General features: G+C 31.6%; 3 protein-coding genes across 3 annotated transcripts; 2 read left to right on the forward strand and 1 right to left on the reverse strand.

The window, feature by feature from the left end:
* The first annotated feature begins 28,601 nt into the window (after positions 1 to 28,601).
* Positions 28,602 to 37,292, forward strand: LOC120077118 (fatty acid amide hydrolase). Its single transcript, XM_039031015.1, has 20 exons — positions 28,602 to 29,034; positions 29,139 to 29,248; positions 29,362 to 29,422; positions 29,915 to 30,105; positions 30,209 to 30,338; positions 30,462 to 30,539; positions 30,613 to 30,760; positions 30,979 to 31,091; positions 31,274 to 31,349; positions 32,435 to 32,506; positions 33,069 to 33,120; positions 33,549 to 33,629; positions 33,718 to 33,801; positions 33,948 to 34,051; positions 34,533 to 34,625; positions 34,855 to 34,923; positions 35,574 to 35,638; positions 36,223 to 36,284; positions 36,680 to 36,775; positions 36,930 to 37,292. Exons 1-20 carry the CDS (start codon positions 28,956 to 28,958, stop codon positions 36,984 to 36,986), a joined length of 1,821 nt encoding a protein of 606 aa, XP_038886943.1. The 5' UTR covers positions 28,602 to 28,955; the 3' UTR covers positions 36,987 to 37,292.
* A 6,613-nt stretch (positions 37,293 to 43,905) lies between these two features.
* Positions 43,906 to 47,994, forward strand: LOC120077797 (protein trichome birefringence-like 12). Its single transcript, XM_039031836.1, has 4 exons — positions 43,906 to 44,591; positions 45,729 to 45,866; positions 47,093 to 47,342; positions 47,432 to 47,994. The coding sequence occupies exons 1-4, from the start codon at positions 44,059 to 44,061 to the stop codon at positions 47,711 to 47,713; spliced, it is 1,203 nt and encodes a 400-aa protein (XP_038887764.1). The 5' UTR covers positions 43,906 to 44,058; the 3' UTR covers positions 47,714 to 47,994.
* Positions 47,995 to 48,278: 284 nt separating this feature from the next.
* Positions 48,279 to 50,979, reverse strand: LOC120077796 (glutamyl-tRNA reductase 2, chloroplastic). Its single transcript, XM_039031835.1, has 3 exons — positions 50,357 to 50,979; positions 49,736 to 49,977; positions 48,279 to 49,642 (listed from the first exon to the last, which is right to left on the reverse strand). Exons 1-3 carry the CDS (start codon positions 50,616 to 50,618, stop codon positions 48,515 to 48,517), a joined length of 1,632 nt encoding a protein of 543 aa, XP_038887763.1. The 5' UTR covers positions 50,619 to 50,979; the 3' UTR covers positions 48,279 to 48,514.
* Positions 50,980 to 68,328: the final 17,349 nt, after the last annotated feature.

Raw genomic sequence — 68,328 nt, forward strand, 5'->3', positions numbered from 1 at the left:
ACTTAGAAAGAGTAGATCCTCATCTTCTTAGAATTTTTAATCTTTTTCTCATTCCTTTTTCAACTCTAACATCATCTCATTATTACATAATATATTTCATAAATGTTCTATATTGTTTTAATTATTTTATAAAAGCTTTTAGTTTTAATTTGAACCAATTTAACATTTTCAATATTATTTTAATTTTTTGTATTTAATTCTTTACTTATTAATACCATATTCGAATTTTAACTTTGTTTTTTTTTCATTTTATTTATTTTAGTTGATATTTAAAAAATATTTCAAATTAACGTTGGTTTAATTTTAGTAGATTTGGTTTAGTTTCTTTCATATTTCTAGTTGAAAATTGATTACCTCTCCATTAAAATCTCAAGTATATATTGAATATAATGATGATTTACTAAAAAATGTAAATATTCATCGTGTATAATACTTTTTTTGTGTGTTTACAAATATACATTCCATATATTGTTTGGTATATAAGACAATATACTGGATAAATCGACTTGTTGATGTACTTATCACATATACCTGATTTTATTCTAAAAAATTCAAATATATATCAAACACATTGTGTTGTATATATCAAATATACCTTGTTTTCTCCCTCAAAACTTCTTGCCCATTCTTTTTTCGTTTATTTGGGGAATAATTTTCAAAATTTTGGAGAAACTTTCCTTGATTGTGTAGGTTTTGAAAAGAATATCATTTTGGAAAGTACATAACAGCGAGGAACGTCCTTTACCTACGTTTTTTTGGTATAATACTATTATATTTTTTTTTAGAAAAAGAAATCTAAATGTTAAGAAGAGCTGAAAAAGTAAATTGAGCCTGACTTTTCGACTAGGCTATTTAGGTAAAAAAAAAAAGAAAAAGAAAAGTCTAGACAATTGTGTAATTACGCCTATTTATTAAGACTATATATATAGAAAACTCTATTTAATATGGTATCAGAGTCCATGAAACCCAAACAAACATTGAGTCCAGAAACAAAAATTAGAATCCCATCCAAGAATGATGAACCCAAAGAGACACCATCTTGAGGAGCATGTTAGGGATCTTATATTGAAAAATGTTAGGGACCTCGTAATTTTTATAAAATAAATGAACTACTTCTCTCATTGTCAATTAATTTTGAGATTGAACCCTATATTATCTAAATAATATTGATTGATTAAGATTGGAACTCAATGTTGATGTTCAATCATGTGGGCAAGTTTCATGTTACACGGTTTATGATGTTGACATTTTTTATTTACAAATACATATAAAGTAGGGGTGTGGGTTTCTCTTTTGAATCTTAGTGAAGCATCAAGTCAAGTTGCCCATAAAGTCATTATACTAATTATTTAGTAGGTTGAATATTGATTACTAATAAAAATTGATAGCTATTTTTAAAGAAAAGAGATTAGAAATTTAGGTTAAGTTGGACTAACATTTTTTTAATTGGATTTAGATTAACTTGAATATATGTAAAATGCAACACTTAGAACAAAACAAACTCAATAACATATAGGTCAATAAATTTTCTCTCGAATTTAAGAATCAATTTATGATAAATAAATTCTAGATTTTCGTTAGTTAAAAGAGAGAATGAACCTAAATCATTGACCTTAAAATGAGGAACTGATCTCCTAAGATAGTCTAGTCAAGAGATAAACCAAATGAAAATAGGTATACCAACAAATGGAGAAAAAGAATTATCATTTATAACGTTCTAACTCAAATTTGGAATTTGGAGTTAGCACACTATAGCCTTGACATTTTTCTTTTGTGACTTGGTCACTATCATGTGTAAAAGAATATGAGAGCTTTATTATTCATATAAAACTCATGATCAATATGGAATGCACATCCTCCCATAAATAACAAAATTATAAAAAATATAGCTAACTAACTGATTTTACAAACTTATAACACATTAATACTCTCCCTCAAGTTAGACTTTGAATATCAAGAACATTCAACTTGCTTAAAAATGAATAAAATGAGGAAGAAGTTAATACTTTAGTAAAAATATCAGTTAGTAGCAAATTAGACTGGAAGTTGTTCATCGAGGGGACGTGATTGTCATGAAGATAGCTTTGGAGTACAACGTTGTTGATCCATTTACAAAGGCTCTCACGACTACAGTATTTGAGGGTCACCTGCAGATTATGGGTCTACGAGACTGATCGCGGCTGGACTAAGGCAAGTGCAAGATGTTTTATTGGGTCTTAGTGCCCTAGTTTATTGTTTGTACTTGTAATATGATTATCTTGTACATGCCACTAACTTTAGGACAATCCTTGCAACCACTGATTACTTTTCAAGGTGGATTGAGGTTTGAGGGAAGCTAAAAAAGAAAACGTGATGGACTTCATTCGCACTCCTATCATCTATCTGTATGGTATCCCTCATTGAATCGTGACAGATAATGGGAGACAGTTCTCCAGTAGCTTGATGGACATGTTATGTGAGAAGTTCAAGTTAAGCAATTCAAGTCATCCATGTACAACGCTGCTGCAAATGGGTTGGCAGAGGCATTCAACAAAATGTTGTGCAACCTACTGAAGAAGTTTGTCTCTAAGTCAAAGAGGGATTGGCAAGAGAAGATTGGTGAGGCATTATGGGCTTACCGAACTACTCACGTACTCCTATAGGAGTCACTCCATACTCTCTTGTTTATGAGGTAGAGGTTGTCCTCCTCTGGAAAGAGAAATCTCGTCACTAAGGATGGCGATACAAGAGGGATTGACTACAGAAGACAATTCCAAGCTACGTCTTCAAGAATTAGAAGCACTTAAAGAAAAACGACTGGAAGCTCAACAAGCCTTAGAGTGCTACCAAGCACGAATGTCTAAATCCTTTGATAAGCACGTAAAGCCTTAATCTTTTCAAGTTGGTGATCTAGTGCTTGTTGTAAGAAGACCCATTATCACAACGAGACATATGGGAAATAAGTTCACACCTAAGTAGAATGGACCCTACATCATCAAAGAGGTCTACACAAATGGAGCTTACAATATTTCTAATCAAGACGGATTAAGAATCAGCCCAATCAACGGCAAGTTTCTTAAAAAGTTTTATGCTTAACGAGTGTAAAAAAAGGGAACTCCTTATTGTAAAAGTATAAACTGCACGTTGCTCCTAAACCATATGAGCTTAAAAGGTACTGCACGTTGCTCCTAACCCATATGAGCTTAAAAGGTACTGCACGTTGCTCTTAACCCATATGAGCTTAAAAGGTAAACGGATTTAAAAACAAAAAAAAATTGGTTAACTACGTTATGACTTGATCTCTGTCATTATAAAGGGTACGTAGGCAACTTAAAGAAATTTAAGTTCAGTAACATGATATATATATGAGTTCAGCTGCATAAAAAGTAAAATTTAAAGGAAGCTTCAAGCATTAGAATTTTTCATTAACAAAAAAGAACAAAGAAAGTGACTCCCATATAAGAAAGAGTTTTTTTAGCACTATAGTACACAAATCCAACGATCCAATGGGGATTAAGTCTCAACGACATGGTTCAAAGACAGTTAAAAAAAAGGATAAGAGTGATAGGGTTGTTGGACCTTTCCGAGGTCAACCCTATATTGATCAAATGTGGATTGTTAGACCTTTCTAGGGCCATCCCTATGTTGATCAAATAGGGTTTTTAGACCTTTCCAAAGTCATCCTTATGTTGATCAGGTGACGATATAATAGGGCAAACCTTTCCAAAGTAATCCCTATGTTGATCAAATAGGGTTGTTGGTTTTTCCATGGTCATCCGTATGTTGATTAGGTGGAGATATAATAGGGCAGACCTTTCTGGGGTCATCCCCATGTTGATCAAATGGGGGTTGTTAGACCTTTATGGGGTTATCTCCATATTGATCGAAAAGCGACGATATAATAGGGTAGCCATTTCTAGGGTCATCCCTTTGTTGATCAAATGGGGGTTGTTAGACTTTTCTGGGGTCATCCCCATGTTGATCGGGAAGTGACAATATAATAAGGTAGAACTTTCTGGGGTCATTCCTTGATTGAATCAAATGGGGGTTGCTAGACCTTTCTGGGTCGTCCCCAATGTTAATGGGAAGTGACGATATAATTGAGTAGACCTTTCCGGGTCCATCCCTATATGGATTAAATAAGGATTGTTAGACCTTTCCGGGTCATCCCTATATGGATTAAATAAGGATTGTTAGACCTTTCCAGGGTCATCCCCATATTGACCGAGATATGATAGGGCAGACCTTTCCCAGGTCATCCCTATGTTGCTTAAATGGAGATTGTTAGATCTTTCTGGGGTCATCCTCATGTTGATTGAGATATAATAGGGAAGACCTTTCTAGGGTCATCCCTATGTTGATCGAATGGGGGTTGTTAGATCTTTCGGAGGCCATCCCCATGTTGATCGGGAAGTGGCAATATAATAGAGTAAACCTTTCCAGGGTCATCCCTATGTTGATCAAATGGGGATTGTTAAACCTTTCCGGGGTCATCCCTATGTTATCAAATGAGGTTGTTAGACCTTTCCCGGAGAAGTAGTGGTATAATAAGGTTATTTAGACCTTTCGAGGCCATCCCTATGTGTGTCAAAAAGAAGGTTACGTATCGAGGCATTGCTTCAAAAAAGTGAAACAAAAAAAGATTAAAAAAATAAAAGGAAAAAAAAAAAGAAGAAGAAAGAAAGGAGAAAAAGAGTGAAACAAAAAAGATTAAAAAGAAGAAGAAGAAAAGAAAGGAGAAAAATAAAGAAACAAAAAGAAGGAAGAAAAAAAAAGAGAAGGAAGAAAAGAAAGAGGAGAATAAAGTAGGACTTGAAGATGAGAATGAGAAAGATCTATGTTGTAAGCTCTATTTATAGAAGCCAAGATGGACTCAAATTCCTAATTTAATTTGGATTTCCTACTAAAATCTTATATTTCTAAAAGATTTTGATAAGATTTGAATCAAAATATCTTATCTTTTAAATTTGAATTTAAGATTCTGGGTGGGTTTGAAAGAATTAGCCTTAAATCAAATGATATCAAAATCCATTTACATCAATTTTAAATTTGGATATATTCAAAATTTTATCTCAAAATCATCTCAAATTAAAATTTGGTCATATTCCAAATTTGATCTCGTATTCAAATTAAATTTTGTTTTTATCCCCAATCCAAATTAAATTGAGGGTAAAATCTCAAATTTATTCAAATTAAAATTTGGCCATATTCCAAATTTTATCACAAATAAAAATTAAGTTTAGCTTTTATCCTATTTCTAAATCAAATTGTGATAAAATCTCAAATTAAAATTTGGCCATATTCCAAATTTTATTAAAAAAAAAATCAAATTGTTCAACCTTGAGATAAATTGTATATAAAATCTTAAATTAAAATTTGGTCATATTCCAAATTTTATCTCAAATCTAAATCATCTAAATTTAAACTTTTATACTCAAGTTAAATTAAATTGAGGATAAAATCTCAAATTGATGTAAAATTCAAATTTGGGCATCTTCCAAATTTTATCACAAATTCAAATTAAGTTTAGCTTTTATCCTATTTCTAAATCAAATTGTGATAAAATCTCAAATTAAAATTTGGTCATATTCCAAATTTTATTAAAAAAAAAAAAATCAAATCGTTCAACTTTAAGATAAATTATATATAAAATCTCAAATTAAAATTTGGACATATTCCAAATTTTATCTCAAATCTAAATCATCCAAATTTAAACTTTTATACTCAAGTCAAATTAAATTGAGATAAAATCTGAAATTGATGTAAAATTCAAATTTGGGCATCTTCCAAATTTTATATCAATTCATTCAAATTTAGGTCTTATCCTTATTTCCAAATCAAATTGGAGTAAAATCTCTAATTAAAATTTGGTCATATTTCAAATTTTATTAAACAAAAATCAAATTGTTCAACTTTGAGATTAAATTGTATATAAAATCTCGAATTAAAATTTGGACATATTCCAAATTTTATCTCAAATCTAAATCATCCAAATTTAAACTTTTATCCAAGTCAAATTAAATTGAGGATAAAATCTCAAATTGATGTAAAATTCAAATTTGGACATCTTCCAAATTTTATATCAAATTCATCCAAATTTAGGTTCTTATCCCTATTTCCAAATAAATTTGAGGGTAAGATCTCAAATCAAAATTTGTCCATACTCCAAATTTTATTCCAGATTCGAGTTAAACTTATATACTAAATTCACAGACTGACACATCAATTGAGATTAAATTCAAGAACAGATATATTTGAATGTCGATTCCAACTTTATATTTTTCGAGATTCGTCCATCATATATGTGCATAAATCTTGAAAATTGGTATTTGTTGAATGAGAAATTTTGGACCAATCACATATTGTTACATCATTCATATTAATGACGAAATTCCAAATCATCAAATTTGGGACCAATAAGGAGTTATGTCCCGATTGAAGTTGAAGACAAATTCCGATGATGGCATGTGGTTTCATCATGTCCATTGAATATAAAATTAATTTGACCCAATTTGATATTATTATTTAAGTTTAAGTCCAACCAAACCCAAAAATGGGCTTAATTTGACCTAAATGTCAAATCAGACCTAAATCCAATCAATTAGGCCCAAAGGTCAAACCCATAGATCAACTAAACCCAAGTCCAACTTATCAGGCCCAATGGTCAAGCGCATGGACCAACCAAGCCCAAGCCCATGAGGCATCAGAGAACTCTATAGAGGAGCTTTCCTCATTTGTTGGGGTCAGCGATTCTACATTTGAGAGAGACCAAGAGAATTCACCTACAACTAGAAGATCCTAGACTCCTGAAGAAGACACAAGTCTCTGAAGACACAAAAAGACCCTTCCAAGACTTTGACTTCAAGAACTTCAAGCACTTCACTTCAAGTTAAGCGCATGCATTCAATTGAGAGAGAATCAGAGGATCAAGTGTTAAAGATCAAACCACAATGCATCAAATCAACATCTACACCAACACAAACTCAAGTTCAACTCTCCGACACTAAGTTTTTCCGAAAACTTCGTGCGAACAGACCCAATCTTTGATGCCAAGTTTCATAAGATGCCTTACACGAGAAAGCAGCAGGAGTGGAAATCCTTTAGCAGGTAGCAAGCTTTTCAAATAAAATAAAGGCCATTTACACAATCACCATTGCCAATTATCTTCAATAGAAACTTGTCCTTAATAACACAACCATTATGACAAAAGTTAATGGAGAATGAGCGATTCTTGAAGAAAACAAAACAAACAAAAAGTAAATAGTATGTGAATTGGGGAATGTACAAGATATTAATCAAGAGTAATTAATTCTTCTCCCATGTTCAACACAAAAATAAGTCTGATCAGACAGTATGACAAAAACTCCATAGGCAGGAGGAATATTAGTGAACAATATCAAGTTGAAACATATATGGTTGGATACCCCAAAGTCTATAACCCAAGATTTCATAAGTTAAATCTTTAGCATTTGGTAAAAAAGACAAACAATTACCTACTACATGACATGTTTCAATCTTAGGCTCAATTTTGGTATTAGAAATATGAGACTTGCAAAGTTGGAGGATGGAGAATTCTTAGCTTCATTTTGTTGCTTGGTTCCTATAAAATTTGCAATGATTGGACCATATTTGTGCATTTAAAGCAGATTTTCCAATAGAAAGTTGATGTTCTTCTTCAATAACTAAGGAGAAAACCTTGTTCATCGGTAGAATCGGATTCATCAACGAGATTTGTGCACCTAAAGCAGTATATGATTCATTCATTATTTTTATTCACAATAAAAATAGAGCATAATTAATTAACAAATTGATATTAACCATTCATTACTTTTAATCTTAATTAATTATTAAATATAAATATATTATTTACACTTATAAATTTCAATTAATATCTTTACTGGTAATATTTTGTGCTATTTTAATTATTTAATATATATTATTGTTAATAATTATCAATATTCTAATTAATTTATGGAAAAATTCTTATAAATAGAAAATCCAAAAAATATTTACACTTATCAAAGAGTTCCAAAAGTGTTTCATACTTTTGAAACTTTTTGTTATAAAATATAAATATTTTTAAATATTTTTATATTTAAAATGTCCCTAATTTATATTTTTAAATTAATTTATTATGTTTAATTAAAATAATTAGTTAATATTATAATAAATTAAATCATGCTAAATTTAATTTATGACTATATCTCTTGCATTTAATTAAATAATTATTTAATTTTGATTTTTATATACAAATTGGTAAATTGAACATAAATATTAACTTTCAGACATTAATTATATTGCATATCCAAACATAAACATTAATTATCCCAGATATTTAGGGTCAACATTCTCATTTCCTGTTTCCGTTCTCTATTTTTTGTTTTTTATTTTCTTTTTTTTTTTTTTAGAACAAAAAACAGTAATATATTTGATAATTATTCATGTTTCTTGTTTCTTAAAAAAAAAGGAAGAAAGAAAGAAACAAGAACATAAACTTGTTTGGTAACTATTTCTGGTATTTTTTCTTTATATTTTTTTTCTCCATATTTTATAGTTTAAATATAATCTAATGTATAAAATAAAAAAAAATATATAACATGCAATAAAATATAAAAAATAATAACAAATATTTAAATTATCAAATACACATAAATTCTAATGTAAAATTAATAACAATAATACAATTGTTCCTATCATTCATATGTTGCTAAAATTTGATTTACATTATTGTTTTAAATTTTAAATGATGTAGACTCGACGTAGACTCAAATCTAACTCAATTATATTATTATGTAAATGACGTGATTGTAAAAATATTAAAATGAACTTAAATGAATATCTTAGTAAACAAAATTTATATATTGTAAAATTTATAACTGATTTCGTTTGTAAGAAAATTAAAAATAAATAAAATTTAAAAAATATATAAGAATGCATGTTGCAAAAGTTAAAATTCAAAATTCAATATATATATGTGTATATATGTATGTAAATATATGTATATATATGTATGTATATAGGTATGTATATGTATGTATGTATATATATGTATGTATGTATGTATATTGGAAAAGAGAGGTCGATCTTGGATCTGAAATATTTCCATTTCATTCCGCTTTTCACTAACGAACAAAATCGAAAAAAGAAATTATTTTAAATGACAAAACTTCTTAAAATATCTATAAATATAGAAAATTTAACTGTCTAGATGTGATAGACTAGTATTTGTGACTATCTATTATTTGTGTCTATCATAACACAGATAGACACAAATACTAGTCTATCGTATATAGACAGTAAAATTTTGCTATATTTGTAATATTTTAGTTTATTTTTCTATATTTAAAATAACCTTATTGAAAATTTAAAATTTGAAAATCAAAATTATATATAAATTTAAATATATGAAAATTCAAAATTCAAAATTAAATTTGCTATATTTGTAAATATTTTGGTTCATTTCCCTATATTTGAAAACAACCATATTGAAAATTTGAACTTTTGAAAATCAAAATAATATATAAATCCAAATATTTGAAATTCAAAATTTAAAATTAAATTAAAATATAGATATAAAAAATTAATAAAGAAAATAATTATAAATAAAAGAAAGAAATAATTATAAAAAAAATAGAGAAAAAAGAAATATAAAAGAAAGATAAAATAAAAAAAGTCTCACGAGAGATTTAATCCTTAGGACCATAAAATTGAAGAGTGTTTTGGGCATGCTTTCTCACCAATTTCAAATAAAAATAGAAACAGGAGGAACTATTTTTTATAGTTTCTCAATTTTGACCTTATTTTTAGAAACGTTTCTCAAAATCTAGAACCAACAACCAAGAATGGTGATCAAACATGTCAGTTTCTTAAAAAATGAGAAACAGAAAACAGAAAACGAGAATATTATCAAATGGGCCCTTAATATCTAAACCCATGAAACAAATATCTGCGATCTAAATGGCCCCCTTAGAATTTCTATTATTGAATCATTGAAAAGTGAATATGGACGTTATTGATATAGGTAATAACTATCAATTCTTTTGAACTTTTGATCTCAACCACACATACATATTATCAAGATTCCTTTCGTTCGGATGTGTTAATAAACTCATTCACAAAGAATGCCTTTCTCTTGAAGATTGCAAACATCTAATAATGTCTTCACTCATGAATCCTATTAGCCAAGAAAATATTGATCTTCTTGTCTTTGTCGTTGTAGATAAGCTGGGTTTTCTTTTTCAATTCTTCGTTCTTCTTGAACAAATTTCAAAGTTTTGGGAGGTACGAATGTCCACCATACAAATGATGTCTCCCTCTCAATTAAATTTCACAAGAAATGTTCAGATATTTATAATACAAAGAAGTAACTAAAATATGTTACAAAGATTTTCTTGGAATTAAAAAAAAAAACAACAAAATATAAAACTATGGGCTTTGGGCCTTAATAGAGCTATGGACTTTGGGCCATCAGTGAGCATTCTTAAACGAATGTACCCTTGTTTTGTTCATGTATTCCTTTTCTATTTGGACATTACATTATTATCTAAGAAACACATATATGGATACATAATACAGATACGATACGATACGATGATATGTTAATTTTTAATATGTTAATTTTTTAAAAATTAAGATATGGATACGTCGAAGATACGTGTTATATATATATATATAATAATTATTATTATTATTATTTTAAGTTAGATTAAAATAGATTCAAGAAGAGAGTGAAAACTTGAAAAAAAATCTTGTAACGTCGAGTGATTGTTGAGCAACTAGAGTAGACAGTAGCAAAGAAGTAGAATATGAAGATTGAAAAATGAAGTTGTGGATGAAGGAGGTGAACCATGATTTGAATAGTGAAAGAAAAGGGAAGAATGAAAATTATGTTTTCAGATTTTTTTTAATTTTTTATGTTTTTATCATTTTTAATTTATTTTATTTTGGATTGCTCAATTTAAGTATACTTTTATGTTTGGAAGTGATTTTAAAATGGTTGAAATCACTTTTATCATTTTCAAAATCACCATGAAACATGTTTAATTCTTCAAAACTAATTTTGATGATATGAAAATTGCATTTAAAAGTATAAAATTGAAAACTAAAGTAATTTTAATTAATTAAAAATGTGTTTTTTTAGTGATTTTAAAAATGAAAAAAAATGGTCTTTGATGATTTTAAAATCTCTCCTATACATGCACTAAAATAATATAGGTTGTGGGTTGGGGTTTTTAAGTGGTTAGGCTTATATTTGAAAAAAAAATAAAAAATTGACCCACGTATCCCATTCACATATTTAGAAGCACATATGTGTATCTAAAAATTAAAAATAAAAAAAAAATCAGATACTTCAAATCACATATCTACCCGTAACTGGACGTATCCGTATCATATCCGTATCTGATATCGATTCTCTGCACAATTAGAAGTATTTGTGCTTCCTAGATTATTACTACTAAGAACACATATATAGAAAGTGATTTACTTAGAATGGGAACACGACAGCAAGCCCATAAGAGTATAGTAAGGTAAATGAAACCCTAGGGGTTGAATGTTTTAGTGAAAACTAAAGAGTCCTTTGCAAGTATAGTAATCAAATCCAAAATATTTGTAGATATAGCACAATGCAAAAGAATTTACAAATATAACCAAATTTAGATCAGCTCCCAAGGTCTATCAATGGTAGATTATATTGTTAAGATGATGGGATCGTTGCAAGTATAGCAATAAAACCTAAAATATTTGTAGATATAGCACAATGCAAAATAATTTGCAAATATAACCAAATTTAGATCCAACTCTCAAAGTCTATCAGTGATAGACTATATCGTTAAGAGGATGGGACCATTGCAAGTATAGCAATCAAATCCAAAATATTTTGTAGATATAGCACAATGCAAAAGAATTTGCAAATATAACAAAATTTAGATTCAGCTCTCAAGATTGTTCAGTGATAGGCTCTATCACTGATAGACTCCACTTAATTATTGACCCTAAAAGTGATATTTTGCAATTATTTAAAAGCACTATTATACACTTAGGGGGTGTTTAGGGCAATGAGTTAGTTATGATAGTCATAGGTTATTATAGTTGGGCTATGATAGTTTGTGTTTGGGGTGTAGATTATATTAGTTTGGGTTATAATAATATGTGTTTGAGAAGTAAATTATTTTAGTTTGAGAAGGAAATAGTAAACATTGTAGCAAATAATAAAAAAATGATGAATGTAAAATAGTAAAAACCGTAGTAAATAGTAAATACCGTAGTAAATGAGAGTTTTGAAATAGTGTTGATTGTAGTTAATTGGAGGTTTTAAAATAGTTTTTACTCTAGCAAGAGGTGGTTATTATATTTGATGATAACGCTTGCCTCAAACATCTCTTTAATTATAGCAAAAGTGTTATCGAATGCTTTAAATGTATATCAATTTACTTAAAAGTAATAATAGATAAAAGTTTAATAGTTTAAGCTAGGATGGATAATAACTTTAGTTTTCCTTTCAAAATTTTAAAATTCTGCTTTTTTTCACCCCAAAAGAAAACTAAACTAATATAATTAATTTTTTTTAAAAATTTCCTTGAAAAGAATTAATTTTTGAATATTCTCAAGAGTTGAATTATTACTCATTAGAATGGTATGTGAACATCGTGAGACAGTTCATTTCACATTTAATAATTGATATATTGTATGAAAAAACTATATAAAAAATATTAGTATGCTATTGAAAAGAAATATAATTAGTCAAGCAAAGTAGCTTACCATATCCAACTACCTTCCATATCCCATTAATTTCATTCCATTTATGATGTAGCTTCTAGTGATAAAATTACCATCCTTCTAGAATTATTGTTTTATTGGTGCAGTTTTAAATATTTCATAAAAGGAAAATAATATAGTTTAGGCCTACCCTCAAAATAAATAAATGTTAAAATAATATTTTAATTATTCGTTGAATTTTAGTTCATATACTTTTAATGTTGAATATTAGTATATGTACTTTTAATAAATCTTAAATTTAGTCTCTCAAAACTAATTTTTATCGAAATTGGCTCAATAACAATAATAATTCTCATGCAAAGAAATATGATATGTGTATATGTTTTCAAAATTTAGAGTGCAAATGCTAATAAATAACAAAAAAGTTTCTGAAAAAATCAACAATAAACAAATAGCAAGTATAGGAACTAAAATGATATATTTGAAAGTATAGAAACTAAGGACCCGTTTGGATTTATTTGAGAAAAAAAATGTTTTTCAAAAAATTAATTTTTATTTAAACACTTTTGATCAAAATTGATTGAAAAACTATTTTGAATGGTTGCCAAATACTCTAATTTCTTCCAAAATGACTTATTTTTTAAATTAGACATTTGAAAATGTATTTCACACCCATTGGACAAACTTAAAAGTATATAGACCAAAATAATATTTTAACCCTAAATAAAAGGGTTGATTTTGTTTGTCCTATAATTGGATTATCAAAATTTATAATTTAAATGTATGTGTTGTAATTTTACCTCTCAATTAATTTTCTAATTAACAAATAATAATAAAGGGAAAATACCCTTTTAATCCTTGAATTTTCAGGAATAGGTGCAATTGGTTCTTAATATTTAAAATTAACCATTTTGGTCCCCAAATTTTGAGAAGTAAGTTTAAAAGGTTTCTTATATTATATTTATCATTTTTTTTTACAATTTTTTTTATTATTTTTATTTAGACTAGACATTTTAAAATTTTAAAAATATATATATATCTCTCNCTTATATTATATTTATCATTTTTTTTACAATTTTTTTTATTATTTTTATTTAGACTAGACATTTTAAAATTTTAAAAATATATATATATCTCTCATCTCTCTTCTCTCTTCATCTTTGTCTACCCTCTTCCCTTCACATGTATTATCTTCTTCTTCTTCTCTATGTTTTATTAGAATTTATTTTTCTCTTAAACATTCTCTTTCCCTTTCCTCTCTTAACCCAACAAAATTGGAGTCATCATGCCTGACAGCTGCCGCTTACCTCTGATCCAAAATCATTCCCTTCCTCCTTGAAACCCTTGACAGTGTTGGTGGTTGTGTTTGCATTGACCTCATTGACAGTTTTCTCCTCGACAGCGGCTTCCAAATCCTCTTCACTACAGATCCTGTAGCCCAAGCCCTCCTCAATTACCAATCTCTTTGCCTCAAAAAATTCTATTATGGCTTCCTTATCGACAAATTTCTGAATGGGTTCACCACAGCCACACTTCTTGAGTTTTCAGGCTCTATAATTGCCTAATTCTTTTGGCTATTTTTTTGTGGGATTTTATTCTCACTACAAGAATTTTGGTTTTTCTCGATAAAACTTTTTCCGACGAAAGAAAAATCGTTGATATAAACCATTTTTTCTACACTTTTTTTGTGGCATCGGGAATAAATAATCTCCCAACGGTCATTTGATTGGGGTCAGGATAAATCAATTATCCCGATGATAATCCAAACAACCGTCGGGAGAGCAGACCTCGCCCGACGTTTCTACTACTCTTAGGAGAGGGTCAATTTTCAAAAAGATATTAGATTTTTTTTTATTAGAGTTCTCCTGAAGGTTGTCCAAACGACCGTCTGAAGACATGGTTAGCTCGGCGGTGATCCGTAGGACCGTCGGGAGATCCTGATTATCTGGACGGATTTTATACCATCGGACGGGGATCAATTTAAAAAAATTGGGGAAAACGTTTTGTAAAGTTCTCCTAACGGTTGTCCGAATTACCATCGGGATTACGTACTTATCCGATGGTTTTGAGACCATTGGGAGAGGTTCAATTAAAGCCTTCCTCTTCCCCTCATTTTCCCCACCGGCCCGTGGCCATTCTCTCCTCCCTGCAAAAATCTTCATCACGGTTTTTTTATCTGATTGGATTACAAGGGATTGTCAATCCCTTGTAATAAAAGAAAGAGATCCTTAAAGGAAAACTTTATTTTGAAGGATGATTGGGGAAATTCACCAAAAAAGAAACACAAACAAGAAAGAAATGAAATCAAATCAAAAGTCTTAATATATATTTTAACTTAGGTTTATGTGGTTGAATATTGTTCTAAAGAAAACAACTCTTCTAACAAAAAATTAATACTTAGAAATTACTTAGAAATTGAAACAATGTGTTCTAATATAACTAATTGTCTAAATCATACATGTTCAACTTACCACATATATTACTAAGAATGGATAAAAATTGGATTAGGATTAGGAACAAGTTATCAACTGAGTATGCAGAAGGAGTATACCAATTCCTTGAAGTTGCAAAACTTCATGTTAATAACTCAAGAAAAACAAGATGTACATGCAAAAAATGTATGAATGCAATGTGGGAGCCAACAGATAGAGTTGAGCGACATTTATTCATTAATGTAATTTCTCCATCATATCATCAATGGGTATATCATGGAGACTCAGTCGACTTGTCTAAGGGATACGAGAGTCATACATCTCAATCAACACATGATGATGGATTAAGTACGACAGAGATGGATGTTATAGATGAAGAAAAATGAAATTTCTAATATTATAAATGATCTACAGTGCTAAATTGCCAATGTAAATGAAGACGATAACGAGAATGAGATGCACACCAATGCCCAAGAAAGAGATAACAATTCAAGTTTATTTGAAGACTTAATAAATGAAGCATGCAACCAGTTGTACCCTGGTTGTACAAGTTTCTCTTCATTATTGTTCTTGGTGAAGTTAATGCATATTAAGATTTTTAGCAGTAGGACTAACAAGTCGTTTGATTTGTTACTTAAATTGTTAAAAGAAGCATTTCCCGTTGGAGCATCTATACCTAGTTCATTTTATGAAGCTTAGGACTAGGTTATGACTCTACTCATGCTTGCAAATACGATTGCATACTATATTGGAAAGAATTTGTTGATTGCCAACAGTGTCTAGTATGTGGTGAGTCTCGGTACAAAGTTGAAGATGGAAAAAGTAAAAAAATTCCACATAAAAGTTTATGACATTTTCCTTTAATACCAAGATTGAAGCGATTATTTGCATCTAAACATATTGTATGTGAAATGAGGTGGCATAAGATAAACGTGTTGAAACTAATGAAGTGTTGCGACATCCAGCTGATATTGAAGGGTGGAAGCATCTTGATCAAGAGTTTCCTTAGTTTGCTTCAAACCCACAAAATGTTCATTTAGGACTAGCTTCAGATAGCTCCAATCCATTCGGGAATATGAGTACTTTGTATAGTATTTACCACTTTAGAAATGCGTGAAAGAGACAAATTTCATTGTCTCCCTTCTTATACCCGGACCGAAATCTCCTAGAAAAGAAATTGATATTTACTTACAACCATTGATTGAAGAGTTAAAGGAGTTATGGAATGATAGTGTACACACATATGATTGTGTTAGCAGCGAATAGTTTCAATTATGTGCAAGCTTATTGTGGACTATTAATGACTTTCCCATGTATAGTGACCTATCTGGATAGAGTACCAAAGGTTACCAAGCATGCCCTATTTATAAAGAGGATACATCATCATTAAGGCTAAGAGGAAAGTTATGTTTTATGGAGTATTGACGTTATCTTCTAGATAATCATTGTTGACACAAGAGCAAACAATATGATGGAAAAGTGGAACGTAGACCTCCTCCAGTTTTCATGGATGGAGAAGATATTTTACGAGAGATGAACTTGTTAAACTCTTTCATGCTTAGCAAATATCCAAAGAAATGTGATAAAAATCGAAAATGAAGTTTAAATTGGAATTAAAAAAATATATATTTTTTCAACTTTCATATTGGTCGAAACTTGTATTGAGACATAAATTGCATGTTATGCATATCGAAAAGAATATTTGTGATAATTTGGTATGCACATTATTAAATATTGAGGGAAAGAATAAGAATATAATTAATGCTCATTTGGATTTAGAAGATCTAAATATACGAAAAGAACTACACCTGCAAAAGGTAGGGGATAAATTTTTAAAGCCACACATTGCATACACATTAACTACTAGTGACAAGGTTTCATTATGTAAGTGGATGAAATCAGTCAAATTTCCTTATGGGTTTGTATCAAATACATCAAGATGTATGAGTGAGAAAGATGGAAAGCTATGGAGGCTAAAAACTCACGACTCTTATGTTCTGCTTCAAAGGCTTCTTCCAATTGGTGTTCGAGCATACTTAAAAAAAGATGTGTCCACTGTTGTCGTTGAGTTATGAAAATTTTTCTGTGATCTATGTGCAAAAATAATATCTATAAGAGATTTGAATCGATTACAAAGAGACATTATAATCATACTTTGTAAGTTAGAAAAATTATTTCCACTGACATTTTTTTTATATACTGATGCACCTAGCAGTCCATTTTCCCTATTAAACAAAAGTTGCAGGTCCAGTTAGTTATAGTTGGATGTGCGCTATCGAAAAAGTTTACGAACATTGAAACAATACGTAAGAAACAAAGCATGTCCTAAGGGTTCTATTGTAGAAGTGTATATAATGAATGAATCGTTGGTATTTTGTTCTTTGTACATAATTGGAATTGAGACGAGGTTCAACAGAAATGAAAGAAATGATGATAGACTTCCAGAGAATGAGATATATGGTGAATTTTCAATGTTTAAACAAAATGTGCGACCATTGGAGCACCAAGAGTAAGGACATTATCGAGAGAAGAGAAATCCAGTGCACATTGGTACATCTTGAACAATTGCATGGAAATAAAATCTTATTGAAAGTATGTTTTGAACATTCTATTGTAATTGATGATTTTGATACAAAGTGTGAAATAGAAAATGAAACACGTCTCTTTCTTATAGGCAATATTTGAGACTAATTCGACATGAAGCCCAAGATGATTTATACGGAAGACACCAACGAGGCTTTCCCGATTGGTTCAAATCTCATGTAAGTATGATATTAAAAAAACAAGTAACAATTCCATTGATTTAATGTAGGTGATATTAGTTTTAAGATCTAGTGTGTTATATTGAATTAACATGCTCTTTTCATTGCGTGAAAATAGAGATATGTCTAATGATATATATTCACCAACGACAGGGCCGACTTCAGAAGTGCACTCATACAGTGGATGTATTCTTAATGAAGTACGCTATCATAGTATTTAGCGTGATAATTTTTGGAGTACACAAAATAATGGGATTATGGTGCCTTTAGAAAGTGAAGGTGAAGGATATCTCCATAATTTCTATGGTGTTATCAATGAAGTATTAGACTTCCAGTATGCCAAGAGAAGATGTGTAATTATGTTTAAGTGTACCTGATTCGACACAGACTCTAAAAAGACCAATAAAGTACACATGGATTTGGGGTATATATCAATTAATACAGCTCGTCATTGGTTTGTTAATGAGCCTTTTGTATTTGCCAGTCAAGCTAAACAGGTGTTTTACCTCAACGATCCTAAATATGGTAGTAATTGGAAAGTGGTGCAAGTAGTACAAGCGTGTGTGGGACATTCCAGAAGTAGAAGAACGTGAGAATGACCAATCTAAGTTATAGAAGTTTTGATTGTATTCTTTGTACATTCGATGAATCAATGACGATATTAGTTTATGTAGAATTGATGTTGATTCTATAGTCGTAGAAGAACAGATAATTAAGCGAGTTGGTGACGACTTCATAAATGATGAGGAAGAGGATGTACAATCATCTTCTAATAGGAGTTTGAGTCTCAATGAACATCTTAATGATACGGAATAATCATGTAAATATGTATCTTCTTTTTCATTTCACAACTTATATATTGTTGTATAACATATATATTTTTGTTTGCACATGAACAATGGTAGGTCACACTAATGAGGAGACATTAATGGAGTATTTAGAGTCCGAGCATATTGACGCATCATCCTCCGTGGGAGATAATTCATGTTATTTTAGATACACATTTTATTTGTATAAAAAATGTATAATTTGTATTTAAACTAATGTTTAATTAAACTAACAACATATAATTTCTTCAGAGGTCAGTTGTACGACTAATAAGATGGGACGTGGATACTCTCGAAATGTTGGTTGGGATAAATATGTCCAAGTATTTCGGAGAATTCCTATCGAGATCGACCCTGTATAGGAGAAACCAATTTGTAGTAATGCAACAAAGTTTTGCAATGCCATTAGTACCAACGTTTGAGAATCCTTTTCCATTCATTATGGAACATGGAGAGAGGTACCAATAGAAATTAGAGAGCTAGTTAACAGTCGATTGATGATAAGATGGTTATTTGATATTTTACAAATTATATATATGTGTCTACATGGATACTAAATAGTTTTTTTTTCCTTTTTATTTCATAACCATTTTGTGTTTGACTTGTCTATCTAATTGATCAATGATTTCATCAATGAACAAATGAAAATTTTGTTTAAAGAGTATAAGGAAGAATTACACAAACCCTATAAAAACATGCAAGTCCTGAAGAGGCACGAGCACACCTACCTGATCGACTTAAAGATGTCGTCGAAGATTGACACTTCTTATGCACCAAGTTTGAATCCACCGAATGGAAAGTAAGAATTTTTGTGTTTATTTTGGTTTATTTACATTTCAATTACTCATTTCTTCTTAATTTCTCATTTTTTTAGAAAGTGGCAAAGACTAATCAAAAGAATCGGTCAACTCTAATGTTCATTAACACAGTTGGTTCTAAGACTTTCATACGCATACGAGAATCCAAGGTAGAAAGAAAATTATTTTCTATATTTGATTTCTAAGAAATTATTATTAATATCTTCTATGTGAATTGTTTTACAGAAAGGACCCAACGGTCAAACAATGGACCTAGTAGACTTATTTAAGCCTACGCACTTTAAGAGTGACAACTCGTTTGTTAATCAGGCCACTAATGATGCATGTGTAAGTTTTTATTCTGCAATGTAACTTTATTTATATACAATTTTCATACAATATTAGTCCTAATTATTGATGTAGAGTCAAATGGTCGAGCTGAAAGAAGCCTCCACCCAGGAAAGGTCTGAACGAATATCAGAAGAAGAAATATCGAACAAGTTTTGGGCACAGGAGTGGGCCTTGGTAGGACACCAAAGTGTAAAAAAAGTAAAAATAAATAAATAAATCACTGTCCAGTGCATCCTCCTCGAAAGTTATCGAGGAGCAACAACAAGAGATAGAATCCTTAAAGGCTAGATTGGATAAACTGGAAGAAAGAAAACAAACTGAGATGGATGATACGAAAGCTATGATCTTACAGCTCATGAAAGATAAATCGAACTAGGTATGAGCTCTTCAACTTTTGTAATAAATTAATTAGAAGGCTGTATATGTTATTATTCTGCAGTTACAGTAACAACATAAACGTGTAGTTATGTATAGTATAGTTAATGTTCTGAAGGTTAAGTTTGAAGTTGAGTTTATGGTTAAAATAAGTGGGGTTTTTAGTTGAGTTTTAAATTCTATATTGAGTAAGAGATTGAAATATGTGGATATGAGTTGGTTTGTTTCAATTCTTAATGTTCTCAGTGGAGTTTTTATTCTATATTGAGATTGAGGAGGGGGGGGGGGGGGGGGGATTGAATAAACTTCATTTGAATTTATTCATTTTCTTATATTGGGTTTATGTTTAAGTTGGGTTTTAAGTTATATATTGGGTTTGAGATTGAAATATGTAGATATGAGTTGGTTTGTTTCGATTTTTAATGTTCTCGGTTGAGTTTTAAGTTCTAGATTGAGATTACGAATAATTTTGAGATGGGTATATGTTATATTGAGTTTATGGTTAAAATAAGTGGGGGTGGATGATTGTCTAATTATGTTTATGCTTAATTTGAGTTTTAAGTTATATACTGATGTTGAGATTGTTATTCGTATATTGAGTTTGAGTTTAAAATGTGTAAATGCGGGTTGGTTTGAAGCTAAAGTGGGTTTTTTTTGTTAATGTTCTTATATTGGGTTTTAAGTTTGAGTTTAAAGTTAGTATAGAGGTAAATGTATAATTATGATTAAGTTTAAGTTGGGTTTTAAGTTCTATATTGAGTTTGAGATTGGAATATGTAAATTTGAGTTGGTTTGTTTCAATTCATTAAATGTCTTAGTTGAGTTGTAAGTTCTATATTCATATTAAACTTATTTAAATTTATATTTTGTAGATATCTCGAGATTTATGTTGAAGATCAATCTCCCGACAAGCTTAGTTAGATTGTGTTTTATATGTAGTTTGTTATTATGTAATATTATTTCGGAGTTGAGGATTTATGGATGTTATGTTATATTTAATACGAATAGTATTAGCAGTTGTTTGCTTGACAAATTATTAAGATTCAAACATGTTTTCTAGATATTATTTTCTATTGTAGACATCTAATTAATTTTGGCACTTTTTATTTTAGTTTATTTGATATTTGTAAGATTCAAACAATTATGACATTTGTAAAAAAAAAAAACAAATATAAAATATAGTAAATAAAGAAAGAAGTTATTACCTTTTCCTGATTCTGAAATAAATCACCGTCAACATAAGTAACCATCTCCCGATGGTGTAGGGGTTGAGAAAACTGTAATTTCATGCTAAAATAGTTTCACGATAACTTTTGCTAATGGTAGCCTCGTAAAGCAAGCGTCGAGATAAGTAACCATATCCCGATGACAAAAATGAACCGTCAGCATAAGTTGACTTATCCCGACAGTTGAAATTTATTTCTACCATTGGGATAAATGATTTATCCCGACGCCCAAAACGAACTGTCGGCATAGGCTGACTTCTCCCAACGGTTGTTATTTCTTATCACCGTCGGGAGAAATGACTAATTCGACGGTGTCATTTAGGATCAGCAAAAAGCCCCATCCTTTATGCGTCAAGAGATCTTTTTCCCCTACGATAAGACTTTTTGGGTCGAGGAAGGTTTTCCCGATGATGCTTTGCCGACGATTCTGCCAATGATTGTTTGACCATCAGGATAAGTATTGCCGATAGTTTCCGTCGTCAGAAAATGTCCAAATTCTTGTACTGTCCATACTCAATTTGAAACTTTGTCCGATTTACTTATTGAATTTCAGAGTTGAGGGAGGAGAGAGGAAGGGTGGGACATAGGAGATATTTTTAATTTTAATTTTTAAAATTTTAAAATGTCAAGTCTAAATTAAAATAATAAAAGAAATTGTAAAAAAAATTGATAAATATAATGTAAGGGATCTTTTAAATCTATTTTTCAAAATTTGAGGACCAAAATGACTAATTTAAAACTCTAGGGACCGATCACATCTATTCCTCAAAATTCAAGGACTAAAACGGCATTGTTCTCTAATAATAATAATAATAATAATACTTCAGAACTCACTAATTTTAAAGAAAATAAAATATTGCACGAGATGAAGTTCAAACAAAGCATATCAACAATTGAATAAATCATTCAAAACTAACTTACTTAATGTACATGAATAAACTATGCTCAAATAATATATAAGATAACAATTGTGTGATATATCTAATAGATTGACTAAATCACATTTTTTTTTTATATTCACAAATTTAAAAGTATATAAAAGTTTAGAATTTCATCGAATATAAAATTTAATTTTATATGTCATAAATCAATTAATTTATTTTTTAAATATGTTAAAGATCTGAAGTTGAAAATTCAATGACCTATTTTACATTTTTTTTAATGATGAAGAACTAAATAGATACAAATCTAATACTTTAAATATCTTTTAGACATTTTTAAAAATGCATAGATGAAAAGTTCAAGAACTAAACTTGTAATTTAATATTATTTCAATTATAAATTTGACTTCCTCCCATGAGTCAAAGGTTTGAGTGGAGTCTCATTCCTGCAATTGTTATACGTATAAAAAAGGGTAAAATATCATTTTATTTGAAGGGTATCGAATTTCCACGGAAGTGTGAGATCGCCTTGTATTTGGTTTTTCCATTTAAAAGAAACAAAATCACAATAGTCCATACAAAGAACAATGAAGAATAAACATCATATTCAACATGCTATTGAAGATGGAGAAAAGCGAAAATGTAGCTCACCTTTGTTGAATCCCAAACTTCTCGAAAAATCCTCTTTCTTTGATCACGAACACCTCTTCACGATTCCAAGGGTTGGATGAGTGGTCTCCAACATTTGGAAGATGAAGATTAGAGAGATTAAATTGATGAGAGACTAGAAAGCCTTTTAATGTGGGGGCTAGGTATTTTGCACAAATGAAATTCTCGTCTTAAATGGCTATAAGGATATATTTATAGAGAGAAGGGTTAACCCCTTCTCCAGGTATTTCCTTTTATACTCTTAGTATTAATTAATTAAATAATCATATATTAAATCCTATTTAATATATAATTAATTAATTAACATATAAACATCACATATTTATATATATCCACTTCTCTAACATTATAATTAATTAATTTTTCATGAATCCAATTCACTTGAATTTAATGTTTGAATCTCATTCAAATATTTATCTCTTACGTAATTTGGATTATAGATCACATCTATAATTAATCATTATATATTAATCTCATTAATATAAAATTCCCTCAATTGATTTGAACAATTCAAATCATTCCTTATTACTATCCTTTAGTGAGTTTACAAGGGACCTTATGAACCTACAAATTAGAAGCTCTAATGATATGAGATTAATTAATTAAACTCAATTATTAAATTAATCAATATTCATTAACTATCGATCACTCCACTAAAGATCGATAGCTGCACTCTTCGTATTGCAGATATATTTCTGTGTCCATGGATATAATCAATCGATAGTGAGTCGACCATTCACAAATCGCTCCTAGCTACAGCTGGGTCAAATTATCGTTTTACCCTTGTAGTTATATCTAACTCCTTAAGTACAACTGATTCCTCTAATGAACAAACAGTTTATAGTCCAACTATAAACTAACATCTTTCGGTCCAGTGAGAGGTTGGAGCCTCATTATTCAATACTCGAAATTAGCTATTAAGAGAGAAATTTATCTACTTTCTCTAAGACTGGGAATGAGTGAATTCTATCTTATATAGTTGTGCTCCCAACTCCTTACTCGAATAGATCCCCAAAATGGTAGGCTTGTTGAGTCGACTAATATAGCCACTCTCACCCATACGGAACAAAGGATTGCCTTCATAAACAGGAGCTACAATTCACTCAGGATTAAGGTCAAGCCACCTATGGTCATTGTAAGTCTCTTCTAGTAACGATGTTATATAGAGAGAGACTATTCATTTCGTGGTCTATTCAAATACAAACTTTTTGTATAAAATACCTCTGCTCCTATGTCTCCATATGAACGATCAGGATCAAATTATTTGTAGCACTTTACAACAATTGTAACAACTACAAAGCGGATTGCATTCGTAGTGTCACCAAGATAAGGTATACAACCTTATCCATCTACTACAGACAATTTAGGTTATTACTTAAACATGATCCACCTGTATGTCAACCACATACATGTTTTAAGTTACGTGAAATAATTTTGGATCTTAGTTTATTGGATTGAATTAATGTAGTCTAAATGTTAATAAACTACCTCTTATTTTATTAAATATATGATTTATATTTACAAACTACAAGATACATGAGATTTAGAATACCAAATCTAACATTATTAATGCCCAAGGCCTAGAATCCATATTTGACACTTGATGACCCTAACATTCCCCTGCATCCCCTGCGACCCAACAATATCGTTTTTGTTTGTCTTGAACTACTTCTCAAAATGAAGAATATCCCCACATACTGAGTCCCTTTCAGCATGTTTTGTTCTCACTCACATTCTTCCTTGGAAAAATCCTAGGAGGTCACCTAACATAGAATTGTTCCAAGCTAAGAATATTTTAACTTTGGATTTTCTATGATTGAGCCACTGAAGAGAAAGATTATCTTGTTGGTATAGGTAGTAACTTCTCAAGCCTTTCTTAACCATACTTTCATATTTTTAGGACCCCTCTTATTTGATCATTCATGTACCCTCATATGATTATAATTTTGGTCTCTATACTTTGAAGTTTGTTCAATTTTAGTCATTGTACTTTCAATTGTCCAATTTAGTTACTATACTTTCAATAAGTTTTAAATTTAGTCTCTCGAAGTTAATTTTTCTTTACCAAAATTGGTTAAATAATAATAATAATTTTCATGCAAAGACATACATTATGTAAATATGTTTCCAGAATTTATAGTAAAATGCAAATAGATAACAAATGTCTTTAGAAATCAATAAAAAAAAATTAGTAACGAGGACTAAATTGAAATTAGAAAGACTAAAATTAGACAATTGAAAATATAGAGACTAAAATTGAATAAACTTATAAGTATAGAAATCAAAATAGTATTTTAACAAAAAAAAAAAAAATTACAAAATAGTAGTATGGGTTAAAGTCAAAAGGATTAGGTATAAAAATAATACGTTTTAAAAAACTATTTGCAAAAAAGAAGACTAAAAAATATTTGTAAAAATAATGTGATCTTTTTTGACCTCATGCAATTCAATCTTTGGTGTAGACTGAAGTGCGACGTTGGGTTTTCTGGGCCCACACTTGGTTTTCTGGTCCCACACTTCCCATTTAAAAATAGGGGAGTGGAAACATGATCGAATTATGGCAACTCATGTGATGCACGTGATCACAAATTTCTAAATCCCTAATTTGCTCTTATCTGGTTCGTAGGTGTTGAAACATGATCGAGGTATATATATAGGGTAACCTAATCTCTATATTTTATTATTATTTTAGATTTTGTTTAACCACTTTTCGAATTTACCTCACCTTAATTAAATATCCAAATTTTTCTACCAAATTTATATTTGAAATATCCATATATTATTAAATTTTCTTTTATCCATATATTTTATTCAAATCGGTTTATAACGTATTCAATTTTATTTAGATCTTTATATTGTTTTTCATAATTTTATACCAAATTTATATTTTAAATATCCATATATTATCTAATTTCATTTATCTAATCAAATTTTAAATTTATTCAAATGTTTGAATTGTTTTTCATTATTTTATACACATTCTTAATAAATTAAACAGATATTTTTCCATATTTTTTAAGGTTTAAATTGTTTTGTATATGTTATTAGATTCAATGGTACATATTTCATATTTAGTCACTATTTTAGTTGACATTTTGATAATACCTGCCTTCCCCTTAGTTGGATCGTATGTCCGGAATATTAAATACCGTGTAAGTAGAGAGGTGATTAATAACAGGGATATAGATACAATGTAATTGGAGAGTTTGATTAATAACCAAATTAATCATATCATAATATAATGAATCCAATTTCAAAACTGAAAATGAACGTCATTCCGTAATTTTCGCCCTCTTTTGGAATCTGAATTTATTTTTAATATTCAAATTAGATTTTAATAACTACTTCACGAATTGATTTGAAATAAACCAATCTCTTATTTCTCCCCATAATTTTGATTTGATTTAACAACTTTTTGAAAATATTCAGAATTAATCCATCGTTAATTTGTTTATCATCATTTTAATTTTAATTTATAATATATCTTGAGATTTTACATTATTTTATTCATTTTTATTATTTTAAATTTGAATTAAATTTATTTATTTGATTAAGATTTTACTTAATATTTTATACATATTATCATCTACAAACTATATATTTCATTTAAATTTTATCATTTTTTGTATTTTTTTAATCACTATTTATTCATTTTCATCTTATTATATTATTATACTATTAATTTGTCTTTTCGATAAATAAATAAGTATCCACTTTTGCAATCCTATTTTTACTATGCCTCTACAACGAGTTAAGCTTCTTTTGTAGGTTTTATGGTATAATTGTAAATAAATGAATTCTCTCCCTGATTTTTCTCCCCAAATTATATTTGAATTTATATTTTATTATCAAATTATATTTTATCTAACTACTTATCGAATGAATCACAATAAACAAAAGCCTCCCGATTTTTCTCTTCAATTTATATTTGAATTTATCTTTTATTATCAAATCTGATTTTATTCAACTAACTTTCGGTTTGTTTAAATGTTTATTACAAATTTAAATGTATCGACATGCCTATATATATAAATAGGAATTAAACTTTAAACGGTTAAAACAAGTTCGTATATATATATATATATATATATATATTTGTTTAGTTTATTATTAATATTAATATTATTATTGTTACTATCATCATCATCATCATTATTATCATTATCATTATTTATTAAAATTTTAGATAACAAAAAATCCTAAATCTCATCTTCCTCATCTTCTTCACTTAGCTGCCCCAAAATCCATTTTTCTCCTTCTCAATCTCATATCTGCGATGGTTGGTTCAATAACCATTTCTTGAATTCCATCATCTTGGTTTGATGTCAAATATAATCATATTTTCAATAGTCTGAAGTTGTGATTCCTTCAAATACTCATTTGCCAACTACAACGGTACAACTTTGCTCTTTCTCACCTTGGAAAAAGTCCATTGTTGTAGATATAAGTTTTTGATGACCCCACCGCTTGATCTTCATCTTCCTTCGCGTACATGCGTTCTATAGCCAGCTGGAAGAAGTCCATTGTTGTAGATATAAGTTTTAATTTCTACTTCTTGTATATTTGTTGCTATAGAAGCTTTAGGGAGAATATATTTATGGTATTCGTATTGCTTTTGAAGCAGTGTATGCATTTTGGTTTGTACTTAATTTTTTTTTTGTTTTAGGATAGTTTTGTCATTTATAATTGATATTTTTGTTATATAAATTTGTTTTGCTATTTTTATAATTTTGAAATATTTTTACTATTTTTCTAAATGAAACCTTAAAATTTGTTATTTCTCTTGTCATCCCTTAAAAATATTTGTTAAACACTAACACAAAATGCCTTCTGTGTACATTGGCAACGCAGGTTCAACCAGTTTTGATTCAAAATTCATAGTTCAATTCTATATATATTTTAATAATATTTTAAAAATTGTCTAAAAGAAATTTTTAAATTTTAACTTTTAAATAAACATTACTAATTTAAGAATCTTATAGGTAAATTAATAAAATTACTATTATAAAAGTAAGGCTTTTTATTAAATTAAAATATTATTTTTTAAAAAATATTAAAGTACTATTTTTGCTCCCTAAATGTCTAATTTTAATTCATATATTTTAAATAAATCTTAAATTTGATCTCTCGAAATATTTTAATTTAAAATTAATAAAATAATATGTAGGTATGTTTAAATTTATATTAAGAATACTAAAAGATAATATAAAAAAAATCAACAATAAACTAGAAGTATGAACTGTATTTAGTTTTCAAATTTTTTATTTATTTACTTAAAAACAGTATTATTGTAAAAAAATTATAATTAATATATCAAGTCATTTTGTGTTTTTTTAAAATTTATTTAATATTATCACATTTGTTTTAGAAGATTTAATATTATCATATTTATATTATTGTCTAAATACTAGTAAATATAATATTTATTAAAAAAACAACCTGTTTTGTCATATATTTTTTAGAAACTCCGAAGATATTACTATTACTATTATTATTATTATTATTATTATTATTATTATTATTATTATTATTATTATTATTATTATTATTGTGTGTTCCCCTTCATTACCCAAGTCACAAGAAAGTTCAAAATTCAATTCCATTCAACTACCAAGTGACCCAGGCAATTTCACTCGCCTTCAATCTTTTTCTTGTTCGGTTGGTCCTTGCGAGGAATTTGGGCGGCAATAACACTGAATCACTGATACCCAATACCCATATGCTCCTTCGCCACGCCACGCCTCGCCTCGCCTCGCCTCAATCCTCTCTTTCATTTCAAACTTCGTCTTCATCGCCTTCCTAACCCTTCCATCATCCCCCATTGTCGTCTTTCTTAGACCTTTCTTTTCAAATGCAATGACTTAATTGTTTCCTTCAACTTTGTGTCCATCTCTGTCTTCCCTTTCTTTCTCCAACGAAATTCAGAAGCCCCCTTTGAGATGGGGAAGAAGCGTGTGATGGTACCGGTCGAGAAACTTGATTTAACGGCGGTCAAATATGAGAAAGAGGTCATTCAAGGTGTTATTCTAAAACCCCTTTTTATTTCTTGGATGAATTGTGATTTACTGATCGAAATATGTAGGGTAGAAATGGGTTGAAATTTGATTTTGATTTGGTGGCAGCTCCTCATTTGGCTGGGTTTCTCTTCAAGCTTTTTGTTGGGATCCTCGAAATGCCTGTTATTGGTTCTTTCGTGGTCTCCGTACTGAAGAAGCAGAACAAAATAGAGGAGGTCTTTTGACTTTTTGTTTCTTTTCTTTATCTTCTTTTTGTTTGATTATTTTGAGCTGCTACTTGTGACTGGAGGAGATCATTGAAGTTTCTTTGTACTCTTGTCATTGGCAGTTGTTGCTGAATACAGTGATACCAGAGGCACCTATGTTTAAGCCTGAATTTCCTCCTCAAGGTCCTTTGTTTTTTATTGAATGATACAATCCTAGTTAGTTGCTTACACATTCGGTTTGTTCGTCAAACTTTCAGCAATCTAATCAGTGTCTTTCTTTAGATTGATTGGTTAGGATTATGGAGAGAACCACTCTTGATTCTATCAAAGTGTAATGGATTTTGATTTAGTTGCTAACATGAGCGGAGCTTAGCAGTTAAGTCACAACTTCTTTCTCTTCAGGTTGGAGGCTCAAGTCCCCACCTAAACATTTGTTGAACTTAAAAAATGTATAATAGATTTTGATTTAGATTTCTCTACTGGGAATTGATAATTACCTTACCAATTGTATTTCAACGTTGAGGGTAGTTGAAATGGTGAAATTTTAAATGGACAAGTTGTCATAATTTAACTAGGCCTTTGCATATGATCAACCAATTGAACAACCAAAATGCTTCCGAATAATGTATGATCCTCTCAGCACTGAAATGCTCAATATATATCTTATGAATTTAGAAGAAGAGCCTGTTATATCCATCCTTGATGAAGATGGAAAACCCGAAGACCGAGTAGACATAGCTTTGAATTGTCTTCCGCATTATGATCCCATTGCCCATGTTGAGACAGACCCATCTTCACCATTCAGATATTGGAAAATTCGTGATTATGCACATGCTTATCGGTCAAGGCGTGTGACCCCTTCTACGGTATTCCATAACTAGCTTCTAGTTGCCTGGAGATGTTCATTTGTTGTTAATTCAGGTCACCAACTGAACTAATTAGAATTTTTCCATTACGACATTGTAATAGGTTGCAGAACAAATAATCTCAGTTATACAGGAGTTCAATCACAAAAAACCATCCGCACCTCTATTGATTTCTTTTGATCCTGAGGAAGTCATGAAGCAAGCTGCTGCTTCTACACAGAGGTTTGAGGAAGGTATTGTCTCTTGTTTCTCATCTCCTTTGCACAATTCTGCTATCTTTTGTTCCTTTCCAAGTGATAAGGGATGATTAAGAAAAGATAAGTTGCAATAAATGCTGATTTGCTTTGGTTGTTTAGGGAATCCACTGTCTATATTGGATGGGATATTCATAGCAATCAAGGATGATATCGACTGTTACCCTCATCCAACTAAAGGTTAACAATTTTGAACAGAGCCAAAACTCTTCCACAAAGTCTTGAGATTAAGGTTTTTATTTTATGCTTACAGGTGCATCGACATGGATGCATGAGGTACGCTCTGTGCAAAAGGATGCAGATTCGGTTTCTAGGTTGCGTAGATGCGGTGTAATATTTGTAGGGAAAGCAAATATGCATGAGTTGGGTATGGGTACAACTGGAAATAATCCAAATTATGGGTATGTATTGCTTATCACTCACTTGACAACGTTAATTGATGTTGGAGATGCTTCTGTTTGGTATTATATAAGGCTGTATGCCTGTATCACTATCACTTCAACTGAGAATAAACCATGTTGAGCTCTCTACAAATTGAATGGTGTTGGAGGTTGCATTTTTATTATATGATTGGCAATTGTCGAGCCTTATGATTTCATTGGCTGATTTGGTACTGCAGAACAACGAGAAATCCTCATGCACCTGATAGGTACACAGGAGGGTCGTCTTCAGGTCCTGCAGCAATTGTTGCTTCTGGTATATGTTCCGCTGCACTTGGAACAGATGGTGGAGGTAGGGAACATAATTTCATAATTTTCTTAGATTCTATATTCTTGAGTTTCTGTATTTGACTTTGTTATGTAACAAGGTTGATTCATTCCAATGAAAAGGTTTATTTTCTTCCAGCAAATAAAACTGAAAAGTCATTCGTTATTAGTTCATTGTGAAAATTTTAAGATAATGTATAATGGCAGGTTCGATTCGTATTCCTTCCTCCCTTTGTGGTGTTGTGGGCTTAAAAACAACGTATGGGCGGACAAGTATTAAAGGGTATGCCCTTCAACTAATATATATTAAAGAAATATACTAGGTAAGAAGCAAACCGTTCAAGACACAAGATATGAGCCCGACATGTCATGGATATGGTCAAACATTCATTTCCAAAAATCCAGGACACATCAAGTACACATTTAACTATAAATTATAATATAAAATTTTCAAATATATATTATTTTTATGTATTCTAATATTTCTCAAGCAAAAAGTTTTTTTTAAACTTTACAATGCTTATGGATTTATTATGTCTTATGTCAAACTTTTCCGATACATCCAAACCAACTTATTCAAAATGCTTGAGCTCGGTTTGTTAACCTTTTCTTTCTTTGAACAAGATACAAAGCTTTTCATTTGATAAAAAAGATTAAAGGAAACTGTAAATAACGGAACAAAATTGTAACAAAAAGATGAAGACATTCCAAATAAGACTTATATCTTGTAAATGGTATTTTGCTAGGTTTCATTCAAACCAATTCTAAGTTTAATTGCCGAGGAAATGAGTTGGATGCTTTTCATGTTAGGATTAAAATTATAGTTCAGGATGTAGCCTGTGATGTGATATTATAGACTAATTGGTCCATGCACGTCAAAGGTGAAAATACTCATTATGGGAGCCAAAATCATTGTCCCTAATCACACTGTCTGGGAACTAAGAAGGGAGTAGTAGTGATTAGACCTTTATCCTGATCCTTTTCATCCAAGTGCCTTGGCTTAATTATATATTTTGCTCTATTTCTTACTGTAATGTAGAGATACGTGAATATTTTATTCATGAGTATTACCGTGCTATCCTCAAAACTTTATGACATATATAACTAGGATCTGACTAGATGTGGATTAAATGAACCTTTTCTAAATTATGTGCAAGACAGATGAAACACGTGAAGTCTGAGTCTGTAAGCTATAGAATTTAGAATTTTTGACATAGTATGTTCTCCCAATGTACCTTGTAAATGGTAAAGAGGTCTGAACTTCGATTATTAGGAATGATGGGAGTTGAGGGTATCTCAGTTACCCTTTCTCTTCTCCCTTATTCATGGAGAAACGATGGATCTCAATACTGAACTTTTTCTTTGCAGTTCACTGTGCGATAGTGGGACTGTTGAGATTATTGGACCAATAGCATCGTCGGTGGAAGATATCATGCTAGTGTAAGTTATTCATATTGGATGTCACCATATGTTGTGGCTCATTGGTCTAGTCTAAGCATCTCTATACCTGGTGACATTACAATCACATTGCATTACTCACCAATTATGATAAAAGAGATGAAATAAACGCTCCTAGGATGTTTTTGACGGAACTAACTTTCTTGGAGCAATCTTGATTAAAACTCAATAATCAAATCTGATTTTATTAATGAAGGCCAAGCCTTTAAATAGGGAAGGGAGTACAGGCATGTCTAATAACTAACTAAAGAGGAGGTATGAACTACAATAAGGCTGTAAATTTATCTAAACATAAAAATATATGGAAATTCATAAAATACCCTACATCAGTTTTGAAACTTTAATAGCTAACTATATGACATATTTATTCACTCATTGTTACCATTACTTTCTTTAGTAGCTGGTGCTGCATGCTACTAATTAAGCATAAGCATACTCATCTTTTGATTTTGAACTATATGCTGAGTCGCTGACCATTGTTAATCTTTAGTGTCATGTTGATTGATTGAGAGCGTTACAGTCTTCCCTTTTTATGTCTTATCAGATATGCAGCAATTTTGGGATCCACTTCTGAGGATAAAATCAGCTTGAAACCAGTAAGAATTATAGGCTTGTAAATAAGTAATGATAGAAACTTGAAACCAGCCAAGTTTTGGATTGGTAATTGAATGAATGTACGAACAGCTTGAACTGCCCACTTTTTTCACACTTGCTTAATATCAACCCTCTGACCGTAAGGCTTTGATAAATGGGAAAAAAATGTTCTCTTGGAGTTGGCCTTATTGTATTGTAGGCCTCCCAGGATTGGTAAGTGAGCCATAAACACAATGCAAAGAGTGGGGCCTCTAAATTCACGGTTATCATAGAAAAAAAACAGAGGAACTAATAGGCTGCTATTAATTCACCACCCTTTCCTCCCCAAGTTGTGGATGACCATTGTCTACCGATGAACTGTTGATTAAGATGATCTATTTTTCTTCCATATATAAATTGACAACTTAATCATTGCTGTGCACATTTCTAGGCCCCACCGTGCTTGCCAATTCTATCATCAGATGATAATTTGAATATTTTGGGATCATTACGACTGGGAAAGTACTCGCCGGTAATTTATTTTCTTGTGATCTAGTTGGTTATATTTGATCATTCTATGTATGGGATGTTTTATTGAGCATTTGACTCGTCTCTAACAGTGGTTTAATGACGTACATTCAACTGATATCTCTGAAAAGAGTGAGGACATTCTTGAACTGTTGACGAAAACCCATGGCTGCAAAGTAAGCCCATTGTTTTGATTTCTTTCTTAAGAAATGGCTTATTCAGCTTTAAAATGTATGCTAAGAGCAACATCTTGTCTTTCCCAGCTAATACATGTACTCATCATGCTTACACGTTTTGTATACTTTATATGGAAATTTGCAAGATTGTAGAAGTTGTTGTGCCTGAGCTGCTTGAAATGCGCACTGCTCATCTTGTTTCAATTGGTTCTGAATTTCTTGCTTCAGTGAATCCTGACTGCGAAGATGGGTATGCTATTTTGGCTTTCCGAAACTGGCACCGGAAGATTTATCACATTTCCCGCATCTTAAGAATTCCTGTAAAAGAGATTGAAAATTTCTAAATTTAAACAGTTGTTTCTCAATGAAAAAGAAAAATTAAGATTCAAAAGATTGGATTTCTGTTTCATGAGGTCAGGGTTGCAATTAGCAATAGCACCTTTTTCTCTTCAATTGCAATATAACTTTTCAAACTTGTTTGGGAAATTTATATAAGGTATGCTTCAGAATCCCATCCCCCCAAGTTAACTAGAGCAAAAACGTAGTAGAAGGTTGCTCTTTGTATGCATCCCTTAGAGGATAAACCTTAATGGCATCCACACTTGACACTTTTTCCTTGTTTAGCTTTCCTAAGTGTATGCGCTGACTCTCCTCATTTCGGGCTTTTTTCAAATCAAGATAATATCCAACGATTTTAGCTTTCATATGATGTGGGTATCTATTTTCTTCAGGAAAGGTAAAAAATTGACTTATGACAGTCGTACCAGTTCGGCACTATTTCGGTCATTTACTGCATCAGATTATGTGGCTGCACAGTGCCTTAGGTGAGATAAACTAGGGACCAGAACTATTCATATCTTAAATAATCATTAGTATTTAGTGGTATTTAATTTTCTTACATTTTTTTATATGGATATAAGTATGTATTTTCACAATTATTTTATAACATTTCAGCTTAATTAGTTCTTAGATGTGTTGGCTTTTCCATATTCTGTTTCGTTATGATTCTTTACCCCCTCAAAATGTGAATTATGATGGTATATTTTATTTTAGGCGGAGAATAATGCATCATCACATGGAAATTTTCAAGAAGGTTGATGTAATCGTGACCCCGACAACTGGGTATGTTTCTCTATCTCCACTCCTGTCAGTGAATTGAGTCTGTGGAGTCTGCTTTAATGCACTTGATCATTTAGACTGAAATTGTTACACGGTAGATAATATAAAGGAAAGATGGATCATAATCAACTAGGAAAAAGAACAAACTTCTGTTGTTACAGTATCATGAAAACTTTTTGTAATCAATCCATTGAACGATAGAATTAATATACTCAATTTATTATTATTATTATTATTATTATATTAATATAAATATTATCAATAGTTGGTTTCGTGGTTTACAATAGAGAGGATATACATAAATTGATAATGCAAGGAAATATGAACAAGCACCCCAAATAATTTTCAGAAATACTATATCTACGTCTATTGACATGAATGGAACTAGATACATCCCGGTTTATGTGGAGGATTTTACTGCAGGTTTTCATGAAGAAACCGCACTTGGTATTTCACATCAAGTCTCAATGTTCCTTAGAATCTATATATCTATTGAAATTTGTGAGTTACTAGTGAGACAATCGTCCGTTCATTGTAGAAAGATACCAAACATAATTTATCTCCCTTTGGATAGGATTGGTTGCCACTATAGACTTTGCTTTTAAGTTATATTAATTTTCTTTATCTAAACTGTGTTCCTTTCATTATAACAGCATGACTGCACCACTTATACCTCCCAGTGCTCATAAATATGGCGAGACGGATATGCCGGTTACAGGTTTGTGACCATACTGCAAATTATGGTTTGAGTGTTCTCTGATTACAAGCAACCTTTCAAGAAAACTTTTACCATACATGCCTGATTTTTAAAAGGAAAAAACCAAAATTAAAAACGTCCTTCAAGTCAAACATACCCTTCCTTTTTGGAAAACATTGCATCTAATGAACTTTTTGACTGCATAGATATATTTATTGTTAGATGATATATAATTAAATCTACCTTCACCTATTAGCTTAAGTTTTTGGGCAATTGGTGATTTAAGATGGTATTACAGTAGGTGGTCCAAGAAGGTTTTGTGTTTTAAGCCCTGCAATGTTATTTCCTCTCCATTTAATATTGATTTCCACTTATTGGATTTTCTTCATATTTCAAGCCCACAAGTGGGGGGAAGTGTGAAATGATATACAATTAAATCTACCTTCACCCATCAGCTTAAGCTTTTGGATCAATTGGTGATTTAAGATTTACATATTCTCTTTCATTTTTTTATGGAAAATCTCTACTGGACTATACATATATGATATATCTATATCCATATATACTTTCACTCGCGACAAATTTCATGGCTTGAATAACGTCAGGTTATCTCATGCGGTTCATCACTGCGGCCAATCTTATTGGACTCCCTGCCATTTCTGTCCCAGTGAGTCTTCCCCCAACACCCTATATTTAGTAAATGATTGATTTATGTGCATTTGTTATATTAGAAGTTTGATGGGAGAAATATATTTGGTACGGTCCAGTGACTAGTAATATTCATGTTCTTTTGGGTATTATGCTCTCCGCAATTTTTTAATCTGTTTTTGTAAAGAGAAAAAAAATGCAGGGTAACGTTATGATTGGGGTATTAGTTATAAAGGTTATTACAATGTTGGTTAAAGATGAGTGAAAAGATCCTCCATTTTTCTTCTCTCTAAAAGAAGTGTTTCCTTTTAATGTAGCTTTCATTCGCAAAATATTTGTGATAATCTATAAATTCAGTTTCATGTCCTCCATTTACCAATGTTATTTCTCTTTTCCAATTTGTTTATCTTTCAGATTGGCTATGATAAACAAGGCCTCCCAATAGGCTTGCAACTGATTGGTCGTCCATGGAGTGAAGCTACAATATTACGTTTGGCTTCGGCAATAGAGGTACATATTTCTTATTTCTTGTTTCTCATTTCGTGTTTCTTGTCTTTTTTCTTGAGAAATAAAACAAGAAATGAAAATGTTACTAAACAATCTAAGAGTAACGGTTTCTATTACCTCTTTTTGTCAACTAACAAACTTCTCTTGATTTCCCCAGGAATTATGTGGAAACCCGAAGAGGCCAATATCATTTTATGATGTTCTAAAAGGTTAAAAGACTGAAGAAATTATGCTAAGTTCAGTCATTTCGACCTCGGGAAACTTGATTTGATGGCTTTGAAAGAGAAGAAATAAAAACATTTTTCGCATTGTAAGGATGCATATTTCGCATGAGAAATTGTGTAATTGTAGTTTCCATATGCTTTTAGGTGATTCTGTGGAGAGGGAAAAAAAACCCTTTGATCCAGCAGCCTCTTCCTTACTGGTAAAGAGTATTGAGAGAGCTAAGAATGTGATCATTTACCTTTATATATTAATAATTAAAATTAAGGAACTTCCTTATTGACATCCCTTTTATATATTTGACTTTATTTACATTCTTAAGTTTAATGTAATTCCTATGCTTTTCAAGATTACGCTTTTCAAGATTACATTATTGGTGCAACATTTGATAACTAAAAAATAAAAAATACTAATCATCCTACTAGAGAATTGACAAAGCTTTATTGCCAAGATTACAAGGGTAAAAGTAGGATTAAAATAGGTTAAAAACATATGGGATGCAAGTATACAAGATGGAAATAGAGCACGAGGAAAAATAGGGAGCTAGAACATGAAGAATACTTAAAATAATATTTGTTCACTATAGCGAAAGATTAGAAAACTTTTTGAGAAACTAGATCAAATATTATTTCGACACAATTTTTTAGGGCATTCCTAAAACGGTTCCAAGAACATTTTACACTTTTAGAACTATAAAATATTTCATAACAATTATCTTTTGGTAGAGACTTGCCTAGTGAAGAATTTGAGGGATACTACTAAATTAATGTGCCCTATAGGAAAAGTATCTAAGAGATGCTACTAAAACAATGTGCCCTATATCCTATAAATCATCTTTTTACTCTAAAAAAAAAAAAAAAAAAAAAAGAATAAAAAGTTGTTATCATGTGGAGGGAGAAGTGTTTGGCTTAAGGAGTTGGAGTTGGGGAGAGCTGAGTTGACTCCACTTCTTGTTTTGTCGAAGGAGTTCGTGTGTTCCACGATTAAAAAACATCCATTTTATGCTTTTATTAATTCCTTACATTGTGGCTCAATGACTTGACAACTCATTAGACTTCACAACTCTACTCTTGGTCTATCCCTCTTGGAATAAGAAGGCAATTTATGATTTTTTTCCTTTTCGTATTTGTAAGATACAACTTTTTTAGTTCAACAAAATTGTAGTGAAAATTCGAACTTCTAACCTTTGTAAGTATATGTATTAATCCGTTGAGCTATGTTTAGATTGACAAACAAGATCATTAAAAAAATAATAATAAAAAAACTATCCACTTTAATCTATTTGTATTAAAATTTCAGGTTGGCAGACACAATCATTAAAAAAAATAAAAAAATAAAAATTATTCACTTTACTCTAATTGTATTAAAATTTTATGTAAATGCGTTAACCCTAAATTAAACTATTTTAGTTATTATTTAACCAAAATATAAAATGATCTTTAAATTTCAGGTAATTTTAATTTATCCATGTTTACAATTTCTCAAATTTACTCTATCCTTACTAAAGTTTCTCAATTAATAATTTTGTTAACATATGCTTTTTTTTTGCTGATGTATATTTTTGTTAATGTTACTTAACACACAAGACATGACTAGTCCTCTAATAATATCCAATTTTTTCTAATAACATGCTCCAAAATATTAATAAAACAATAAATTTATGGCTTAAAGTTTGCAATCATGATGTATAAATATGTAATTCATACCATTTAAAATCTCGTTGATGTGCATCAATGTTGAATTTCATCAAATTACACTCTAAACTTGAATCATTGTTGCAATATATATTATCTTAAATTTGAAGATACGTTGCAACATTTACCATCTGATTAGTTTTCACTTGAAAATAACACACACATGCACTCATATGCATCGGACAGTTTAATATCTATTATATACATTTTAAAGTTTAGAAACTTAATGGCCATAAAATTGAAAGTTTAAAAATTTGTTAAGCACTTCATAAAGTTCAATGACCTATTTTACACAAAACTTGAACGTTTTGGACTTACTAAATATTTTAAAAGTTCAAGAACAAAATAGAGATAAACTTGAAAGTTTAAGGATTAAACGGGAAAATTAAAAGGATATTGTCCTTTTAAAAACTATTTAGGAAAATAAGGTTGTTTTTAAACTATTTGTAAAAATATTGTTTTTTTTTTTTTTTAATAACTCGAGGGTTCAAAATTCGACCAAGGTAGGTCGAATTTTGAACCCTCGACCTTGCCCTTTCTTTCTTTTTTTAATTATTACACATTCCACCTTCTTCTTTCTTTCTTCCTTTCTCATTTTATAAAAACAATTTCTAAAAATATTTTATTATTTTATTTAAACTCTAAAAAGAATAAATTAAAAAAATTAATATCTCATTTATATAAAAATAATTACAAAAATCAATGTGTCCCACAAAACGGATGTCATCGATTTCGAGCTGGTTGTCGTCGTCGACTTCAAACTTGAGGTTGCTCGGGTTCTTCTTGATGTTGCTCTGGTACCTCTGCAGGCGCTTCATAATATAAATATTCATTATGCTCTCCACGACCCCGACCATGTCCATGCATGTATGAAGACGAAGGACCAGCCTTTGAGTCATGATATCCTTAACCAAATGTTGGCATCATCATCATTAGACTAACATAATCAGTTTGACTCTGCGTCTGTATCATAAGGGGAAACTCTTCCACATTATGTGCAACCTCATCAAACTCATCCTCTTCCCGAACAGGTCCTCTACGTCTAGGAGCTGGTGGAGGAACAATAGGTGTATTATACATATAATGAATTTCCTCCATATAGCTTTGGTTGTCACTACATATAGCAAGCTTGGTTTGGATCATTTGCAACCTCAACATACGTTGATAATTTGTAGTAGTCCTCAATAAAATCTTCATAGTTCATGTTAAAATGTGAGCAAACGACCATAAAATGCGAGCATGGAATACCAAATGCTTGCCACTTGTTACATGAACAGTACCGCTCGGACCTGTTTAGCCTCAATATTTGAACGTTTCCTCCTTTGGCATTGAGACTATGACGTTCGGTCTTCACATGAAATACACCTTCATATCAATCGTATGATTGTACTTCATGTTTACTAGATCTGTCTCTTATACACATCTAGATGTGTATAAGAGACAGAACCAGTATAGTTGTGTGAGAATAATTTGTATTAAACAAAATACAAGAAGAGAAATGGAAATGGAAATGGGAGGAGAGGAAGATGATTTCGAAGGCTTATTTTCGAAGGCAGTGAAGGGGCAGTGAGCTATGAAGGGGCAGTGAGTAAATCAAGGGGAGAAGCTGTCTCTTATACACATCTAGATGTGTATAAGAGACAGTTATACAATTGAGTATTGTCAACGTCCACAGAAGCTACAATTGGGTCATATTCTCGAATACTATCCAGTACATTCATATCCAAATCATTGAATGTATCTGAAAGCATCTCATGTTCACGACCATCGAAATCTAACTCTTCAAATTCGTCATCCATTTCTGTTCTGAAGTCTCTGTACAGGTTGTTAGCCGCCATATCTTCATTATCACATGGCGATGCAACTGACTCCGGATCAGGATCGATACATTGAGTTGGATCTTCAAACTGGTTAAATGATGTATTAGGATCCACCCCTATCCTATTTACATTTACGTACAAATGCACTAGATTTGGTAGTGGCATTGTTATTGAGAACATCAAGTTCATAGCTTGTGCATTCGAAATAGGGAATGACATAAACCTTATTGATTCTGATGGTTCTAGGTTTGTCTCTTATACACATCTAGATGTGTATAAGAGACAGCCAATATAGTTTGTATTCAAGGGTTGTGTGAGAACAATTTGTATTAAACAAAATACAAGAAGAGAAATGGAAATGGAAATGGGAGGAGAGGAAGATGGTTTCAAAGGCTTATTTTCGAAGGCAGTGGGGGCGGTGAGCTATGAAGGGGCAGTGAACAAATCAAGGGGAGAGGAGTGAGCAAAATCAAGGGCAGTGAGCTATCGAGGGAGTGAGTGAGCAAAAATTTTCGAGGGAGTGAGTGAGAAAAAATGAAGAGGATGTGGGTTTAAAAGAATGTAGGTTAAGTGTTGAACACTCGACCCACGAGTTTGGGGTGGTTGAAGAGGCATTAAGACTATGGTAGAGCGACATGAATGCGTCAATGCATGTAGGGAATCGGAGCAAGGGAATCAGATCAGTGGCGGGCATAGGGAGCATGCATGCAGTTGGTCAATGCATGCAGGGAATCGCGCAGGGGAATCGGAGCAAGGGCAGCATGGTGATAGAACCTCACACCTTTTTTTTAATTTACTTGATAATAAAATCAAGGTTGACCATATTTTTTCAGACTTATTCAATTATAGTCAATTTTAATATATGCACTTTCATTAAACTTACTCAATTATAGTTATTAGTTGTAACAAAATTATGTTATTGTTGTTATTTTTTCATGAGTGATTATTAGCTTTTTTTCTCATTGGTCGTGTATGTATATATATATATATCTATATATTTCTATGAAAAGTAAATAAAGTGAAGACAATTATGAGCGAGATCCTCATCATGAGCGAGATTAAGCATTTCTTTAACAAACTGTCTTCCTAGCGATGCTCACCTTACCAGTGAGATTCAACCCACATTTCTAGCGAGATTCCCTTCTAGAGCGAGATCTCCATCACAAAATTAGCGAGATTTTCTTTTAGAGCGAGATCCTCATCACAAAATTAACAAGATTTCCTTCACTTACTTATCTTCCTTGTCGAGAGTTGAAGTTTCGACTTATGTATGTCAAAACTTCAACCTTCGACAACTCTATCATCACAAAATTAGCGAGATTTCCTTCACCCACTTATCTTCCTTGTCGAGGGTTGAAGTTTCGACTTATGTATATCGAAACTTCAACCTTCGACAACCCTAGCATCACAAAATTAGCGAGATTTCCTTCTAGAGCGAGATTCTCATCACAAAATTAGCGAGATTTCCTTCACCCACTTATCTTCCTTGTCGAGGGTTGAAGTTTCGACTTATGTATGTCGAAACTTCAACTTTCGACAACCTCTAATATACATATTGTTTCCAAGTTTTTCTTTGTTTGTCGAGTTCTCAACGCTCGACCTCTACATTAATCGAATCCTCAACCCTCGACTTCTAGCCTCGAACTCCCAAAACAACAATATTTCTCTAATAAGTTTCAAAACAACAATATTTCTCTAATAAGTTTTGAAAACAACCATATTAATATGAAAGGTCCAGATTAAACCTTTAATTTAACCTACTTTGTAGTAAAATTAGTGGGTGCATTAGCATAAATTAAGTAGACATTAGAAATTAGAATTATTTTTAGTACAACAATGGATGTATTGGAGATTTGAACTTTTGACACACTTACGTCCATTACTAGGGACCAGCAAAAATTATAAAATGTAATTAAGTATAAACTTTAAATTTGATGAAATTAAAAGTTTAGGGTAAAAATTATACCACTTAACTCAGATTTTTTTTTTTAAATGGAATTTAATGGATAGATACAGTAAATGACCAAAAGTGTTGCTCGTTTGATAACGTTCCCATTTCCTATTTCTAGTTTCCTATTTTTTGTTTTTTGTTTTTGTTTTATTTTTTAGAACAAGAAACATGACTATGGTTGATAAGTATTCCTGTTTTTTGTTTCTTAAGAAAAAGAAATAGAAATAGAAATAGAATTTTTTTATAACTATTTCTCGTTTCTTTTTTTTTTTCTTTTGTTCATTTTTTTGTAACAATATAATATATATAAAAAAGATATGTCATACATTAAACATCGAAAAAGATATTATCAAAAGTTTATGTCATCTAATACAAGTAAGTCTCGATAACAACTAAATATAATAAAAAGTTGTATCATATCCTTTATATGTTGTCTAAATTTGATCAGCACTATCATCTGGTCATTTGTTTTAAATGATGTCAAGTCAAATCCAACTTAATTATATAATTATGTAAATGTCATGGTCGTAGAATATTAATATTAAGCTAATTGAATATCTAAATCAGCAAAATTTGTATTTTAGTACTCAAAAGTTGAAATTTATATAAAAAAAATTAATGTACAAAATAAAAATTAAAATAACATATAAATCTAAATATTGAAGAATTTTAAATTTTAAAATTAATAAATATAAATATAGCAGTAAATATAAAATTTAGTAAAAAGATAAATAAAATATAAAAGATGGAAACAAATATAAAAGAAAAAACAAAAAAAAACCATAAAGTGTGGGAGTTGAAATTTGAAATATAAAGAAAATAATATACATATTGGAATTTAAAATAATATATAAATCTAAATATTGGAGAAGTTAAAAATTAAGATTAAAATAAAATATAAATATTGAAGAATATTTTTATAAAGAAAAAATTAATAAAGAAAAAATAAAAATAAAAATATAATGAAAAAAACAGATTCTTCAAAAAATAAAAATAAAAATCGAAAATGTCCCTTCAAGTGAATTTGAATCCATGATTGGCAAAGAGAAGTCAATTACTATGCGTACCTGATACCAATAAACCAAAAACTGATCATAATTATCGGTAGAAACGGTGAAATTGAAATAGAAACAGGTAGTCATTTTTAAAAATGTTTTTTTTAAAGTTAGAAATAAAAAATAGAAACACTTATTAAATAAGTTCGTTTCTTAACAAATGAAAAACAAAAACATAATAGTTATTAAATAAATTCGTTTCTTAAAAAATGAAAAACAAAAACCAAACGAAAAACAAAAACATAATAGTTATTAAATAAATTCGTTTCTTAAAAAATGAAAAACAAAAACATAATAGTTATTAAATAAGTTTGTTTCTTAAAAAATGAAAAACAAAAACAGAAAATGTTGTCCTTATAAAAATAATACCATTTCTGAAACCAAAAAGGAAGAACAATCAAAGTTTTTTTTTTTTTTTTTTTCTCAAAAAAAAAAAAAAAAAAAAATGGAGGTTCTGTATAGAAACTCTTTACTAACTCGCCGGATCAACCACTGATTCAGTTTTCTTTCTCCTTCAATCCACCGCCATAAATGAAGCTCTGCAATGCATCGTAAACTCATCCGACCCCTCTTCCAATGGATGATCCTTCTTCCCCTCTTGATCCTCTTTCTCTACTCCTTAACCGTGTCTCTTCACGCACCCACTTCACCATCTCCGCAAATAAAAAAGATTTCTGCATCGCCCACATGCAATCTCTTCAAGGGCCAGTGGATTCGAGACCCCAATCGCCGACCCATTTATGATGAGACTTGCCCATTTCATAGAAACGCCTGGAATTGCTTGAGGAACCAAAGAGAGAATATGGGTATAATCAATTCGTGGAAATGGGTGCCTCAAACCTGCGACTTGCCCCGGATTGATCCTTTCAGATTTCTGGATCTAATGAAAAACAGGAATATTGGGTTTGTTGGTGATTCTTTGAATGAGAATTTCTTGACTTCGTTTTTGTGTAGTCTTAGAGTGGCTGATTTGGGTGTAAAGAAGTGGAAGAGGAAAGGGGCTTGGAAGGGTGCTTATTTTCCAAAGTTCAATGTGACGGTTGCTTATCATCGTGCAGTGTTGCTCGCCAAATACAAGTATGATTTGTAGCTTTTCTTTGCTAATCTTGCGACTTACCATTCCCAGCTTGAAATGGGAAGTAGCTTTTGGTGGTTAGAATGTTTAGACTTTTTTGTGGTCTAAGTTAGCTCAACGATTAGAACTTCAGAAGTAAGATTTCTAAGTTAGCAACCATGAATTACTTAATTCTGTAATATGACTTTGTAAGAGGATCTTTGGTTCAAATTTATTTGCAAATTTTTTAGGAGCGGTTTGAGACGTTGAGTTGACTATTATAATCAGTGATTATTATTTTCTGTGTTTGTGGTACAGATTATTTTAGTTTGGGGTACAAATGAGAGAAAGTGGATACAATATAGTAAAAACGGTAGACAATAAGAGTTCTCAAATAGTTTTATTGTAGCTAAGTAAATACTGTAGCAATGAGGTTTTCAAATAGTTTTAGCTAAGTGTAGGTTATAATAATCGGGAACTTCCATTATTATAGTGGGAGGCCCAAACCAAGACAAGTTGGGACCAAACGCCCCCTTTAGTATCTTGGATCCCTCTAATGATGTTTCCTCTAATCTTGTTTTTGAGAGGGGTACATTTCAGCAATGTGGTGAGTTTTGTGGTTGTAGAGAGTTTTGCAATATATGAGAAAGTTTAGATTAGTCAAGATGTAGGCTTACTTAGGGAGTATAAATATCAAACCTGATGGTTTTCTTTCTTATTTTGCTGATTTATGGACTGCAGTGTAGGTTAAGCTATGATGTGCAATCATTTTTAGTTCAAGGGGATATGATATCTTATCCACTTCAGTATTACTTACACAATATGTTTGTTTCAAATAATCAAATTCTTATGTTTCTATTAAAGAAAATTATTATATGAAACGTACTATAACTTCAATATCATGTCACATTTACCACTTAGTTCTCAAAATTTACTTTTGCGCTGTCTAAACAATGTTATATCTTTAACAGATTATTTATCAAAATCGGATGTGGTTATAGCAATGTATCATTTGTTGAAAGAAAAAAAGTTTCCAACTTTGAACCAAAGAAATAGTCCGTTTGTGGAATTAAATCCTGACAAGTCTATTTGGTTTGTTTTATTTCCTTCGCATGAATAGTTATATTTATTCTTATGTTCTTGTAACTGATTAAACAAAGGTGGCAGCCAAAATATTCTGCTTCTGATGACCAAAGTCAATCAGAAGGAGTATACAGAGTGGATGTTGATATTCCTGCAGATGATTGGGCAAACATCACCAACTTCTACGATGTTCTTGTGTTTAACACTGGCCATTGGTAATTTCTTTTTCCCTTTTAAGCAATATGACAGTTAAACACAAATTTTCCAATGCCTTCATTGCACTGCTTTTATATGTTAGATACTAAATAGTCTATGTGAGTGAGTGATTATGTTGGAAGGTTATGTAATTTGATGGTTGGAGGTTGGAGGTTTATAGATAGAGGGGCAGCATTTTATTGACATTGGGCTCAAGAGAGGAAACTGAGTTGCTTGAAGTACTAAGATCGTATCATTGTATTCCATTATTATTTTGGCTATTAAGGCGAGTCTGGGTTTTCTGGTTTTTATTGTTGTTGTATGAGTATTAGGGATGCAGGGTATAATTTAAAGTGAAATTAAGGTACATTATTCGGAGAAATGCCAGCGCTGTTGTAACTTTAATTAAGGCATTTTAGAAAGGTTGAGAGTCCTTGGGTGACGTGTTGTCCCCCCTTATTTCTATCTCTGCGTAAAGATTTTTGTAATTACCCTTTAGACTTTATTTTGTTCGACTGGAGCTTCTTTCCAGCAAGCATGTAGTTGTTCGATATGGTTGGGCTTAGAAGTCAGATTGGCAGCAGCCGTTTTCCTTAGACATTCATGGCGTCCTGTGAGTCCACTAGTATATGATTTTGATTTTCGTTTTAGGTAAAGCATAGAAGCAAAATAAGCTTTCAAGATGTGTAGTTGATTAACAGAGTTTGAACTCTTGGAATGTGGAAGCACTGTTGTTGGGACATTGGGTTTTAGTATCATAGGGAGATTAAGGAACAAGCTCGCCTAAAATTTAGAAAGTAATCGTTTGAAACGTGAGTTAGATACTATGACGTGAGATTAAGATAAACCAAGATCTTATTCTTGCAAGTCGTTCTTTGGCCACTACATGTAATGGTAGGGGGGGTTATCCTGTGCAAGGGAAGCCCAGACTCATGTAAATTGATGTCTTGTGTGATTTCTTAACATTATTTTTAGATAATAAATTTTTAAACTGAATTTTTCCAAGTCTTCTCGGCTGTATATAATTTTCTTTACGTATTTTCTTAAAAGAAGAAGCCACACTTTCATTTAGAGGAACAGAAGGGAGAAATTAACCCAGTGATGTGTTCTTCCTTTGGTAGCTCGTCCTTGACTAACTTAAAACGTGTACTAACCTAGTTCAAGTGTGCACCATGTAAAAGCTAAAAATCGCTTTCAACTCTTTAGTTGCCATTTTTCTATCTCACAAGGTATAATTTCTTACCAGGTGGGGTTATGATAAGTTCCCAAAAGAGAAACCTCTAGTTTTTTATCGTGCTGGTCAACCGATACTTCCAGCTCTCGAGATGATGGATGGACTCAAACTTGTTCTTAAACTTATGGTCTCCCGCATACAAAAAGAAATTCCTGGCAAGACACTTAAGTTTTGGCGTCTACAATCCCCTAGACATTTTTATGGTGGTGAATGGAATCAAAATGGCAGCTGCTTATTCAATGAACCCCTTGAAGAATCTCAGGTGAGCAAACCTTTTCCTTTCAGTTAAAATTTGGGCCCTCTTTTAACTTTCCTCTTCCACAAGGTGATTGAGTAATAATACCTGGACAGCTAGACATTTGGTTTGATCCAAGCAACAATGGGGTGAATAGAGAAGCAAGAACAATAAATCGCCTCATCAACGAGGCAATACGTGACTCGGATATTGAGGTTCTTGATCTCACTCACTTGAGTGAGTTCAGAGCAGATGCTCATCCAGCCATTTGGTTGGGAAGAAAAGATGCAGTAGCTGTTTGGGGACAGGACTGCATGCATTGGTGCTTACCAGGAGTTCCAGATACATGGGTTGATATTTTGTCCGAACTCATCAGTCATCACTTAAAGACGAGATAATTGACGATAAGAATAAGAATATGTTCGAGTTCGAGTTCGAGATGTTTGCAGATTTCCCATGAAGATCCTCCGAACGATATACTCATTCAAATTGAAGTTCTGGTTCTTGAACATTAAGACATTGACAAGATAAAAGACAAGCATAGCTTAGTATAAACCAAGGGCAGTTTTGTGAGAGCCATTCTAATGGAACAGCACTGTACTGCTTTCTGTAGGGAAGTAATCTGATAATGATGATTTTTCTAGAAAAAGTACAATGAAAAGTTGAGTTTCTTTTCTTCCTCTATTGTCTCACTCGCACCAAATGATTCTTACCAGATTATAGGTATCATTGGCAGGGTAATTTCTTCATTGTTGCTAATCAATCTATACTCTATTTCAAATATTGTTATCCAATTCAGAACTTTCTTTTACAAAGTTTTGGCCTTTCTTGAGTTGGGATGTTTCAAGAATTTTGTAACTGTCGACTTCAATCGACCAAGCAAAGTATCCCAAAACTTGTTTATCAGATTAAGAATTTAGGAGATGATCTGAACAATGATTAAAAGGCAACATCAGCAACATGTTTTCACCAAGTTTCCTTTATATTACAGAAAACAATAAATCGACTGCAATTGTGAAATTTTCTCTATAATCTCTCATTTCAATACATATTCTGCTACTCGCATCTTCGGGCAATTTGCCGCACAAAATACAATGGAACAGAAACTGAACCGTCAACCGTGTAAGGTTACAAGCAGTCACAAGCCATGAATGCTGTAACTGAAAGAATATCAACAAAACCATTCAAAACAATGGGACCTACTTCTGGCCACGTTCAACTTTTGCTCTAATCTTCTCTTCCAATACGGACAAATCTGTCTCAAGATCAAACATTCTGTTAATAGCATGCATATTCTGAAGTATCTCATCCAACGTCCGGCTATCATTGCCATCACATCTTAAGTGCTGTATTGGACCATGAAGTAGTTTGTTAGCTATACCCAAGCTAAGATCATTGATGGCCACTTTCTTTTTCTTTGGGATGTCTTCACCCATCTTAGACAAACATTTGTCTAGTTCAGCAGCCCTGATCCTCTCAACATAAGCTCTAAACTTCTTGATGGTAGGAACAGTTTCAAGGGAATCCTTCCAGGCTTCAAATTTGTTTATTTCTTCTGCAATTATCGATTGAGCATCCTGAACTTTCCGTAACCTATCCTCCTTATTAGCAGCCACAACTTCCTTGAGATCATCCACATTGAAGACAGACACGCTCTCAAGATCTGATACACATGGCTCGACATTCCTCGGAACTGATATATCAACAAATAAACGTATTCCTGTTTCTGTACATGTAGGGGGTAGCATAGCTACATGCTCCTTCGTAAATAAGGGCGTTTTTGAAGCAGTGCACGTGAAGATGACATCTACCTCTGCAGCACATGCTAAAATCTCTGAGAGGGGTTTGTAGATTATCTCAACATCTTTGAGTTCCTTGCTTAGAGCATCAACACTGTCCTGAGTTCTGTTCACAACCACCATCTTCCTACATCCTTTTGCGACCAAGTGTTTGATCACAAGTTTCCCCATTTTTCCTGCACCAACTACCATCACTTTTGCAGTAGCATATGAAGATTCTGGAAGTTTCTTCTGTGCAAGCTCCACAGCAGCTGAACTGACAGAAACCGACCCCGAGGAAATGTTGGTCTCAGTTCTAACCCGCTTTCCGACACTGATTGCATGCTTGAACAACCCACTAATTTTTCTGTCAAAACCAGCTACACCTTGTCCTGTTTTAACAACATGTTTCACCTGAGCAAGAATTTGACCTTCTCCAAGCACAAGAGAGTCAAGACCCGCAGAAACTTCAAATAGGTGTTGAGTTGCATCATTATTGTATAATAGAACCCTATGCTTACAAAGCTCTAAAATAGGAATTCCACTTCTCTGCCAGATGAAAAGAATAAGAAAATTAGAAACATTGACTTAGAAAGTGATATTGATCGAAACAATATGTATATATGTAATTATACTACACACCTTGGACATCCATTCTGTCACTTCTTTAACCCCACGATGTTGCGACAATGCTACAACATAAATCTCAATCCGATTACAAGTACTAAGAACAGCAGCTTCTTCTATATGGTTTAGAGAACAGAGTTCACCAATGGCCTGAGGCCATTGAGCTTCTGGAATGGCAAGTTTCTCACGCAACTCTACTGGTGCAGTGTGAACATTAAGACCAATCACCACAATACTGCTCCTTTCTCTTGTATATCCTGTTCAAATGAAAAAAAGGTAACAACAATTAGCTCCCTCTACATCTTTCAGAGCTTCCCATGACCAAAATTGCTTCCACTGTGAATTTAAACCATTCTTGGGAAGAAAAAGAAAAATATAGTTAAAACACAGAAGTTCCAGAAAGCTCAGGAATTTCGTGCGTTTCCATGATCAAAAGGTACAACAAACAACGAGTTGCTATCGAGATTAACACACATCTGAAATAACCACCGACCAAAATATTCCAATCAAACTATTAATTCATTGCAAAAGAAAATCTGAGCAAATCTATACCATATGCAGAAGACGTTTTAAGCAAATGAGCATTCAATACAAACACACACATCATCTTAACAAATCTGAAATTCAAACACTCACTATTAACTGAAGATGTCTTAAGCAATTCAAGAGCCGAAGGAGCAAGTGCATTCGAACCAATCAGATCGCTTCGAACCGAGGTGGAATTGGGATCGATCTCGCACCTAGGACCCCAAGAACCTTCCCTCTTCAACACAAGTCTGTTACCCTTAAAGGGCTTGAAGAACACACGCACCGGAGAAGAATACGACGTTGAAGGAGCAATAAATTCAACACTCGGACGGACAAAGCACGTCATCAAACCCCCCACAGCCGCCGCCATTGGCAGAAACAAGAAAACCAAAAAATGCAGCTCCTAATCTGAAAAACCCCTCACCAGATCAAATCGAACAGGAAAGCGCAATGCGAAACCGCATCGGCCGGGGATGGGGCTCGCCTTATATATGTATATACTCCTTCGACGAAATGAATCGATGGTTTGACGCGAGAAATTCAAAGGATCATCTTTTTCATTTCTGAAATTCTATAATGGAGAAAGATTCAAAGATGGGGTTTGGTATTTGGTGCGGAAAGTTTGACCAAAGAAAGGGACACACGTTTTGGTAGAGCTGATGGGTCCAATGGCGGCAGCCATATGGCCGGAAAGGAAAGTTCACAGCTGGGCAGGTAAATTATAAATTATGCCCTAATTTACATTCGTTGACAAAAGAAAAATGTGCCCTAATTTTATATTTGATTGTTTAATCAAGAAAGAGTCTAATCACATCAAGAATATTTATGCTTTCACACTCTTGACTAATGAGAATGAAGGCTTTGGATAAAAAAAGATGGGAATTTGGGTCATGTTTACTTCTTTTTGTAAACATTTTATTAAGTTTGTTGTCAAGTGTTTTGTAATTGTAAGCAAATATAGGCTCCATTATAAAATGAATAATCAAGAAATATAATACTAATATGGAGAAAAGGGTCATCAATCTAATTACATTTGATTATTACGTGGGACCCACATCTCCTCTTTTACCAATTTTCCATTATTTATCCTTTTTTATTTACGATTGTGTCAATATGTAGTAAACACAATTAAAGAAATCTCATCCCTTTTCGATTGACGGTCATTACAATTGATACATGAATGTAAACTCATTACGATTGTGGCAATTTTGATTAAAAATTAGGTCACTTTGCATGAGAGAATGAAAAATGGTCTAATTTGAGTTTATTCTAATTGGACCATCAATCGAAGTGGGCCTCAATTGAAAACTAGTGTGATTGTGATTGTTGGTGTTTACTCATCTAATTTTTAAAAAACAATATGATTGTGATTCAGTTTATTTATTTCAAATCATTAATCCAAAGGTGGAACAAAAATGATAAAACCACCCTCATCACACCATTTCTGATCGACAACATCGAACACGACCATTTACCCCATTTCAAACAATTTTTCGATCGTTTTAATGCATTCTTCCTTACTTCCTCACGATTTATCTTATGATTCCCATTTTTCAGTGTTCATCGATCATTTGTTCGCTCGTTCGCATGTAAGTGTAATATATTCTGCCTTTTACTTTGATTTTTTACATCGTTTCGATCGGCAATCGTCTTCTTTTTCTTGCAGTGAGGCTGAGGGGTTGGGGTTTGCATATTTTTTTTTTGTTTGTTTTGGTGAATAACCAAAACACACTCCAAAAGTGCATTTTTTAGGCTTAGAATTTGGTTAACTTTATACTTAATTTGTGATCTTTGATGCTTTTTATGTTTAATTGTAAGAAATTGAGCAATTGGACCGGAACAAGCAATTTCGAGGATGAAATGACCAAAATGTCTATGCATCGAGCATAATTACCCTCTCAAGAGCACAATGCTACGCTGAAAGGCAATAGCTAAAGATTCACCAAAGCATAACAAATGTTGTCCACAGTGTAGCTACGCTACGAACTTTGACAGACAAAACACGTGCGTCTCTTCCAAAGAATGTAACACATCAATATAATTATGCTGCATTTTACACAACGATAAATAAAAGCTAGTGTGATTACACTGCGGACGCTGCTTATAAAATAAGTCTGTTGCTGACTAGAATGAGGAGGATGTTTTTAGGGTTTTGGTTAGAGTTTGTCAAGACCTCCACGGGGAGTCGATTCCTAGACAGAGGCGACATCTTGATGAAGGGTTTGGAATACCCCGAAGAGAAAGCATATGAATATGTGTGTCTTGATTTTCATTTTACCGAACATATAAAACTTAGAGGATAGAAACATGGATAAACTAAATTAATTAAGCATGTTTTCTCTATTATAAATTTCAAAGAGGAGAAGGGATCAAGACTCACCTTTGAAGAACATAGTATTGTTGCTTCCTCTCTGACACGGCACGAACTTGAGCAAAACTTCTCAGAGTGAACAGCAACCCAAAACGTACAATAGCAATAGCATACCACCACAACATCTTCCTTGTTATTTTCAAGGATGAGGAATAATCAGAGAGGTGTAGGCTTTTGATCTTTCACTTTGGTAAGGGAGATTTTGCTTTGTGCGAGAAAAATTTCACACAGAGAACACTAACACACACAAAGAGTTCTCTTGGGAGGATGGAGATGATCCTGATGAAAACCGTAGTCTCTCTCGCTGTGTCTGTTTTTCACATATATGAGAGAGTGGTTAAGGGGGGTTGAGGGAAGTTATCAAAATAATCAATCTTTTATATATATTATATATATATATATATATATATATATTAAGGCATATGGTATATCACATATAACATATAACCTATAGTTTATTATTCTCTCATATAACCTATAGTATTAATATAAATCATATTCATATTAATTTTAACCTATAATTTTTATATGAATCACATTCATATAATTAATATTTGAATCATATTGAAATACTTATTTCTCTCAATAAAACTTTATATTATAATGTATCATATATATTATATTAATTATATCCTATATAATTAATTCCCTTTTAATTAATTTAAACAATTTAAATTAATCCAAAATTATGTTGATTCTCATTAGTTCTTATTGAGCTAACAAAGGAACTTTATGGACCTAAAGATTGAAACTCTAATGATACTTGATTAATTAATTAATTAAATTAATCAACCTTCATTAACTGCTGGTCACTCCACCAGAGACTGATAGCTATACTCTTTGCACTATAAATATATTTCTATGTCCATTGGATCTAATTAGGGTTATAAAAAAACCTCGCGGGTCAGGGTGGGGAATCCTTAGTTTGACCGGGGATGGGGGTCAAACTGTGGATTCTAACCGGGTCCCCGGTTGGGGACAGTGAAAATATCCCCGCACCGTCCCCATCCCCATCCCCGTCCTCGATTAAATTTTTAATTTTACATACATACATACATACATATATATTTATATATATATATAAAAGTCGGGGATGGGTCCCTACGGGGACCCGTTTCCCCGGTGGGGAATCCCCGTCCTCGTCCTCGCCTTCAATTGGCGAGGACGGGGGCGGGGATGGGGGAAATACCCCCCACGGGGACGGAGATGGGGAGTCCCCCCGCCCCGTCCCAGCCTCGTTGTCAACCCTAAATATAACCATTCAACATTGCGTTGACACTTCACAAATTGCTCGTAAGTATAATGGGGTCAAAATTATTGTTTTACCTTTGTAGTTATATCTAACTCCTTGAGTACCACTAATCCTTCTAATGAACAATTAGTTGTAGTCCAACTATAATCGAACCCCTCCTGACCAGGAGAGGGTGTAGTGTCATATTGTTCAATCCTTAGAATCAACACTTAAGAGAGCAATTTATCTACTTATCCTAACAATAGGGAAGGAGAGAATTCCTTCTTGTATAGTTGTGTTCCTAGCTCCCCAATCAGACGAATCCTCAAAATGATAAGCTTATTGAGTCGGTAAATCTGGCCACTCTCACCCATATAAATCAAAGGACTGCCCTCATAACTAGGAGTTTATAACTTACTCAAGATTTAGGACAAGTCACATATGGTTATCCTAGTGAAAATCTCTTCTAATAACAGTGTTATAAAGAGAGACTATTCATTTCGTGGTTCGATCTTATACAAATTCTTATATAGGATACCCCGCTTATATGTCTCCACATGAATGATCAGGATCAGATTATTTGTAGCACTTTACAACAATTGTAACAACTATAAATCGGGTCGTATCCGTAGTGTCACCATAATAAGGTACCCAATCTTATCTATCTACTACAAACCATTCAAGTTATCACTTAAACATGATCCATCTGTATATCTCTACATACATATTTAAGTTACATCTAATAACCTCAGATCTTAGTTTATTGGTTTTTGGGTTAATGCAACTAAATGTCAAATAAATTACAACTTATTTTATCATATAAATAATAAGTTTGTACAAATATAATTAAAAACTACAAGACCACGAGATTTAGAGCATCAGCCTCAACACTCGAAGCTTCCAAAGGAGTGGTGGATCAAGGAGATTGTTGAAGGGAAATCTCAAGCTTGAGGATGACAATCGATAATTTTCTTCCCTCTTTTATTTTATGTTCCTTTGTACTTTGGATAGGATATGAACGGTCTTTATTTGTATCGCTGCCATGAGTAAATGATTTATAGTCCTTAGGGTTTTGACGTAATTTTTGGATTGCAAAACTTTGTTGATTGTTCTTGAATTTATTGAATGCATGAACTGTTTTGACATGCTTATGTTTAGTGCATTTGAACAATTAGCTACTGTTTGAATGATTTTAATTTGATGTCTTACTTGAGAGAGAAAGCGTTAGATTGGAACTAACATGTCAAACTATTAATCAACTATGCATGAGAATAATAGAATGTTAACACAGATCGATATTAGAGGAACCTAATGTTATATCTAACTAATTGATTGCATGAGAATGAGTTGATAATTAGGTGCGAAAAAGGATTGAGTTGGATAGAGGATACCTAGATAAAAGACTGTTAGTTTATGGTTAGCATAAAATGAATTCGATGTCTAAATAATTAATTTAGTTGATCCATAGATGAAATCATCACCATAGTACGTTTCTTTGTCTAATTTCACCCCGATGTTATCTTTTATTTGCTTTTTAGGATAAAATTAGATTTAAATTCATTTCAGATCAGTCCCCTAGATAAAATTAGAAGTATCTTTGGATAGCTAGAAGAGTTAGACCAATTTTCTAGAGGATGATACTCAGTCTCTTGACTGTTTTACTATATTATAACTCGATGCATGTGTTTGTGTCTATCAGTAGCAAACCCTAACTCCATTAATTCTCTCTTGTATGATCATCCACTTATTTTGTATTGAACTTTTTTTCCCCTAAAAATGAATAGAATATTTTTGTTTTGATCATCTGCTATTTTTTCTTTCTTTTGTTCATCAATATCTGGTTTGTGGGATTGCATGAGTATGAAGGAACAGGTAAATCTATATGCATGAGGCTTAATCGGACAACCACGTTATACAATAAAGTTTTCCTATCGATGGAACATTATAGTGGTAGATTGATAACCGTAGCATGAATGTGGTTATAACAAAAATTTAAAAATTCAACGTTCAGACCGATCAAACAAAATAAAATCAATAAAAGCATTGGTATCTTAACTGCTATCAACTTCACTATAATAACTAATAGACTGGTAAGACGAAGAAAGAGGGTTATAAAATTGTTAAAGCAGCCAAAATTGCTACTGGTACTTCCATCTGTAAAGCATATCTCCTCATTTCAAAGGGAAAATGACAAAAATTGAGGCAAAAATATTCTTACCAAATATGTGGGTCCTACTGCATATTCAAACACAATTGGATTGAGGACCTTCCCAAGCTCAATCAGATTACAAGATTTCTTTATGAATGGTACGATGGACCCACTTTTAATTACGATTACGAATGGACGTGTAAACAAAAAGTAAAATAATCCAATGGGGCCCACAAATCGAATTGAGATTAATTTATACCCATTCACCCAATGTTTGGCTTAGTAAATGTGAACTTGAATCACAAACCTCTCGATCTCTAAGGCTTATCACATTGTGGAATGGACTCTTCTCCTTTAGGTTATGGGCAAATTGGGGTTTGAAGTTGGATTGATGGACAAGATCTTGAATTATATCACTTCAGTTAGCTATTGAATTATGATCAACGGCTACCCAACTGATACCTTCAAACCATGAAGGGGTCTAAGGCAAAGAGACCTAGTATCCTCTAATCTCTTTCTCTTTTGTGCTAAGGTAAAGTCTTGAAGGCTTTCCAATCTTGGAAAGATAAGTTATTCTCTTAGGAGGTAAAGGAATTTGCATAAGTGCATCATCCAAGCCATTCATAACCATACATACCATGAGTTGTTTCAGATTAACTAAGAGCATGTAATGATATTAATGGTTGTTGTTTGAGGTCCTTGTGAGGTTTCTCACAGGATTTGTTGGGAAAAAAAAAAACTTAATATGAGTAAAGACTTTTTGGTTGGCTTGACTTTAGAGATATCAATCTTTTTAACCAGACCCTCCTTGTAAAGCATAGCTGAAGAATCATTAGAAATCCCACCAGTTTAGTCACTAGGGTTCTTCATAGGAAGTATTTTAAGAGTTGTGACTTTCTCGATGACCCTTTAAACAATGCCCCTTCCTAAACTTGGAGAAGCATTGCCTGGGGTAGAGGACTTTTTATAAAATGGTTCAGATGGAAAGTGGTAAATGGAAAGTTGCGGAGCTCGTTAGGGAAAACGGGGACTAACAAATGAAACATGGAAGAAAGGGACAAAGGCATTCTCATTACCAGGAGTATTTGACTCCATCGAAATTTTCTCAACCAAAATAGCTCTAAAGCTGATGCTTAAGAACTCAACAAAAAAATTGACAAAGCTTTGAAGGATTATTAGAACCAAGTAGATTTCTCGGCTCGACTCAGGAAGGATCTGAAACCCACTCGAGTCTGGAAAAGTGGATGCCTCCTCCATATAATTCTTGGAAGATCAATATAGATGTTTCAAAACGTGCCTCATATAACATAAGAGGTTTATGATGGATTATCCGAGACTCAGGGGTCTCTAATTGGTGCTAGATGCAAGAAAATTCACAAAAATTGGTTGATCAAAGTGCTTGAAGGTCTGGTAGTTCTAGAAGGGCTCAAGAGCTTAAAAAATCACTTTGGGGGTTCTTCTATCCCTTCTATAGTGGTAGATTTAGATTGTGAGGACCTCACGAAAGTGAGAAACATTGCTGAAGAAATTATTATTATTGTTTATCATGGATTTTTGTTTCTGTAAAAAGTCATGTAACAAAGCCACTCATGTTTTGGCAAACTTGGAGGTCTACCTTTCAAGTCCTTTTTGTATCTCCTCGTCTTCCAAGAAGACAAAGCATGTTTTAGGTTGGATTCTATCCTAGATGGATATTAATTGAGGAGGAAATAATGTTGCAGGGGCTTGAACTTAAGACATCCTGAAGCAACTTGCTCTAATACTATCTTAAATTATCGAATGAACAAAAAACTTATACTGATAATTGAAGGTAAATTTAATATAATATCTAATAGTTTGTACTAAAAAAACTAATAGTTACGATTTTGGTTGGATTTAAATGTAAGAGAATTCTAAGATAAAATTAGTTTGATCGTTATTGAAAGAATTTGAAATTAGTAGTTTTTATAAAATTTAGAGTGGTAGAGAGATTTGAAACTTTTAATATTTTGGTAAAGATTATGTTTTATGCCTGTTCTCATGTTGTCTAAACAAATATTTATTTTACTTATGGTCATATTATATACACATGTTTTTATTTTGTTTTATAATTATTTTAATAAATCTATTTAGTACAATCGTTTCTAAAAGTAATTCTGTAAGTTGAGTAATTTTTTTCGTACATGGCATTTTTTCAAAAATATATAGATTGAATATTAATTTTAATGTTTGTAAATAAGTTGATAGTTATTTTTTTAACGATTAAAATGAGTATAATTCAATTGACATGAAAAATGAATTATTAATTTTGAAGTTCAAGGTCAAAGTTCGATCCCTTTTTTCACAATTAACAAAAATATTTTTTTAACAAAATAGGTAGATAAATATTTAGAATAAAATATTGAGAATTCTTTTTTCTTCGTCTTAATTGCTTTAAATAGTAAAATTATTTAAAATATTTTCAAATATAACAAAATGTCACTATCTATCAGTGGTAGATATTGATAGACATTTATTAATATTAGTGATGGACACCGATAGATGTCTATAAGTGTGTATTACTGTCTATCACTAATAGATCATAACATTTTGCTATATTTCTAAATAAGTTAGCTCATTTTCAAAACAACCATCTTCTTTATTGTATTTTTCTATAGGAAAATTCTTATAAATAGAAAAATTCAAAAAACATTTACATTTTTAACAAAAAGTTAAAAAATGTTTGTACTTTTGAAACTTTTGTTATAAAGTGTAAATATTTTTAAATATTTTTTTTATATTTAAAAAAGACCCATTTTTATAATTCAATATAATACTGTATTTGTATAGCGTAATTAATTATTTTGACTCTCAATCAATTTTTCTATTAGTTCTAACGGAAAAAACGTGGCGTTTGATTTTATTAAAAATAAATAGTTTTTCTCTTTTTTTTTTTTTTTAATTTAAACCATTTTTTATCCAATCTACAGCCACTTCTAGGGATGTTCAAATAACCCAACAATCTGAACCATTCGGACTATCCAACCCAAAATAATTGGGTTTGGTTAGTTTTGTTTTTGGGTTGAGTTAGGTTAAACTTTTTCTATTTCTATTGGACTGAGTTGGGTGGTGGGTTCGACTAAGAAAAATTTGGTTATCCAACCTAACCCGAATTTTATATATAGATAAAATATATAATATATATTTCTCCTTGTTTAAAACTTGATTACTTTGTATTGATTAATTTGTGAGTTTTAAATATTTCTTTTAAAATTTTTATGGTATTTGTCTTTATTTAAAGTTTGCAATAAATATCTTAGATATTTGATATTTAACATTTGAATTTTATGAGATTTTAGTTATTAGTCATGTGTTGTATATAAATTTACATATTTTTAATTAAAAAGAAAAAAATTAGTTATAACCCGACAACCCAACCCAATCCGAATTTTAAGGGTTGGGTTGGGTTGACTTACTTTATTTGAGTTATTTGGGTTGCCAACCCAACCAACCCGAATTTTCGAGTTGGTCTAAAAAACACCTTCAACCCAACCCAACCCATGTACACTCCTAGCCACCGGTAATCACCACCTTCTTGTTTTTTCCTCCGCTTCACGTTTTCTTCCCCTTTTCCCCCCACATTCTAAACAAGATTTGAGTTCATTGTAATCAAATACATAAACTCTCGTTTGATAATTATTTAATTTTTATTTTTTATTTTTAAAATTTAAGTCTATTTCATCTACATTTTTTATAATCATTTGTATCTTTCTTAAATACAATGGTTGAATTCGTAGCTAAATTTCAAAAACAAAAACAATTTTTTTAATTCTCAAAATTTGGCTTGTTTTTTTAAACCAGAGATAAAAAGTAAATAACAAAAGAAAAAATTTATGATGAAAGTATTGTCCATAAATTTAATTTCTAGAAACAAAAACAAAAAACAAAATGGTTATGCTAAATATTTTTATTTTAAGCTTATAAATAAAAAAGTGAGCGTCTTGTGAAAAATTGAAATCAAAATTTAAAGCCTAGGAATCAAAGTTAAAAGAAAACTCAAATCACAAATGGTAACAATTTAGAACATACAAACAAAATCAAAATCAAACTTAAGTCTTTGACTAAAAATATATAATATTATGAAGCCTAAATATAAAAAAGAAACTATACTCGACAAAAAAAAGGTTTTTTTTTTCTTTCAAATTTTAATTTTATTTAAATATTATCCATTAAAAATGAATGGAAGAAGAAACTAACTATATATATACCCGTACTAACACAACCTTTATTTATTTTTAAGCAATAAATATAATAAACCGAACCAAATAAAAAATAAATATTTAATTTTCTATGAAAAATATAAGAATTATAAAAAAACAATGATACATTTGGAAAGAGATACTTTTTTATTTTATTTTATTGAATTTCTTTCCTTCCTATAACATATACGGAAACACATGATCTAAATATATATAAACCGAAAATATAAAGTAGGATTTTTTTTTGTTTCCTAATAAATGTGGGTTTTCCATATCCTTTTAGGAAATTGGCAAAGTCTCTCTTATAAATGTCTTACATTCTATTATCAAATTTTCATTACCTCCCATCAAATTAACTCTCATCTACTTTTCACTTTCATTTAAATAACGTCAATGGCGGCACAACTCTTTGATATTTGTAGGAATGGTTCCTATGTTGGCATGTCACTAGATATTAGAGATCTCATCATAAATCGCCAACCACGAAGACGAATTCGAACTCGACGAAACTCATCAACGTTCGTCAAACGACTCGACCTTAATTTTAAAGTCCAACTCAAATGTAGTCACTACCAAGTATGTGAAGAAGGCAATAGGAGTACAACGACTCTACTCTGTGAACACACAACTTCACAATATCCCCTTGCAAATTACCAACTTCCAATCTCCATCTTCAAGCACCATGACAAAACGTTGGAGCGATTTCTTCTTCGTCAGTTTCAGATGAATCGAGACTTCATCAACATTAAATTTGTGGCTGACAAAATAATACAACATTGGATTAGAAAAGTTGAAGAAGAGAACGATTTTAGTGTATTTCAAAAGATTCATCCTCTCAAAATCACGATAGAGTTGTTGGCTTTTCAGAGAGTTTATGTATTTGAATCATCACCAATGATGGTTCCAACGAGTGATAGTGCGATGAAGAATATGTTAAAGAGAGTGGAAATTGAAGAGATAATGAAATTAGGTGAGGATGAAGGCATTGATTGTGTAATTTGTTTGGAGGAAATTAGTAGAGAGGAGGAAGGAAAAAGTGGGATATTGGTGTTACAAATGCCTTGCTTGCATGTGTTTCATGGAGAATGTATAAGGAAGTGGTTGGAGACTAGTCATTATTGTCCAACTTGTAGATTTGCAATGCCTACAAATAATTGATACTATATAAAATATGTCCTTTTTCTCCTTCTTACTTGCTTCTATGTAATTTAGCTTTAATAGAAATATTTTTAGTATATAGCAAATCAAACAAATTTGTATATAAAAATACTTTTGAGGAAGTATAATCAAGTACGTGAATATTTTCATTTTTATTACTTTTTATAAAATGTGTTTAAATGAAAGAGTAATTGTTTTAAATGAAAAAAATACTAAAATATTTTTAAATATAACAAAATATTACTGTCTATCTGTGATAGGCATAATAGACATTAATAGACATTTAGCAGTATCTATGATAGAGAGTGATAAACATCGATAAATGTATTAGTATCTATCAGTGTTCATCACGGGTAGACAGTGATATTTGACTGTATTTATAAATAAGTTGACTCATTTTATTATATTTGAGAACAATCCTAAATGAAAAATGTTCCATATTTTATAGGTATTTAGTTGAAGAAGAAAAATGTTAAATTCAATTAAACCACGGTTCTCTCACTTAAATACGATACTCAATTGGGAAGAAATTCTTAATTGAAAGTATAACCAACAAAGCAATTAGAAAAGGCACTAACAAAGAGTAAATTCAAATTTTAATTTGAAAGCAAACCTTCTATCAATTAAGAAGAAAATTGAATGAAATAGAAGTGTACATAGATTGGATTGGATTGTGAGATTTTTTTTTGATCAACTCAAAAATTCAGTTTGGTTGGATTAGCAACCCAAAAGACTTTAATAGGGTCTCCAACAAACCCAACCCAACTCTCAAAATTTGAGTTGTCAGGTTCTTGTTTATTTTTTCTTATTAATTTAAAATACTTAAATTTATCTATAACACATGTCTAATAACTACAATCTCATAAATTTTAAATGTTAAATACCAAATATGCATGATGTTTATTACAATATTTTAGTATCTTCTTGTTTACATATGTTACATGGATTATTGATGCTTTTTTTGCTAGAAAAATAAAATTGTGATTGCACTTCTCTTTGTTGCATAACATGTCATGGTTTTAACCTTCAAAGCCCTTGTGGCCACTGTATAACTATGCTAAAACCACCTAGTAATTGATACATCAAATTGGGTTACTTTTCTAAAACGTACAAACAAGAAAATGAAGAGGAGCTCTAGTTTTATATATCATAATACACACTACATATGAAGAAGATTACTCAGAAATAAGCTATGTGATAACTTGTAATAGTATGTAGCTTCAGTTTTACAATTTAGTTCATCAAAGTTGGTCTAATCCTTCTCCTATTAGCTACACGCACTTTAAAATATGTAGAGAAAATGGATTGTGATCGAATAGAGTAAAATAGTAACTAAAGTAGATTGATAATAATAATGAAGAAGAAGAAACGAGAGAATAACACATAGTGATTTTACGTGGAAACCCCCTAAAAAAATTAGGGTAAGAACCACGGAGAAGGATAGAAGAATTCCACTATATGAAAATAGGAGTTACAAACTTTTTTTCTCAATGAACATGAGAAAGAAGCATCTCTAAGATTGATATGATGCTTGATCGAACATTTCGAGTAAGTTTTCCCCAATTCACACACGCTCGTTATTCTTATTTCGTCTTCATGCCCATCTTTTTAGGACATGACAAAGATTTTGCACCGAGAAGGTTTTTAGAATTTTTGGCTGAGCTCGAGCTCAGTGGAGCTCTAATGTGCATAGTGCCCGGTGTGTCGGGTTGGACGAGCCAATAACTCGAACGCCTTCGGTATGTTTTTTGAGCAAGAATCATAGCAGTTAGCGGCTTCCCGGACTTAGCCGAGGTTAAGATGGCGGGGTTCAAGGAAGAAACTCTCTATTTTATCTCACTCATTTGTTGGGGATTTTGGGATGGTTTAGCAACCTTGGGTCCTCACCTATTTATAGCTCAAAGAAACTTGGCCATCAAGCAAATCCAATGACTCCAAATTGTTCTTGATATATGTGAATGATCCAATGGCTCCAATTGTTCTAGAGATGTGAAAGATCTAATGGCCATAGATTGATTTTGAACGTCGTGTAAGATCCAATAGTCCAAAATTGTCTCCCAGAAATTTCTTAATAATAAATAAGCTTCTTGAAAAATCTTGATAATTATCCCATAATCATGTATTAGTGAGTTTTTCCATAAAGAACTTTCCTTTATACTTCTGTGTAACCTCATGATAAAAGCACAACTCTATTACTTTTTTTAAATAGGGCTCTTGAAAGCTTCAGGCAAATTATATGCATTGTTGTTGAGTGAACCTGAAAAAGGAGTCTCTCTAGCTTTTAACCATTGGGATTGGTTGTTTTAAGAGTTTGCTTCTGAAGGGTAAGAATTTCTTTCCCTAATTGATTTGATTTTCTGTTTCTCATATGTTTCTCTTTTTTTTTTTTTTTTATTCTATGAAAAAAAATATGTTTATATAATGAGATAGAGATTGTGCCATATAATTGAGTGACTGAATATTGTTGCCAAAAACAAGATATTCAGAGTTTCCTGAAAATGAGTGACAGTGTTGGCATTGCTTTATCTGCATGTAATGTGAATGATTGTAGGCTTATAACCTTGGTCATTCAACAATCAGTTACCAAGAAGCTACACTACAACTATGCCAAATTTAACTTCAACATTCATAGCTTGGTGAGTTTTTCTGCTCCTCCCACTGCCTGTTGCCTTAACATTTCCTTATGATCATCTAAGGGCCTCAATCCTAAGTTTAGTTGCATTTGGGTTTGTCATTGTCCTTGATTTGTCTTACTAGTTTTATTTTTCTTTTTAAATTATTATTTCGGTTCTTAAATCACACCAATGAGATTCACATAGAGATGTCCACGGGCGGGGTAGGGCCAGGATGCCATTCCCATCCCGTGAAATTCCCCATGGGGATCGAGTTCCCGTGGGGAATTTTTCTGTGTTACTTTTTTTTGTAAAAAGTCAATTAATTTAAATTACTAATGTGAGCAAATTTTCACTAAATTGTTTATTATGGTTTGTTTTATATGACAATGTGAATTTAAGATAAATTACTCAAATTTTGACCTAAAAAAGCTAATTATTTTTTTAGTAAAAAGAAATAAATATCAAATTATTCACATATATATAATCTAAATTTAAACATATTCATTATCTTTCCTGATAAATAATCAAATTTGAAATTTAAATGTAATATTTATATAATAATAATAATAATATAACATTAGATAACTATACTAAATAAATATATAAAAACTAATCGAGGCGAGAACGGGGAACAGGGCGGAGCCGATTGGTGTAGCTTATGTCGGTAGCTTCTAGTTGTGGTTGTTTATCATTGTTACTATTATTTTGGCTTTTGTTAGCAAATTTTATGAGTCCAATATTTCATGTGATTTCAATGCTCCTTTTGTATTTTGCTTAATGATGAAAATAAAAGATGAAAGAAAAGAGAAACACCAATGGTTTAAGTGGAAAACCCTAAAACTAGGGAGAAAAAACCATGATAAAGACTTATTTTTTATTATTGAAGTGATACAAAATACAAGAAGACTTACTCAAATAAATAGACAGATAAATATAAGAACACTTGTGACCATTCCACAAAGTGGGACGCATCCGTAGCATTACCAGGATAAGAATTCCCTACTATATCCATATACTACAGAACATTTTGGTTATCACTCAAGACATGATCCACTTGTATGTCACCACATACATGCTTAAGTTACATACAGATAACCAGGAATTTAATGTTTATTGGTTTGTGGTAAAGCAAATAAAACGTACAACTGAGCAAAAACAAGATGTGAAGTAAATATCATATTATACAACACAAACGTTCGTACAAACTGTTTACAAACTACAGGACACGAGACTTTAGGGCATCAATCCCAACATCAACAACGTTGGCTCAATAAGCCTCCCTTTTCAAGGGTAAGACCGGGTAGATAGCTGGGGACATAGGGTACAAGATGGAATTCACTATTACCCGCTTTTAGGGATGTAGAGAGGTTGTTCCCTTAAGTGCTGACTCTGGATCTTGAATAAGGGGTCTTACCCTCTTATTGGCCCGAGAAGGACTCGGCTTGATGATCATATCACAAACCAATTATTCATTAGAGGATTAGTGAGACTTAAGGAACAAGAGGTAATTTCAGAAGTAAAACAGGCATTTGACCCAGCCGCTATTACGAACAACCTGTGAATGGTTAAATTACTATTCATGGTTATATCGAGTGGACACAATATATCTACAGTGAGGGGATTGCAACTATGGGTTTTAATGGAGTGACTCGATAGTTAACGAATAAGGGTTAATTCGGTGTAAAGAGTTTAGCCAATTAATCTCATATTGTTAGAGTCCATGATTTGTGGGTCCATTAGGTCTCCCTACTAGCTCACAAACGGATCAGCCTTAGAGTAGCGTGATAAGTTGATTTGGAACGTTCAAATTAAAATTAAGGGAATTAGTAATTATATGTGATATAATTACACGTTTAATTTTGGAATTAAACAAAATTGGAGAATTGATTAATATTTCAATGTGATTTAAATATTAAATTCATGGATAGATATTCATGATAGTGAAATTGGTGATTAATTAATTTGATATTTGATATTAAATTAATTAGAATTAATTATATTGTTTAACTAATTATTAATTATTAATTTTATTAGAAAAATTAATTATTGAATACATTTTTGTAAAATTAATAACTCAATTTTAATTAAAAAATTAAAATTGAATAATTAATTTTGGAAAAGTTTCAAAATCGAAATAAAAAATTGGAAATTTAGAAAAATTGGAAATGTGGGAATTTCCCACTTCTTCACCTAGTAGGTTAGTCACCAATCCATTACATTTATAGCTCAAATTCTCAAGCTTGAACTGGAATTCATGCAGAAGGTTTGTTGCTTAAATGTCGTGTAATAAATAAACCAAATTGAAGTGGAAATCGATGATGCATTTTAAAGAGATTTTTGTTAAAAAATCTGTTTGAAGAAGTGTTCTTCACACTGCTGAAAAACCAGTGCTTCACCTCCACTTCTCCTAATTCAAGCTTATTTTGAGTCCCACTACTCAATCTAAGGCTCCAAGAAAATAGTATGGAAGACCTTATGGTGGTTCACAACCAAAGGAAAAGGAGATTACAACTGAAGATCGTGATTCAAGAGGTATTTTTCATAAGTTGAATTAGAATGCTCAACGATCCTGTTTTCTTCCACTGCTTGTTTATGTATTCCAACAATTAGTATCAAAGAATCATTTAAGCATTCAATTCGGTTTAATTTTAGTTTGGTGGGTGTTTTTCATAAATTGTATGAAGATGATGAATTAATATGGTTTTTCCTAAGTTTTGACATTGTTTTCTCTTCAATTATATTGTAATTCTTAATTAGCTCTTCATTGATGGGCCTTAATGTGTGATTAAGTGTCTGTAATTCGATTGGTGTCATTAGAGTTGTAATTAGGATGTAATTGAAGAAAGAAGTGAAAAAGGTCGAGCAGTTGGATTTTCAGCCACTGCCCAATACTCGATGCACGATGCAATACTCGATGAGCAACTAGATGGTATTTTGTGAAATATCCAATGCATGATGACATCCTATGGTGCTCGATGCCCATACTCAATGGTATTTTGTGAAATACTCAATGGTACTCGATGGTATTTTGTGAAATACTTGATGCACGATACCATACTCGAAGGTACTTGATGTCATACTCGGTAGTATTTTGTGAAATACTCGATGCATGATGTTATTCTCGATAGTATTCGATGTCATACTCGATGGTATTTTGTGAAATACTCGATGCATGATGTCATACTCGATGTTACAATTAAATAAATCTTATATGTGCATAGAGTATGCCATGTAGATTTAAAATCCCACTATAGGAAGCATGTTACATGCATTGAAAGTATGTTATAAAGTGTTATAATATATAGTATGCATGTATAGGGTTTCAATTGTTTTAATATAAATGTTATATTAAATGTTGAATGCCTTTGATGTATGCTATGGATGCTTAGCATGTCTAAAATTTTGTAAGTTATTATAAAATTGGATTAGACATTTAAAATTCATAACAAAAATAAGTTGCATGCGCACGTAGGTTAACCACCTGTTTTAATAGTTAAAATAGGTCGATATCTTGTAAAATATGGTTAAAAACTCAACTAGTATATAATCCTATCTAAGGTTGGGGGTTCTTAATGACGGTCTACGGAATACCTCCTACCTGGGGATTATGGTCGAATAATTGAGCGTTGTTAACTAGTTTTATGAGCAATACGTGAGTGATGTGAGGTTTTAAAAGTGGTTTATCACCTATACATCGTAGGTTAAATCCAAATATAAATATTATACTTGGATAAACACCTAGAATTAGGTTGTTGATGGAACATGAGACATATGCAGCGGAATAAGGATCTAATTACACTCTAATTGCTTTTAATTAAAAGGAAATTAGTATGCAACCCTACTTAATTAATTAGGATTTTTTGAAGAAATTACCTTTGAAGCTCCCAAAACGTTTTCATCTCCATTCGAACATGAACGGACCACCACTAGAGCTAACCTACTATCCTCTGGATTCAGAACCGGGTTGTGGGACCCGATGGATGAAGAACCCGAGAGAGAGAAAGAGATAGAATTAGAAGATAGATTTTGGATTGGGTCTGGGTTTTTGATTTTCAGCCCAATTTGAAAATTGTTTTGGCAAAAGTGACAAAAGTTTTTACTATCCAAATTGAAAAACCAATTTATAGAACAAAACCATGCAACAATTGCATCAAACAAATTCATAAAAACCTAACACCTAGAATCCACTATCTAAGTGGGCTTAATGTCTCCACTATAAGCCAACACCTAGCCCACTATCTTGTTAGTGGAATTATCCAACAAAAGTTTGGATTTTCCCACTAACTTTAGTCAAAGGGCAAAATAGTCATTTTGTCAAAGTCAAACTTTGACCTAAAAG

Source organism: Benincasa hispida, chromosome 5 (genome assembly GCF_009727055.1).
Source record: "Benincasa hispida cultivar B227 chromosome 5, ASM972705v1, whole genome shotgun sequence".
Taxonomy (NCBI): Eukaryota; Viridiplantae; Streptophyta; class Magnoliopsida; order Cucurbitales; family Cucurbitaceae; genus Benincasa; species Benincasa hispida.

Excerpts from the sequence above, each read along its gene's own strand:
- LOC120077118 (XM_039031015.1), top strand. The coding sequence starts at position 28,956 with ATGGGGAAGAAGCGTGTGATGGTACCGGTCGAGAAACTTGATTTAACG. Across the intron at positions 32,507-33,068 it reads GTGGAAGATATCATGCTAGT|ATATGCAGCAATTTTGGGAT; the intron begins GTAAGTTATTCA and ends ATGTCTTATCAG. Across the intron at positions 33,802-33,947 it reads CGAAAACCCATGGCTGCAAA|ATTGTAGAAGTTGTTGTGCC; the intron begins GTAAGCCCATTG and ends GAAATTTGCAAG.
- LOC120077797 (XM_039031836.1), top strand. The coding sequence starts at position 44,059 with ATGCATCGTAAACTCATCCGACCCCTCTTCCAATGGATGATCCTTCTT. Across the intron at positions 44,592-45,728 it reads GTGTTGCTCGCCAAATACAA|GTGGCAGCCAAAATATTCTG; the intron begins GTATGATTTGTA and ends GATTAAACAAAG. Across the intron at positions 47,343-47,431 it reads AACCCCTTGAAGAATCTCAG|CTAGACATTTGGTTTGATCC; the intron begins GTGAGCAAACCT and ends ATACCTGGACAG.
- LOC120077796 (XM_039031835.1), bottom strand. The coding sequence starts at position 50,618 with ATGGCGGCGGCTGTGGGGGGTTTGATGACGTGCTTTGTCCGTCCGAGT. Across the intron at positions 49,978-50,356 it reads TAAGACATCTTCAGTTAATA|GATATACAAGAGAAAGGAGC; the intron begins GTGAGTGTTTGA and ends TCATTTGAACAG. Across the intron at positions 49,643-49,735 it reads TGACAGAATGGATGTCCAAG|AGAAGTGGAATTCCTATTTT; the intron begins GTGTGTAGTATA and ends TTCATCTGGCAG.